Source organism: Erigeron canadensis, chromosome 2 (genome assembly GCF_010389155.1).
Source record: "Erigeron canadensis isolate Cc75 chromosome 2, C_canadensis_v1, whole genome shotgun sequence".
Lineage (NCBI taxonomy): Eukaryota > Viridiplantae > Streptophyta > Magnoliopsida > Asterales > Asteraceae > Erigeron > Erigeron canadensis.
This window is the reverse complement of record NC_057762.1, coordinates 5,642,335-5,704,084: the sequence shown is the minus strand read 5'-3', so window position 1 is coordinate 5,704,084 and position 61,750 is coordinate 5,642,335. Positions and strand designations below refer to the sequence as shown.

Below are 61,750 nucleotides of genomic sequence, written 5' to 3'. Positions count from 1 at the left end.
CTTCTTAAAACTTATTTCATTTTTGTTTTATTATCTATGATATTAGATGCCATTTTTTTCTATAAAAAAGGTTTTTTTTTTTAGAACTCTATTAATTTATATATGGTTTAATAAGGTAGACTATTATGATGTTATGAGTAATATATTTATGTTTGTTGTTTACGCACACTAAATATATTTGATTAAAACTTTTTTTGAAGGTAACTATATGTATTTTGATTATCAAAACAAAAAATGTTTTAGTAAATAATCACATAGGTATTTATGAATATGCTCAATCATTTTCGTTGTGACTTCAATGATGAAGATACATTTTCATTAAACTTTTATTAATTTATATCCGGATTGAACCCGAGCTAATTAGCTAGTATTAGATATACATAGAAGCATTTGGATGTGCTCTAAATTTTAAAAACGCCAAAATATAGCATTGACTTATCAACTATGAATATGGTAAATTTATTATTACATAATCAAATTTATAATTGTTAACATATAAATAAACAATATTTTTTCAAGAATCAAATTTGAAGTTCGAAAACTTCTTTAAACCATCGCTAAAACTATCCACCTTCACTCATTTTGTTTTGTAAATACAACTTCAGTTATCAGTTAATATCAACGAGGGGAAGTAGCCGTTTAGTAGCGACGGGTGGCGACAGAAGTGGGGTGATAGCGGTGTAGTTATTAATGTAAAAATAATTGATGTAAAATGGATAGTATATAATTATGTAATAGTCAAGGATAGATGTTGTGAATAAGTTTATTAAAGATATCCGCTCAATGCAACGGAATCTCAAAAAGGAGTTAAATGTGATGGCATCTTCCTCTTATGTTGATATACAAACAAACTCTATATAATGTGTAAGGGACTAAGAGCAAAATATATGGCTAAATGTATGGTCTCATTTAAAGTATTGCATAATGAGTCAAAGTAGAAATGTAACGCACATGGGGCAATATTAATTACAATGTATATGCAATGATATTGTATCTGATTGTCCACAGTGATCAAGTAGTGGTAGGATCACTCTCAAATTATGTTCAAGTAAATCTCCAACAAAGTCAGACCACTTGGTTTGCAAATGACACTTATTCTAAAAGCAACAAAAACTTTCTTTAATAGTTTAAAAAAATAAAATAAAAATGGAGTCCCTGCTTTCTTACGTTCCTCTACAATTCCAAACAAAGCCTGCAGTCTCCAGATAAATGAGGTAAATTCTTAATCTTTGCAAGAGGCTGAACAAACTATTGATCATTATTACTTAGATAAAAGAATACGCATTTCTTCATCAGAAATTCATCTTTTCTAGATTCACCATAAGGCCCAACACATAGAATGAACCTAAAGTTGTAGACATCATCCTCTACATGCTTCATTTGCCTGCAAAGGTAGGTACATTGTACTCTCAATATCCATGAAGATTCAATATCCATGAAGAGCTTACAAAATTGAGGTGGAAATTCTAAACCATTTATAAAACTTGCAAAGGGTTTAATTACAACATAATAGCTAAAAGTGATTGGTTTGTCGATGAAAACTGCCGAAAGTGCGTGTAATGTGTATAACCTTGTTAACCGGTCTATCCAAAAGCTTAGAGCACTACTGTAATATTATAGTTTTAGCAAACATATATAAAATACTAATTACTGAATACATAACTAGACAACAAAAAGTTACTGCAGGTATAACAAACCACCCCAAACCATTTTTGATCCATTACCCGGCCTCCTGACCCACCCATTTTGCCACAACTGTCTAAAATGAATGGAATCTACCAAAAGAAGACTATACCATGATTCAACTTAACGCCTTTCACATTTTCTTGCAAAAAGAAAAAGGTCACGAAACTTGTTATTATATGAACCAACAAAAGCTACAATAAACATTCTGTCTTATTTTCTATGTAATAAAAAAAAGAAAAGAAAATGGAATTCAATGTAAAACTGTTTCAGTTTCTAATATAAAGTCACAGATCATACCTTATTTATCACGTAAGACTTCTCGAAACACGACATTTGATGTGTACACACCTTCACGATCGAACTGTTTTGCTGGCTTCACTAATACCTTAGTATTGGCTTGGGATATTCCCCTTCAGAGTGCTACATACAGCTGCCCATGTGAAAATACGGAATCTGGAAGGTAAACGCCAACATGTGGAATTGTCTATCCTTGAGCTTTATTAATGGGCATAGCAAAATTCAGTCGAACTGGAAATTGTTTTCTTTTCAGCTTCAATGGGAACATGTCGTCTTCAGATGGACATAGAGGAATTCTTGGTAAAAAAAACCCTTTTGCCTGTATGTTGACCCACAACTATTTAAATGTCCATAACATTGTGTTGAAAAGCTCTGCATACCAATCTAGTATCGTTACATAATCCATTTGAAGGATCAATATTTCGTAACAGTATTATTGGACATCCAATCTTGAGCCGGAGGCGATGCGGGGGTAAACCACAAACTGATAGTGAGTTTAAAAACTCAATTGGATAAAAGTTATTTTTGTCATCTTCAGCTTCATCAAAACTGTAGTAAACTTTTTCCTCTCCAACAAACTTACCAATCATCTGGTCATTAATCTGGTCGACACTGTCATTCTTGGTAGGTAATATTGCTCTAGAACTGATATAATCTGATGAATGCATGTTTGTTTGTAAAGATGGAAAAATAGCATCGATCAAAGCATCTCTTGATACCTCTTCATGTGTGTAGGGGATGGTCATGTCATCAGGTATACGAATAAAGCTTTCAGAAATCGCTTCTTCATCTCCATCACCAACTCTTAATAAAAATTCCGAAAACCATGGATCAGTCATTGCTCTCATATTTACAGTTAACGACATTTTTATAATCGAAAACCATAGAGGGGACATTCTTAGGCTAGAGTCTACAATTTGTGCTCGAGTACCATGTCTTACAACAGGAAGTACCTGTCTAAAATCACCTCCCAATATCATTATTTTTCCACCGAAAGGTTGTCTCACCCCCATAAGGTCTTGCATTGTTCGATCAAGTGCCTCTATGGCCTGCCTTTTAACCATTGATGCTTCATCCCATATGATTATCTTGGCATCTCGAAGAAGCTTAGCAGTACCGCTCTGCTGTTTGATGTTGCACATTGAGTTATTATTGAGATTAAGAGGAATTTTAAACCGTGAATGAGTTGTCCTCCCCCCGGGCATGTTATTAGCAACAGCACCGGATGTAGCACTCGCGAGTGCAATAAGACCATGAGAACGAACCTCTACAAGCAAGGCATTGTATAGAAATGTTTTCCCGGTTCCACCGGGACCATCTATGAAAAAAACACCGGGTAAGTTGTTATCGACACGGCTTATGATCTCATCATAAGCAGCTTTCTGGTCAGCATTCAGAGATTCACGAGCACACAAGTGTTTAATTTCAACGCCTAAAGATGACTCCTCGAGTACTTCACGAAAACCTCTAGATTGTAGGTTAACATCAACGGTCAACCTTGGAAGATCAAAATCCTTGAGATTCTTACCCATGGATTGTAGAAAAACTTTGATATCCGTGAGAACCATATTTTTTACACGCTTATCATTTTGACACAATCGTCTATGATCTTTTTAAAAAGATTCATAGTGGTCGTCCCATGACTTGCGCACATCTCCAGGCTCATAAAAAATCAAGATAGTTGCGAATAGCCTCCTAAGGGCACAAGGAAATTGAAATAAAGAGGCTTCTGCAAGACCGTCTAAAAGATTACTGTCACTTTCTATCAACCCTCTCTCGAGAACCGATTTTAGAAATGTCGTGTGTAATAACCCATTGGCTGTGTACAGATCATCAAAGGATGTAGGGCCACTAACATGACACAAAAGCAGGCGTAGGTAGTACCTCTCTCCTTCAGCAGGATTAGCTGAAACCAATTGTCCCCTCTTTGACCTTTTTAGTATTCGATGATTCCACCTATTCCCGTTCCAGGTGAAATGTTTTGGAAAATCTTTATACAAAAACTTTGGTGCATTCCTGTTTACGTCATGCCAATGAAAAAAGGCTGTCAACATAGTTTTGTTATGTCTCTCTCTATCAACAACATCTCGTGGATCTTCGGTTTCTCTGAACCTAATCTGTTGCTTTTTTGGAAGATGAATTTGCAAAGCCATGATGAGAGGTTTGATTTCAGAAAGTGGGAAGCCAAATATCCTCCACAGTGCCTCTGGTGGCGAGACATAACGGGCGTCTTGAAATCTTTGTATTTTGTTGATAACTGCTTCACTCTCTTCTGGATGGATATGGACAACTTGTTTATCATGGCCCTTGTAAATATACTTGAAAACATACTTCACAGATTTGATACTCGAGCAAACCTCAACATTCATGTGACAATTAAACATCGTAAGTAGGTATGGGTTATAGGGGACCACCCATCTATTGTCCAAGGGTTTGTCACATTTTTCAACAGTCAATCCTTTGTTTCTTCTTCGATACAATGGGTATGAGTCATCGCCTTGAACAGTCGTCTCATTAAACTGCCTAGGATAATGAAAACGACACTTTCGTGGCTCACCTTCCATACAAGGATTGTCTGGGCGCAGTTTACCGCAAGGACCGTGCATCATGTGTTTGATGACCAAATCGTAAAGTTTCTTATGTTTTACAGGGTCTGGAATTTCGGCACACACGATCTTGTCATAATGGTCTGGATTGGTCATCTTGTGCCCACTTTTCATTATCAAGAGAAAATGCGCATGTGGCAAACCACATTTTTGAAACTCAATAACATAAACATACGCTTCGACCTCATCGAGTATATTCTTTTCGAAGAGTTGTTTCTTTAGAGCCTCTAACTTGGCACGGAAAACTCATGTAACAAGTTCTGGGCGATCTTGTGCAGATTGACCAGGCAATAGCAGATCTGTAATTTCTTTCCAGCCTGGGTTTCACGTCATGGTAAGGAAAATATCAGGCTTTCCGTCATCTTGAACCAACGTCATGGCATCAAGAAATCGCCGTCGCATGTCGCGGGGTCCAATTCATTTTAAAATCACCAACTTGAATTGTAATTAAAGGCGCTCCCGGATCTTGAAGTTTAGGTGGGAGTATACCCATCACAACGGCACTAACTTCCTCATTTAAAACAATTTTCTTTGGAAGCTTATGATGTCGTTTTTGGGTACACAAATCCTTAAGATATTTAGCATAAACCGGAACTTGTTTGATTATGTCAATAAGAAGGATGTTGATTTTTACTTGCTAAAAATTTTCCACATTTCTTCCTCATGGGGACCTCTTTTCCTAAGTGTAGGCCTAAGTTTTGGATCAATTAAAGCCAAAGGAAAAGGAATGGTATTACCCTCCATATCCTTTCCTTGTTTTTCAGAAAATTTACCATTAGACCTATTGTTTTCTACCTCTTTAAAAGACACTTTTTTGTTTGATTTAGGCAAAAGAATTTCCGGTTCAGGCTCACTATCTTGATTATCATCAACATCTTCCACCACACCATCTACAAGTGATGATGGAGGCACAACTTTATTATCATAAATCCTAACACTACGAAAAGTACTTACATTGTTTATCTCCACATTCTTGATATTCTTTGAACCGCCACTTTGATGTTGTGGATTAATCTTCTTGTCACTTGGTAGCTTTCCCAAATTCTTCCTCAATTCCGACACATCCTCCGCCAGTTGACCCACTTGTTTTTGCAAACTTTCAACCGTCTTGTCCCGAATTTCATTCTTTCTATCCATCTCTTTCAAGTACTCCATGATTTCCCGGGTTGACACATCATTACTTCCCGATGATACACCTTGATTATTACCTTGTTGATAGTTCCTTGGGTAACCTCTATTGAATCCTCCCTGATTTTGGCCACCTTGGTAATTCCCTTGGTTGTAGTCTCGGCCTTGGAATGGTTGAAATGGTGCTCCACTGTTTTGGTTGTTTCCTTGAAAGTTCGGGTTGAGTTGATTTGAAGAATTTCCATACCGAAGGTTTGGATGATTTCTCATTCCCGGATGATAAGTGTTGGAGTTCATGTCAAATGGTCTCTTTTCCCCATACACTTGATTCACTTCTTCAACTTGTTCCGGGATCAATGGACATTGCAAAGCCGTATGTCCAAGTTCATCACAACTTTCACAAATCGGGTATTCTTTAGAAACTATTTTCAGCTTTCCCCAACTTAGCAAACTTCCGTTCCAAAGCTTCAAGTCGATCTTTGGTGGCTTGATCACTTGTAGATGATGAAGAAGCTATTGGATGCCTTGCTCTCCTATTTGATTGAGCTTGTCTTTTCGAATTCACGCTCATTTTCTCTAAAAATTCCCAATCAACATCTTCGGGATTAGTCAAGAAAGTTCCATTACTAATTGAGTTCACATCTCTTTTCTCTTCCGGTAATAAACCATCATAGAAAGTCGTAATTAATTCCCATCTAGCAATCCCATGGTGTGGACATGTTCTCAACAACTCATTAAACCTCTTGAAAGCTTCATGAAAAGTTTCACCCGATTGTTGTTGAAAAGATTTTATTGAAGTTCTTGCATCACTAGTCTTTTGCATCGTGTAATACTCATCCAAGAATTGTTGTTGCATTTCAGCCCATGTAAAGATGCTTCCCGATGGCAATGCTAAGAACCATTGCTTTGCTTTATCCTTCAAAGTGAACTGAAATAAGACTAGTTTAACTTCATCCGGAGAAAATCCTTGACCTCCAATGGTACCACAAATAGCCTCAAGTTCCGACAAATGCAAATAAGGCTCCTCTGTTGCTTTACCATAGAAACTCGGTAAAATACTCAAACATTGAGGTCTAACTTCAAAAGCTCTACCCCTCAACACCGGTGGTACTATAGGCGAAGTATTAACGGCTATGGCGGGTCGGAAATGACTATCAACTCCTTGTGGCGGAGGTTGATAGTTCATGTTTGGCATGGCACGGTTATGTGGATGGTAAATTGGGTAATTTCCACGACGGTTTTGGCGAGGTGGTGGTGGACCATGAGGAATTCATGGTCCTTGGTTGACATATTGAGGTTGGTTATATTGAGGATATTGAATGTTTTGTGGTTGCACATAATCATCTCCAACATTCCAATCATATCCATCATGATGATCGAACCTCCCATCATTCCAATTATCAACCCTTTCATGTACCGACTCTGTATACCGTGATCCATCTCCAACAAAGGTTGGTGTGGTTCAAATCGGTGAGGAGTTGTGAATCCACTCCTCACGGATCGGGGTGGATGTTGTTGTTGAGGTTGGTTTTGGGGTTGGACATTTTGTTCAAGGTTAGGTTCATGTTGGGTTCCGGTTGGTTGAATAATTGGTGGTATATTTCCGGGATCACTCATGTTTGCACGGTGAAGTACTCGGTTTCTCCTAGCTGTTTTCTCAATTTCTGAATCAAACAACAAAGGTGATTTCTTCTTTGAATACCTCGTATGCATAAACAACCTGTAACCTACACAAATATCACACCTAGCGTAATTCTGAGATACAAAAATGCAAAGAAAATAAACAAACTACTAACAAAATTAAACTAATTCTTTTTGTATTTTCTGAAAATTTTAACGAATTTAAAGCAACTTTAACACTTTGCACAGCGATTCCCCGGCACCGGCGCCAAAATTTGATCGTTGTCGTTGGACCGATCAAAAATAAAACTAATTACCACTAATTAGCTAGGGTAAGTCGAGTATCGTATCCACAGGGAATCAAGGGAAAGTGTTAAATGATTTACAAAAATTAGTTAAATTAGACATAAACATAAAATCGTTTGATTGATTGTTTTGATTAACACTACAATTGATCATAAACTTAACAAATATTTCAATTAAATAAAAGATATCATTCTCATGCTTCAAATTAAGTTTTCAAAAGTATAACCTAACTTATGTTCGTTGGGAATCACATAGACATGATTTGTTATAAGCTTGGATTGAATGAACGTTAAGAACTAAATTAATCGGTTGTGATGATTAATGATTACGAAAACCGGGGAATTGACACAACTAGATATTCTATTCATTAACAAAATTACAAGTTAATAAGAGTTTCTTCCAATAATAATTGATTAACAAGAATTTGAAATCAAAAGATAGATGGAAAATTCATTCAAGTCATAAACTAGTAATCATTCAAACAATCCAAATAACATTAGATGTTAAAAGACTAATGAGAAATTAAACATCTAATCCAACATGAACATAGGAAAAGTTGAATACAATTGTCTTACATAATTGTTCACATGAGAATGATCAAAAGAGAATTAGCCTATAATCTTCATCATTGATAGCATCATTGATTCTTCAATTAGGGCTTGAATCTCCATGGAATTGTGATTTGATGATGAAATTGGGGTATTGTGTGTGTTAGAAACTGCTCCAGGGATGAGAAAATATGAAGTAGTAACTTCCTGGTTCGTGTTTAAGTGAGATATAAACTGAAAAATATAAAATCCCTAATTTTCAGAATCTTTGTGCAGCTAGGGCCGTCCCAGACTTCCTCCTGGGCGTCCCAGACTGTGTTCCAGAAATGGCGATTTTCCAGATTTTTGTTCTTGACTTTTCTTAACTTGTTTCTTCATCCAATTAGCTCTATTTTGCTACTTAGGACCTCAAATCACTCAACAAACATAAAAACGCTCTAATCCTCTATTAACAAGCACAACAAGTGTCGTTTTAATCCATTAAGATTATGCAAATTAGGCGTTCATCACATTCCCCAACTTATGAAGGATAGCGAGAGCACTTTCAAAAGATATTCACTGTAAGTCACTCCTAGACATCATAACATTCTATTCATACACCACGTCTCTCTGTATATCTAAAGATAAAATGATAAGAAATATCAAGACAAGTGGTGAATTGGATGTTGATATAGTCGCATATTTTTCTTCAGGCTGCTAAACGAGTAGGGTGGCTCCCAACTAATGAGAATGAATATCCTAAAACAAGTCATGTTGGATTTGGTCTTGTTCTTGGTGATGATGGGGAAAGATTCCGGACTCGTAGTACAGAAGTTGTTAAGTTGGTGGATTTGCTTGATGAAGCTAAAACTCGTTGTACAACCGCTCTTATGGAGAGAGGTACCCATTTATTGATTTTTCATTATAACTCATTCATCTTTCGCCTCAAATCGAAAGAGCAAATTAGACACCTTTTTTCCTTTCTATCAGGTAGGGCTGCCGAGTGGACTGCGGATGAGCTTGAGAGTACTGCTGAAGCAGTAGGATATGGTGCTGTTAAGTAAGATTCTCATTCTTTAATAGATACGTAGTATCATGGTCACTGTAATCGCACTAGCACAGCTTCAATAATATGAGTTGAGGATTAAATATATATTCATGCAATCACAGTTTTGTTCACTTTATGTAAGATGAGAAGAAACATAGCTGAACTACGGTAATCTATTGGTTTGATATTTTACTTGCCCATAAATATATAACAGGTATGCAGACCTGAAGAACAATAGATCGACCAATTACACCTTTAATTTTGATCAGATGCTCAATGACAAGGTTTATTTTATGATTTTGTCTTATTTTTATCATGTTTAATCATTTTTTAACGGCAGTTTAAAATTTCAATTAGTGATGTTACTTGCATTTTAGACAATTATTTATCACTTATAGTGTTGTGGGTTCTCTTTTCTTATGTGCTCACATTTGTCAATAATTAGGGAAATACTGCTGTGTATCTGCTGTATGCATATGCTCGAATCTCTTCCATAATCCGGAGATCTGGTAAAGACATTGAGCAGTTAAAGAAGGTAAAGTTTTTTCCTTATTGAAATTTTGATTCGAATATCAAGTTTTATATTTGAAGTCATTTTTTGTGACAGGAGGGGCAACTAATCCTGGAAAAAAATGAAGAACACGCACTGGGATTACATCTGCTCCAGTTTGCTGAGGTAAGACAAGTTTTTATACAAGAAACCACTATTTAAGCACATTTGCTCACTCATGGCAGTGGGTAATTTCTTAATTTTTTAAATGGCCTAGATTGGCCAAAGTACTTTTTTATATTAACTAAATAATGTGTTAGATATGATTATGAAAAGAATTATTGCACCATTAACCAAAGATTATTTTAGACCAAAACTGCAGGTTGTATGGCTAATTATACTTTCAGTTACTTTCAATGACTTTTGGCCCGTATCCCTTTTTATTTCCCCTGTTTAATGTAGGGCTGTCAATGGGTTTGGGTTTCGGGTTAGTCCTAGTTTAATGTGGTAAAGAGATAAATCATCTAATATTATGTTTGACTCGTTTGACTCGTTGGAGATAAAACATAACCAAATTAGAATTGCTACCTCTCTGTGTTTATAGGAATTGTAGCTACACATCATATCTAACGTCAATGCTAACCAGGTTTTAAGCTTTTGAGTTCATTGGTTTAAACCGTATTCTTTTTCAGGTTGTCAAAGAAGCTTGCACAAATCTATTACCTAACGTCCTGTGTGAATTTCTATACGATTTATCCGAAAAGTATACTAGTTTTTACTCCGTATGCCAGGTATTTCTTATACAATATTGATTTGTCTAAATTAAATAGGATGCTTCTTGTTTATATATTCGCTTTACAATGAAAATGCGCAGGTTATTGGGTCTGCCGAAGAGACAAGCAGACTAATGTTGTGTCAGGCAACTGCTGTGGTGATGGAGAAATGCTTCGATCTTTTAGGCATTACCCCTGTCGACGAGATCTGATTTTTAATTTTACAGTTTGTACTCTGAGGAATTTTGAACTAGCTCAATGTACCCTTGAAGACTGTAAAATTCTTTTGGGTCCTTGTTACTGATGTATTTTGAGTTTTTAGGTATCTTTTTGTAATATTGTCACTAAATTATGATTGTAAATCAAGTCTAGACATCATCACACATCCTTTGCATTTTATATTATCTTTATCTTTACTCCTATCTAGTAGAGGAGCCTCATTTTCTAAATCTCAAATTACAACTTAAATTACGCATTTTCTTTATTAACAAATTTAAACATTTCTACATAATATACCTATAATACCCTTAAATCTCAACCACTCATTTTTTCCTCTCTCCTCAAATCTCAACCATTCATTTTTTTTCTTCCTCCATAAACCATTTTATTTCTTTAATTCATTCAAAATCATGTATCTCAAAAACCGTACTTATTTTTTTCTCTCTCTTCCATAAACCATTTTATTTTTTTAATTCATTCAAAATCTTTTATCTCAAAAACCATATATTGATAAATTATAAAAATTATATGATTGTTTTTAAAATTTCATGCTCTTTCATTAGAGATGTGTCATTCGATATGCTTTCGACGAATTTTTAAATCCAAGGACGGACACTCTATGACTTATCACCTCCTATGACTTATCATTCCACCATCTCATCACCGCAACGTGCGGGTATTTTCTCTCGTTTCTCAAGATATAAATGGTTAAAATATAAAAATCATGTTAAGTATTTTATTTAATGATGATATAGTCGTTTTAAAACTTATCTAATCCACTAATTTAGTCTGCTATAATTCTATCCATAAAACGCTCTAAGCAATAAATACAAACTGATACTACATTTCTAACCAAAGTATCATCTATAGATAGATTTAATGTAATAATATCCTAAGTTAATGGAAGGCGAAATCATAGTCAATCTAATGTATTAATATCCTAAGTTTATGGAGGGAGAAATCATAGTCAATCAAGCTAGACCGGTGCCCCCATTGCCCCTCCTATAAATAGTCCACGTAACTCTACAAACTTTTTTAATCATCATAACACTTTTCAACATTTCGATAATGGCTTTTCAAATTGCATTTTTTACTTCATTCTTTTTTGTTCTGTCTTTTGCCAAGCCAAATTCATCAGCTTTTGACTTCATCAAAAATCTACAAGGTTATGAGAAAGGTAGCAATGCAGCAGCCCTCCATGACCTTAAACTATACCTAGCCCGATTCGGTTATCTAAATTAAAAAACTACCCCTTACCACACCAATTCTGAAAATCACAACTTTGATGAACACCTCGAGGCAGCTGTCAAAAGGTATCAAAACTTTTACCATTTGAACGCTTTGGGGAAACTAGATGAGCCCATGGTTTCTCAAATGCTCATGCCTCGTTGTGGACAACGACAACCTGATATTAAAACTAACCAAGACAACACAGATCCATTGCATACCGTGTCGCATTTTAAATTTTTTTCCAGGCTTACCCAAATGGCCGTCTAGCAAAACTAACCTTACCTATGCATTCTGGTTGAACTTTCCAAATGCATATATACCTCCTGTCGTTCGTGCTTTCAACACATGGGCCTTTCGTAGCAGCCAAGGATGAGTTCGATCCATTAGGTTCTTCGATTTGTTCAGAAAAGAAACGAGAGACAAGAAAACATCTTTGATTACTAAGTGACCAACTTTGAATGACCAGCATCTGTGAGGGCTTATGTGTTGGAACCACGTTAGTGTGACCGTCACTGATCATGTATCATTCCTGATATGATAATTGACAATAACTGAAATCCCTATGTCTAGGTAAATATATGATGGTCGTATTTACTCTTAGAGACGTAGTATAGGGTTTCCCATTAGGTGATTGTAACTAAAAGGACTAATGGTACACACATTAAAGACCAGAAGGGTTGAATGTGTAAATACTAAAGGGTTGAATGTGTAATTACTCTCATTATAAATAGTGGGTAATTAACCCTAAGTTAAGACTAATCCCACCACATAATAAACCCTAAAATTCGTGTGGGTATTCCTCTCAAATTCGTGCATCATGTTCCAGCCGAATTACTCATCCCATTATTACTCAATCACCTTGTTATGGGAACCCGAAATCAATAGCAATTATGCTTTATGTTCTTACAGGTTCCACAAGACGATTGGAGATGTTTTATCACTCGAATCGAATCATGTTTAGTCAAACATGTGGTATCAGAGCCGCGTTACGAACAATCGGTCATGATTTGGTTCGAATTCTAAGGTTTTCGCGAACTAAAAAAAAACTGCAGAAGCACAAACTTCGTGCTGACGTCACACGAACTTCGTGCTGACGTCACACGAACTTCGTGCTGACGTCATCACGAACTTAAGATCTCTTCGTGCTGACATCATCTTCGTGCTGATGTCATCCGACTTCTGCTCTTCGCGCTTACGTCATCTTCGTGCTTATGTCACCTCCACGCTTACGTGATCACACGAACTTCAACTTATCTCTATACACGAATTAACTACAAGCTCGTGCTTATGTCATAACGAGTGTATGACATCTTCGTGCTGACATCATCACGACTATATGATATCTTCGTGCTTATGTCCTCACGACTTAATGATATTTTCGTTCCAATGTCAACACGACTTATGATGACTTCGTGCTTATGTTATCACGAACTATTACCTAACTTTGTGCTTACTTGATCACAAGTTATTACTTAAGTTTTTGTATACTAAAGACGATCTTAGCTAATGAATGTGTTCGTGCTTACTATTTTACCCTATAATTTTGTGTCCCGGACCCCAGTAATGTGTGGGGGTTTCATCATTTGTGCCAAAAGGTCAAATATGATTCTCATGGTGGGTTTCTTTTCCTTTTGGATAATGAACACTAAGTATATTGATTCTGCCCAAAGGTGATTTAATACACTGTGTGCTAAAAGGAATATTTTTTCATGCATAAGATACACGATTCTTAATTTTGTGCCCAAAGGTTAAAAGATAAGCGTTGTGCCGCATGACCCTAATGCTCATGTGTACTTAGATATTAGTTACTTCTGCCCAAAGGTTACCTATCACTGGCTTCATTAGTATAATGGTCTTAGTCTCATTACTTTTAGGAACATTACTTTAGCCTCTGACGTATTTAGGCATTACGTTAGTTCCATTACTATTAGAGACATTACTTAATAAGCTTTAGATATCTAATTATGAGGAACATTATTATTAGCCCTTAGTTAAGTTTAGGCATTACTTTAGTTCTATTAGTTTTATAGATATTGCTTAGTCTGCCTTAGATAGCTAATTGTGTCACTATAATCTTATTGCCCTTAGTTTTAGGCATTAATTTATTAATCTTCTATTACTTGTATCATAAATTGATATCCTCCTTATTTTCACTGTAGTACCTAACTTAGGCATTAAGCCACTTATTGATGCAAACTTTGCTTTATGAAATGATTAATCACCTCTAACTCTGAAGATGCTAGACCTTGACTATGTCATTCGCCATAATGAACCCACTGCTATTACTGCTAACTTTTGTAGCTTAGAAAGTGAACTTTAAGTGGGATAGGGCGAATCACTTGTCACTAATGATGGTCAAGAATTTCATCAATCATAGTACTGAGGAAATGTATAAGGCGTATGCAAGTAGCTTAAATAAAAAAAAATAGCAGTATTTGTGAACACAAAATGAATATGACTGACATGACTCATAAGTTTAAGAGTCCTAAAATGGAAGTCTCTGACAATTTTCTTATGCATTTTATGATGACCTCGTTGCTTGCTCATTCCGAAACCTTCAAAAATTAGATATAATGCTATGAAGGATAAATGCTTGATGAGTGAACCAAATGCAATGTGTGTGCAAGAAAATGTTCGTCTTAAGTTGGGCCAACCTAAAGTGTTCACCTTACTACCACTGCTAATTCCATTAAGAGGAAAGATATAACAGTAATAAGGCTATAATTACAGTTCAAAAGGATAATCATGGTGCTACTGCCTCTAGCTTTAAGTCCTTGATGAGCAATCCTAACTGCAAATTCTCATTGTGCCCAGATTGTCTTAATTTCAAGGAGTTGCTAGCTAAGAAAGGTAACTTATTTCATGTAATATTTGATTCTTTTATGTTTAATGTATCTTCTAATACATGTGTGAGTGATTCTAGTTCTATGGTTCATGTGATTAACTCAACATAAGGATTCCATACAATTCAGAAGCTATCAAATGACCAAACAAAGCTTAGAGTTGGAAGGGTTGATCTCTTATATGTTGAAACCATGGAGACTTATGATTTACATATAAACACTTGAAAGCGTATTAGACTAGTGGATACCTTATGTGTACCGAGAATTTCTCAGAACCTTGTATCTATTTCTCTAGTTTAAGACCTTGAAAGTTATGTAATAATTCATGGTTACGACGAGATTGTCATTACTCATAATAATGAATTTCCTGGTCATAGTTTATTGAATGGATTGTTGTGTAAGTTAGAACTAGATCATAATTTCTCACAGTCTTTGTTGTCTCATAATATTGATGACATAACTAAAACAAAGACAAAATCACCTAAATAATTAGAGAATTCCACCATAATGTGGCATAAACATCTTGGTCACATTTCACGAGTTTGCATGATACGACTAATAAAGGATGGAATATTACATTCTCTTGACTTTTGTGATTTTGAAACATGTATTCAATGGCTTAAGGGATTAAGAAAGGAGCCACTAGAAGTTCCAACTTGTTGGAAATAATTCACTCTGATGTTAGTGGCCCCTATCCCACATCCATGCATCATTTATTAGAATCATTAACGATTATTCACATTATATGCACCTATATTTGATCTGAAGCCTTAGAGACTTTTATTGATCTTATAACTTTGGTTTTAAACCAACTTGATCATAAAATAAAAGTTGTGAGATCAGATAGAGGAGGTGAGTATTATGGTTGACATATTGATATTGGTTAAGCTCTTAATCCTTTCCATAACTTTTGAAAGGAACAAGATATAAGTAACCAATATACCATGTTTGGTTCTCCTCAACGAATTTATGTTGCTAAAAGGAGAAATAGAACCTTAATGGACATGGTGAAAAGTATGTTTGTCAACACTAACTTACCTATTTTCCTTTGGACTGAGGTCTTACGCATAGCTGTTCATATACTCAATAAGAGTTCCATTAGAATCCGTCCTTAAGACTCCTGGACAGAAAGGAAACTGATTCTGAATTATATGAACGTATGAGGTTGTACTGCCAAAGCATAACTCTATAACCCTAACTTAAAGAAACTGGATCCTAAATCCCTTACCCGTTTCTTTATCGGTTATTAGTTTTACTGTCTTTCTACTCTACTAGCATTATTGACACGCAGTATGTCACATTTCATGAGAACTAAAAGATCAGTGGAAGCACGGCAAATCATAACTTAAGATTTGCAGGAAGTACAAGAAGCGGGGGGGAACCACTCGTCGGTTATTATTACTCCTCCGATAACTCCTCTTGTACCCAACGCTGCTCCTAATATCATTGATCCACCTTCTTTATCAGAATTCTAAACCTCCTAATTAGAATACTACTAATGTTAAAGCATCTTATTATTAATGCTAAAGCAAAGCATCTTACTACTAATGCTAAAGCATCTTCCTTATTGAACCTGAAAATCAACTCAGGAGATCATCTCAGTCACTCATGACCATAACTTTTGATGATTTCATAACTTAACTAAAGTTGGGGACATTGGAAAACTTACTGATCCTAACTCTTATTAAGAAGCCATTACTAGCGATTAGGCCACTTAGTGGAATGAAGCTATAATTTGAAAGCTCAATTCCATATAGCATAATGTCGTTTGGGACTTGATTGAATTTCTTGAAGAATCCAAACCTGTAAGTTGTAAGTGGATCTTCAAAACCAAATTAGACCTGAATGAGAACGCCAAACGCTATAAGGCCAAATTGGTTATAAAGGGCTTTACTCAAAAGGAAGGAATCGATTATCAAGAGAGCTTATCTCCTGTCTCATAAAGATTCCTTAAGGATCATCATGGCATTCGTAACTTATTATGATTTAGAGTTACATTAAATGGATGTCAAGACCATTTTCCTAAATGGAAACTTGCATTAAGATGGATACATGTGAACCTGAAGTTCCATAAAGTAAAGAGCACATGATCTGCAAGTTGAATAAGTCCATATGCAGGTTGAAGCAAGCATCACTAAAACGGTACGTTAAGTTTAATGAAGTCATAAGAGGATATGACTTCCTAAGAAAATCAAGTGGATTAATGCACCTATCTCAAGATCAGTGGGAGTAAATTTACAATCCTTGTTTTGCACGTGGATGATATACTTGCAAATAACAACTTGGATATGTTGCATGAGTTGAAGCGTTTACTTTTCGCAGAATGTCGACATAAAAGATCTCGGTGATGCCTTTAATGTCACAGGTACCGAAATATATCGGGATAGGCGTAATGATGTTCTAGTTCTTTCTCAAAAGACTTATATTGAACACATCTTAGAACGCAATAACTTGCAACACTACACACCCACTATAGATCTATTAGTAAAAAGGAGACGTATGTGATTGTTTCCAAAGTCTGAAAATTGAGATTAAAGAAAGGGCAAATGAGGATGATACCTTACTCATAAGTAGTTTAGAGCATTATGTACCCTCAGGTCTGTACTCGTTCAGATATCGCTTACATTACCGGTATGCTTGGGAGTTAACTATTTAACCCCATAATAGCACACTGAAAAGCGGCAAAAGGTTCTACAATATCTTCATAGGACCAAAGACTACATATTAGTTTATAGAAGAGGTGACAACTTAGAAGTAGTGGGATGTTTTAATTCCAATAAGAAATCTACTTCTGGATGTATATTTATGATTAGCTGGCAAACCTATCTTTTGACGGAGTCATAAGTAGAAACTGACTGCAACGTCTACCATGATGTCTGAACGTTCATAATTTCATGTCATGAGATATTGTTAAAGAACCTGGTCAGTGGACTTGAAAGTTGTCAACTTTATGATTAGACCATTGAAGTTTTACTCTGATAACTCAGCTACCGTAATTCTTTAAACAGTAACAGTTCAACTGGCGCTGAGATGTATCTCGATACAAAGTATCTGTTTTATGTGAACGGATTGAGGAAAATGTTCTTTGTATTGAGTACATAAGCACACATAAATATGCTAATGGATCCAATGACCGAAGGTCTTCCTCCTAAAATCTTCATAGGACACGTGTCGAAGATGAGGCTTACTAAAAGACCCATTATGATAGCATGTTGTACTTATTGGTCATTATTATTATGTTAATGAAAAAAATTTCTCCTTATTCAGATTTTGTTTGTCTATTAGTTACACTTCGAGCTCATAACAGTGTAAAGACATTATATAACAAAATTTGTCTTAGTCAATTGATCATTGCTTATTAGTTTTAAATTTGAGTTATAGTTTGACTAGTAGGGGTCCTAAGTTGATATTCTTCTCTACGACTGTACTTATTGGCTATGATTTCAGTTTAAAACAAAATGAGTATTATTCCGAAACTTATTTGAATACTCATAGATAAATGATCGCTTGGTCAAGTGGGAGAATGTTGGAACCACGTTAGTGTGACCGTCACTGATCATGTATCATTCCTGATATGATAATTAACGATAACTGAAATCCCTATGTCTAAGTAAATATATGATGGGCGTATTTACTCTTAGAGACGTAGTATAGGGTTTCCCATTAGGTGATTGTAACTAAGAGGACTAATGGTACACACATTAAAGACCAGAAGGGTTGAATGTGTAAATACTAAAGGGTTGAATGTGTAATTACTCTCATTATAAATAGAGGGTAATTAACCCTAAGTTAAGACTAATCCCAACACATAATAAACCCTAAAATTCGTGTGGGTATTCCTCTCAAATTCGTGCATCATGTTCCAGCCGAATTACTCATCCCATTATTACTCAATCACCTTGTTATGGGAACCCGAAATCAATAGCAATTATGCTTTATGTTCTTACAGGTTCCACAAGACGATTGGAGATGTTTTATCACTCGAATCGAATCATGTTTAGTCAAACATGTGGTATCAGAGCCGCGTTACGAACAATCGGTCATGATTTGGTTCGAATTCTAAGGTTTTCGCGAACTAAAAAAAAACTGCAGAAGCACAAACTTCGTGCTGACGTCACACGAACTTCGTGCTGACGCCATCACGGACTTAAGATCTCTTCGTGCTGACATCATCTTCGTGCTGACGTCATCCGACTTTTGCTCTTCGCGCTTACATCATCTTCGTGCTTACGTCATCTCCACGCTTACGTGATCACACGAACTTCAGCTTATCTCTATACACAAATTAACTACAAGCTCGTGCTTACGTCATCACGAGTGTATGACATCTTCGTGCTGACATCATCACGACTTTATGATATCTTCATGCTTATGTCCTCACGACTTAATGATATTTTCGTTCCAATGTCAATACGACTTATGATGACTTCGTGCTTATGTTATCACGAACTATTACCTAACTTTGTGCTTACTATTACTTAAGTTTGTGTATACTAAAGACAATCTTAGCTCATCCCATTATTACTCAATCACCTTGTTATGGGAATCCGAAATCAATAGCAATTATGTTTTATGTTCTTACAGGCTCCACAGGACGATTGGAGATGTTTTATCACTCGAATCGAATCATGTTTATTCTAACATTATGGACAAACATGGAAGGGTGCTAATTGAAAGTGCAAAGAGAAGAAAGTTTGGATGTGTCAGGCTCAGTTTTCCATTGGATGTGGTGTCTAAGCCTATTTCTTTCTGATTTAAATTCTCAAGTTTGGATGGAGGAATGTTTTCCCTCATGTTAGTACCATTCTGGGCACATCACTCAAACATATATACATATATACATACAAATACGTGAAGAATAAGGGTGTATATCAAACTAACTTTATTTACTTGTTATTGTGATACATAAACTATGACTCTATGAGTATATGACATCTATATAACCGTTTACAACTGTTTCTTAACTGACTTCTATCAAATAACCAAGTGTCATGTTAATACAGAGGCCATTATTTTGACATAACTTGTTGGTCTCCGGCCCTAGTTCTTGACCCATTTAAACAATGAGCATAATCATAAGTATAATACAAAGGGTAGGGTTAACGTGAGAACTATGAATATGTAGAGAACCATGAGAACCACTAGTTTTCCTCCTTTTTTTTTCTTTTTTTGTGGTTTTTAATTTTTTTTTTCATTTTTTGAAACTTTTTTTTGTTTTTTATTTTCTTTTAACAAAAATCCATTCAAAAAAAAAATAAAAATATATATTTTTTTTTTGTAAAACATCATATGGGTTACGTGTTAAGAAAACGTATGGATACGGCACAGGCGTTGCCCTCATCCGTTCTAAAGGGGTTGTCACCGGACGCATATGGAAATGGTATGGATTTGATGGGCGGCGATCCAAGAGATGGTGGCGGTTTGATACGGTACGGGCGTAGCCCTTAACTCTAAGGGCAAAGCTTTTAAAGATGATTTTTTAATGGTTCTCACAGTTCTCACCATGTATGCTTTTAAAGATGATTTACAAGGTATTATACTAATTACTCCGTACTTTATTTGTCATTAAATTCCAACTTTGAGTAATTCCGTTAACTTTGTGCTTGTAACCTACGAACTTAACATTGTTCACATATTAAAAATAAAAATTGGACTTTGCGTTAGGGATGTTTAATATGTTTACAATTTATATATACTCAAGCTGAATCTGCTAGTTGTTTTTAAAACATTTTTAAGAAACAATTGTCAAATATATTGCGCATTGGGCCAATACTATTTAGTAAAACAATAAAATTTGTAAATTTTTTTTCCGAATAACATATTTAGAATTCCTTCAACTCACCATATAAAGGCGAAAACACTCAGTGTCAATTACATCGTTTTAACCGGGCTAATGTACAGTAGAGCACAATCCTCTGATCAGCACCAAGATTTGAACTCTAAAAATACTCGAATACCTCGTTATGCCTTTAACGGGTTCGTTCATCGTGAGAGTTGGGCCAATGTTGTGATTTTGGGCTTTTAATTAATTAAAGCCCAACCCAATTAAGAAAGAAAAAGTGGAGGGAATGATTCCGGTACACAAATAGATTCTTTCACACCGAGGATCTCGATTTCCATCAAACATTTTGACTCTCTTTCTTTCTCCAACCCAAACCTCCTTCTTCTTCTTCTTCTTCACACACACACTATCAAACATCATGAAAACAACCTCAGATGACAAAGTTGTCTCCGTCATCATGGTCGGTGGTCCAACCAAAGGTACCCTCAACCACCCCAATTCTCTATTTTTCATAATTTTATTCTTTCTTTTATATTCAATTCCTAGGAAGTTTTCATCTTAGATATACATGACATATATATATAATATATCTGTTTGTAATATTAACAGGTACTCGATTTCGGCCACTTTCTTTCAATACTCCAAAACCTCTTTTTCCTTTAGCTGGTCAGCCCATGGTTCATCATCCTATTTCTGCTTGTAAATCGGTACTTCTTTTTTTCTGATTAGTTTGTTTTAAGTTTTTACCCATTTTGACCCACATTTGAATTAAATTGTAGTTTTTGTATATATATGTATTATTAATATAATGTAGATCCCTAATTTGGCAAGGATTTTCTTAATTGGATTTCATGAAGAAAGGGAATTTGCATTATATGTTTCATCGATTTCCAGTGAACTTAATATCCCAGTCAGGTGATTGTGTTATCTACTGATATTTTGTGTTTTTTTTAACGTTTTTTCGCGTGTTTTAAAGGGTATGTTTATCGAGTATATTTTTGTTATTATAGGTATTTAAAAGAAGACAAACCTCATGGATCAGCTGGTGGTCTTTATTACTTTAGAGATCTGATTATGGAGGACAACCCGGTAACTACTCGAGTTATTTTTCTGTTCACTTTACTTTTTTGTGTAGTAACGACGTTTTGAGAGATATGTTATGTTGTGAATTTGTATGTTTTGTTGCAGTCACATATCTTTTTGTTAAACTGTGATGTGTGTTGCAGCTTTCCGCTACCAGAAATGCTTGGTTAGCTACCTTTACTTATAAAAGTTTTTGAATGATTATATTTGCTTATAATATAATATGTCGTGCTGGTTACTAAATGTTCTGATTTTCTGCTTTTTTCTAGATGCTCATAGAAGGTATGGTGGTATGGGAACCTTATTAGTTATAAAGGTGGGTTTTTTTTAGTAAATCTTGTACTGTGTTCGGATAAAGATGCTAGATTATAAGACTAAGTTCGGCTGTTGAAATACTGATCAGGTTTCTGCTGAGTCTGCCAGTGAATTTGGTGAATTGGTTGCTGATCCAGATACCAAGGAGCTTTTGCATTACACCGAGAAACCTGAAACTTTTGTAAGAATGTCTTTGTAAAAGAAGTTTGCATTAAGTAGCTTTTGGTTGCTTTTGAAGCGACTTAGTTTCTTGTTAGCTTGTCTTGTTTGTAGTTGTCTCAGTTGTGTATCCTTAAAATTCTTTTCATTAATTGCAGGTAAGTGATCTCATAAACTGCGGTGTTTACATTTTCACCCCGGAAATATTCAATGTCATTCAGGATATACGTACAAACCGTGAAGACAGAGGTTAGCTTTTTTACTTATTGTCTTGTTAGTAAGATATTAAAGAGTCCTATACTAGTCATGAACATTTGTGGTATTGATGTGATTTCATATAGAACTGCATGACGTTTAAATTTCCAATATACATAGCAATTAGATTTTGGATTGATGAAACTAATTCTAATTCATTTGTTGGTACATGGAGGCAGGGGGCTAAAATAAGTAGAATTTAGAAATATCAAGTTTGTGGAATGTAACTTAGGGGTTCATAGTACTCAAAATGTAGACATGGTCAATCAGTTAGAAAAGATTATCAAATGGCAACACTTTGGGCCTTGGGGGGCTTGGGCCATCTTTGAGGAAGTACTGCAAACACTCTTTCTACTTGAAAGTTAAAGTTTGCAGCAAAAACCACATTTTGAACCTTTGTGATTATGTAGTACTCCCTCCGTCCATATTTTTTCTCCACATATAACAACAATTTGATTTATGGTATATGCAATTAATGTAGTGTTTGGTTGTGTGGAATGTCGTTTTTACTGTTGCAATTCTGAAATTGCTTTTAAAACTTAGTTTATGATGATGGTAATATTTAAGGACAAACATAGGGAAAATAGTAACTAATCGCTATCCATTTTTAAATGAATAGTAATATAGACAATAAAATTGGGACGAAGGGATCACAAATCTATTAGCTAATGTAAGCATGGTAATGAAGATGAGATAATGTTGGAACATCTAATGCTCCAAGAATGTATCTGATAGTCTGATACAAATCTGTGCCACAAATTGCAGAAGTAGTGTAAGCATAAATGACATTCTTTTGAAAATGAACAACTAAGATATCTGTTTATTTTCTCTTTGATCTCATTCCAACCTTTCTTTCCTTTCTGAACTTATTTTCCGTTGCAGCTAACCTGCACAATTTATCCAGCTTTGAGGCCCTTCGGTTAACAAAGTAAGATCCCACGATTATGTTTTCATGTCTTTTTTCTTTATTGGGAGCATTTGGTTTGTTAAACTTCAAATAAAACAACAGGACACCTGCTAAGGATTTTGTTCGATTGGATCAAGATATCTTGTCACCTCTTGCTGGAAAGAAGCAATTATACACTTATGAGACGATGGATTTCTGGGAACAGATTAAAACTCCAGCGTATGTATGGTTATATATATATTTTGGTTTATAGTTTTTGGCGTTACATCATTCCTGACCCTTAAATTCTTTAGAATGTCATTGAAATGCTCTGCTCTGTATCTTGCCCAATTCCGATACAAAACTCCTGGTCTCTTGGCTTGTGGCGATGGAACCAAGAGCCCGACAGTCGTTGGTGATGTTTATATTCATCCATCAGCTAAAGTACATCCAACTGCAAAGGTCGACTCTTCTCATATATTTTTTAGTGCCAGTATACATTTTGTAACTGAAATTTTTGTTATTTTTTGTTTATTGCTATTCTATATTATTGACATGCTATACGAAGTATTCACTACCTCTGTTGTTAACTGTTGGAACAGATTGGTCCAAACGTTTCCATCTCAGCCAATGTTCGAATTGCTGCAGGCGTGAGGCTGATGAGTTGTATTATCTTAGATGATGCTGAAATACAGGTAGATGAGTGGTCTCCGAACTTTGACCTATATTGTGAACTAACTGCATCTAATTATGTGTTGTCTTTAAAGGAAAATGCATTTGTGATGTACGCAATCATTGGCTGGAAGTCATCTTTAGGGAAATGGTCCCGTGTTCAGGCATGTTTTGTTTATCTTCATTTTAATTACTTTTTCTATGTTTTTCCTTTTGTTTTAAAACTTGTATTGACTAATGAAATCTTTGACTTCATCAGGGTGATGGAGATTACAATTCAAAACTAGGAATAACCATTCTTGGTATGCCGCCTTGACCTTTTATCTCATATTCTTTGTGTATCATTCATGGTGGGTTGAGTAACTTGTCAAAATGATAATTTTCAAAAAACCTTTTTGCTGTTTTCTGTAAGTTTTTTTTGTTGTTAACTTGTTCAACAGTTACTCCAAAGAATGTTGAATATGATTGAAGGAACCGTATTTGTTTAGTCATCTAAACTTTCTTTTATTTGCAAAGTACTAATAATCCAACTTTTTGATAACGATTTTAGTAGTTCCATGCATTTGGTTACATTTCAAATAGCTTAAGTTATTTGACATGCTATACATAAATATTACCTAAAATGGACATATATATAGTTCAGTGAATCTAAAGGCCGCCTCGAAATCTCTTAAGTATGTGTTTGTTGGTGCAGGAGAAGCAGTGACAGTTGAAGATGAAGTTGTTGTGGTTAACAGCATTGTTCTTCCAAACAAAATTCTCAATATTAGCGTACAGGAGGAAATCATCCTCTAGACATCTAACTCACAGACCGCCATTTCAGATGCTTGCTTAAGATATGCTTTCACTTGGGAAGGATAACAAACCTTGCACTTCCCTCACTTTCTTATGACACCTGCATCTCAGTTGTATAATCATGGCCATAATGTCTTTAGGTGTCTTATTATCGGCTTGAGTAATTTCGGTATTGTGTTTCCTCAAATGAGTTTGTAAGAAATTCAAGACTTGCATGATAACTAGGCTATACAGTTTTGAAGTTGTTTAGGTCTTAGATTTAGCTTTTTTCATTTTAAATACTTGTTCAGGACTAAAGGTAAAGCAGTGAGAAAACACTGATTCACAGCTGACGAGTCAACTTTTGTATTGCATTACTTGTAACAATACCATATCAACAATCCTCAGATTATACAAAATCATGTAAATACATATACAAATTACTCAGTAACTGGTTTGGTAAATCCTGCTGTTCTACACTTGCTCATATAGTTCAACACTGAATATATATACTTATCCTAACAGAAGAAGATTGTTACTCCAATGAATCATTTGTAGTAACAAACGGTGACATGCAAAGATTAACTCTTAAAGAAAGGCATCTCCTTCTTCTTCAACTAATCTACATCACCCTTGTTACTTGTTAGTGAGGAAGGAATGCACAACCATAGACACACGCAAAGATGACTCGAAATCCAAACAGAAAGGAAAAGAGAATTTTAAGCAGCAGCCACATGAAGCCGAGGGTTATGAACCCAACATTTCCATCTCGAGCATCGACTTACCAGTCTGAAGTAATGAAACCCATCAGATGAAGTCATGAAGTGGAATTTCAATTGAATTTATGACATTGCGTTTAATAAGTGAGGAGTAATTAAATACTCTTCTCACCTTTCTTATTTTAAGATTGTTCTTCCCAGAGTGTTACCCTATATATATATATAGGGTAAAGTTATTTTGAGAACCTTTTTTTTACGAGAACCTTTGAAAACTTTTCAGATCAAGCCCAACCGATTATTGTTTTTTAATTGTATACTAAATAACTTATGTGTAATTTTAAAGTTTATAATTGTGTGGAGGCATGGATTATCATCCGTTATACAATTATATGAAGCTTGGAATTCTTGATCACATGTGCACGGATATTGCTATGATTATGCAAATCGATCACATGTAATCATAACAATATTCGTGCACATATGATCGAGAATCCAAATCTCCGTATAATTGTATAACGGATGATAATCCATTCTTCCACACAATTATAAACTTTAAAATTACATAAGTTATTCAGAAAACATTCAAAAAACAGTTTTCATGTAAAGAATAATCATTGGTTAGACTAGATTTGAAAAGTTCTCAAAGGTTCTCGCAAAAAAAAGTTCTCAATATAACTTTTCACTATATATATACCAAATGATCCTTTTGATCAAAACTTGAAGCAAACATGTAACTGTTTATTTAGATCAGATATATTAAATGGTACCAACCTTCAGTTGAGTTATTCTATTAATAAAGATTGGACATAATTTCTTAAGACATGACTAATCACAAATAATAACCAAACAGTTCATGTGCTAAGCATGAAACACATCAGACATGTTTTTCAACAATCATTTGGTGTTTTCCAAACATAATAATAGTTTCTAAAACTTGCCCAACACTGGCTTTTTAATCTTACAAAAGCAAATGCAATCTCAAACCAACTGGTTATTTGTTTTATGCAAACCAAAGTTTATTTTGGGTCTGTAAAGAAGGAATTGATGTTTGGCATGATCTCGGGACTCTTGTTGCGAACAAATTTCCTTAGAGGATGCTCAGCATATCTCTCCCCTTCAGCAAAGTTGTCCAGTATACCAGCAGCTCTATTTTCCTTGGTCACTCTATATAATGCCATAGAACATGTATGTCAGTGTAATTGCAAATTTGAATACCTCTCAATGACTTTGGGGTAGTTCATGATCTTGAGTAATAAAATCAACAAAGAACATAGATATCCAACAATATGCAGTACCATATGTAAGGACTCTGACATCGAACTCAAAGTGACTAATAACTATGACAGAAAACCCAAGAAAATCAAGAGGGAAAAGCATGAAGGTAAGCCTTAAGAACAAACTAAAAATCATGTTCTTTGAGAAATCTAAGACCAACTTGCAATCAAGAGGCAAAAGCATGAAGGTAAGCCTTAAGAGCAACAAACTAAAAATCATGTTCTTTAAGCAAACTAATACCGACTTGCAATCAAGAGGCAAAAGCATGAAGGTAAGCCTTAAGAACAACAAACTTAAAATCATGTTCTTTGAGCAATCTAAGACCGACTTGCAATCATTTTACTATCACAACTATTAGTGTACAAAATAACTAAAGATTTAATGGCTGCTATATATGACTTCACGGACTTCAACCCTACTGCACACGTAGAAGAAAACCTAGTTTGCTTGAAAATATTGAAGTGTATATCCTTAAACCCTTGAGAAGTTTGTAGAAAGAAGAGAAAAAAAATATAAAAAAAAAAAATCCATCAGGACAAACATATTGAAAGAAAATGCTATATATGAGTCCATGTATAGGTGTTACCTTGCATCACTATGTTTCAGTATGCAAGTTTGTAAGTTGATTATTTGTTAGCCCACTTGATAGAACTCATGCCTCTTGGAAAAAAGTCCAAGGTTCAATCCTTGTCATAGATGTATTTGGATATATTTGGGATAGTCTAGGAATACGAGGAAAAAAGGTGCAACGTTTAGCCATCCAACAAAAAATGATTTGTCAATCTTAAAATAATTAACAAAGCACGCTTTGTTGACATCATTATTTAATTAATCCTAACCAATTAGAACACTTGATTACTCGTTAATTCACCAAATCATTTTTTATGTCATTATATTTTTTATGAAAGGTATCCATATCAAAGATCGGTAAAATTAACAAAATACTTGAAGTTGACTTAAACTAGGAACAATGAATCTGCAAAAAAAATAATCAAACGAGCTTAAACTAGAATAAGATAAATATTCCGGTAGAGAACTTATCCAATAGTATATAAAACAATTGATATATGCTTATTTTCAGCAAAACAAATAACCACACATTTTCCGTTAACTAACTTTGAAGAATTGGATCGAAATTGGATTGCTATTCAAGTCGCTATATAATCACAAAGAAATGCCATCGATAATCTTATAATCCAAACACACAATAATCTGGGTGCTAAGATCCAAAGTCGAGAGGGAAACAGCCCAGATCGTACGCTAAGGTCCCTAAGCAGCACTTCGAAAGCAACCATTTCCTCCTTAACTGTTTACTACTAAAATCTAGGCTAAAAAACGAAATATTCCAAAAAAGGTAACAATTTTACATATATTTCTTATTTTGGGGAACATAAAATATTTTTTAAGAAATAAAAGAGCAAAAGAAACTAAAAATGAAAAATTTTAAAATTTTCTATTTTAATGATTGATTATTAGAAATAAAAGATATATACCAATGGATAAAAGATAACTGTTGTGATATAAAAAAAAATACGCTTTGCTATGGTTACAACTCAGCCATATTGATATTGATAGTTAGACTAAAAATTTATTATGCTAAGTGGATACTTAATTGTCACAATTACAATGAAAAAATTCATGAAAGTGACACATAGGACAAAATCCTATATGGCAATCTTTGGAGGTTACCACATGAGATCTTGAAGATAGAAATTTATATAGAGATATCGAGATTATATTACCTTTTTCTTATAAAGATTAAACTTCTAATCTTTTCTCGTTCAATTTTTTTTTCCCAGTGGCGTAGTATGTAGGTAAGGGTGGCCAAGGCCCAACCCCCAAAATCTAACCACCATATGTTTTACGTTTACTTTTGTGTGTTTATGAGTATTGGTCTACCATATTTTTACTTTGGCCCAGTCATACCCACAATGGCAACTCTGTTTTGTATGACAAAAAAAAAAAAATTAAGGGTTTCAATTAACTCTAATAAGTTAGGAAATAAACTAGAAGCTCAAAAGGCAAATATCAAACAATCACTTTTTGAGGGATTTGGGGTTTGACGGTAGTCTTCCATTCTTCACGAGTTCACAGATGAGAGTTTCATCCATTGAATGATTTTTTTTCTTGCTAATCAAGATTCAACAATCAATTAATTTGGTATTTCTCAATATTTGATCTTATATATTACAATATTGTTTATGTTTATAGTTTACCACTAATGATAATTGTGAAATGTAAAATGTAATTTGTGGTCAAGCTTTAGTTGTATTATAATCTATTCCACTCACATTAAACTAATTCATTTTTTGGTTAACAACTTAATATAGACATATAATGTGACTTCACTAGCTTGTAAATTAGATGGATATTAATGACTTATGAGACTAATCTAATCAGACTAAAACATTGTCCGTACTAAATTACTAATACATTGTGGATTATAAAATTTGTACAGCCTTGGCAACAAAGCAAAAAAGGTTAGATTCATTTTTTGGCACCCCCTCACCAAAATCCTTGCCTGATTTTACATATTTAGAAAAGTTAGGCAAATTACCTTTTTTTCAATAATTTCATCTTTTTTATATCATCTTCACTATTAACTATTTCCTCTAATTATCCTTTATTGCTTGGAAAAATTGTAATATAGTTGTCATCCAAAGATGGACCTAACCATTAAGCCATAGCAATCGAAATTAGCTTGAAATAAATTATCTATAATCTCTTATAAAACGTATTGGATTCTCTATTTTAGGAAATTCAGCAATCTTTTCATTATCCCCATATCTCCCCTAATTCACACATTACCTCTAATTCTATATCTCTAAACAGTAAACACAATATCTAACACACATTCACTTCTTTTTCTCCTATCTATTTACACACGCATATCGATTCCTTTACCTCCTCCACTATTTTATATTATCATCACCGTTTAACCGCCGCAACACACGGGCACCAACCCTCGTCTAATCTAATATAAATAAATATCTATTAAAGTCCTAGAATAGATTTATATAAAAAACTAAATAAAATAAATATATATAGAAGAATAAAAAATAAAAATAAACACCTGACTTCAGGATTGCCGCTGATATTTCGGACCAACTGCATGCCGCAGATTCCGACGGCAACGCCAAGAGCAGCAAACAGAGGATAAACCTGTCAGATATAAACATACATCCATCAGATCTGATTTATAATCCATCCATCACAATTCTATCGATACATATATATATATATGAAATTGATGTAAAACGGTAGATAAAAATTCGATTGTTACAAACCTCGGGCCTTAACCAGCGCTTAAGTGCTGATGAAGAAGACATCTTTGAGTAACGCCGGCGGACGGAAGTCAATGGGCGGAAAAAAGAAAGGTGGTTTTGGATGGGCGAAAATGAAAGAGAAATGGGAGACCTATACTACTTGTTCCGACTTGGCAACTAATTTATATATTATCTTTACCTTTATCAGCCAATGGGGAGCCAACTAGCCAAGTGGAGTGTTTTATTTCACCCCCTTCATCTATTCAAGTTTGTCATATATAGTTTTATTAGTTTAGAGATGGTTATGTATTTGTCTATTGATGTTGTTCACTAAATGAGTACAGTAAAACTTCTTTTATAATCGAGATAATTTATCAATTTAAATATTATTATATTAATAGTTCATATGGCCGCGTAATACGGCGGCGATTGTGGTAGTGGCGTAGGGTGGTGGTGGTGCCAGCAACAGTGGCGATGACGGGTGATGACGGCGGCAATGGTGGTTAATGTAAAAGTAATTGATGTTAAAGGTGGTAGTGTAGTTATCTTAAGGGTTTAAGGGTTTATGTTGTAAATTACTTCATTAAGGGTATTATAGGTATATTAGGTAAAAATGTGTAAATTAGTGAATAAAAAAAAGGGTATTTTCAATGGTTCAAAGTTATAATTTGAGAAAAAGGGGAAAGGTTAATGCTTTATATAATAGTATAGATACATTAATAATTTATTAATTTAGAGTTCTCTTGAGATTAATATATATACACAATGATTTCAAAAAAGAGTTATCTTTTATTATACTAAAGCACAATTACTCTAATAACTTATTGAGCAATCACAGCTCTCGATTATTTAAAGTTGACCATTGCTTTCAATTTTGACTTTAATTTACATTTTTATTTTGTTTTTCATCATAAATTTACACTTTTTACCTAGTGATTTTAATATATTAAATAAATAATCATTGTTAATATATATCTAATAAAATAATAGTTAATATTTATCCAAGAAAATAATAACTAATATATATTCAATTGAATAATAACTAATATATATCCAATAGTATGTTCTATCATAAAAACATAAAATTAATTAATTAAAAAAATAATAAAATTTGATGTAAATATATTAACATTTTAAGAACAACTTCGATGAATATATTTGAAAAAAATATTTTAATATAAAACTCAAAGTGTTGATATATTGATCAATTTTTATTACTCAAAGTAGTATATTATGTTTTAAATTATAATAAAAAATCTAATATTAATAACACCGTAAGCCCCGTGTATTAGACACGAGCCTAAAACAGTTAAACTAATAACTTATTCACCAATCACATCGCTCAATTTCGTTAAATTGATTCTCGCATATGTCATCATTATCCTAATAATCATTATTAATATTTGTAACAAAAGTCTCACTAATTTACACTTTTTTGTTTTCCATCAATAATTTATATTTTTTAGCCCTAAAAACTTAATTTATACTTTTTATAATATTTAGTCCCATCAACTTGAGAATATTTTTTATAATATTTCATCATTTAACTAATTTGTTTATTGGCCAATCACAATCTCGATTTTTCTCTATTTTTTCACAAGTATGTTTAATATCACATTATGAGTATAACTAGTTTCAAAATTTTTATAATGTAGAAAATATTGTAACATTTGTCTTGTGGAGTGACTATGGCAAACGAATCCATCAATATGTTTCATGTAATTATTGTATTACAACTTGCGAAGTATAACAATTGGAATCGTATATCTTCAAAATTATAGGCTTTTATGACTTAAATAGTTAAATGTATAAAGATCTGATATTAATAATATCGTAAGTCCCGTGTCCAGTGTTGGACACGGGTCTAAATTCTAGTTAGTTATCATGCTATTGTTTAATCGATAGGTCTAAATTATAATTGTCACAAGTTATTGAACAAATTATTGATTTTATAAAAGTTATTAATTTATCGAATATTAATTTGAAAATTCTTATATGTTTAATTATATGAGAAGATTATTCCGGCAATGCGGCGGCATCGACGGGTGGAGTCGGTGTTGGTGACCTAACAATGTGTTTATTAATTTAAAAGTAATTGATTTACTGGGGATAATGTAAAAATAATTAATTTCATTAAAGATATTATAGGTGTATTAACTGAGGATATTTAAATTAATTAGTAAAAGAGATGAGTAATTTAAGTATTTCAAATGCTGAAAGTTAAAGAATAAAGAATATGTGGTTTACTTTATAAGAGAGTATAGATATAGATCGTTTAGAAAAAAAAATACTTATGTGATTGTTTATACAATATTGCCATCCCTTTAAAGTTATTATCATGTTTTTTGTTTAAATGAAGTTATATTATTCTTACTAAACAAATGTTTGGACAATACAACGAAAATGGTGGTAACAACAGTATGATGATGTAGCGAGTAGCGATTGTTGGTTGAGTAGCGATTGTTGGTGGTTGCATCGTAAAAGAGTAATGTGGCTTGACGTAAAAGAGACTAATTCAAATATTTTATGAGTTATAGGTAGATACAGTTAATTATTCTTATCAAAGATATTATATGTACATTAAGTGTAGATATTTAAATTTAAATTTATAAAAAATAAAAAAAATGCAATTTGAGCAAATCAATTTGGAGTTGGTTTTCTAAAATTGAAATACCACTAAACTCGAATTTATGGTGAAAAAAATAAATAAATCATTATTTATACGAAAAATAAATAAATAAATCATTATTTATACTACTCTATCTATACTCCCTCTTATAAAGGAAACTAGCTTTAAGTAATTAAGAACCTAATAGGTCCCTCAACTTAATATATCTTTCTATACCCACGTCTACAGTTGGTCTAAACTACACTTACGGAAACTTTACACCCTCAATTATATCTCCCAAATCTATCGCTATCACACATACAAAAAAACCTAGTTTTCTCATGCGATCGTTTTCCCCTAAGCCGCAACAACGCGCGGACACAAGACTAGTAAAGTATAAAGCAAACTACTCCTCCCCTTTAAGTAATTAATATTTTGAAATAACCATATTACTCTTCTTCTTTATTCACTAATTTAAACATCTTCACCTATTTAGCTATAACATCCTTAATGAAATAGATTAAAACATAGACTAGAAGTGTACCCGCGCGTTGCGGCGGTATTTAAAAAACGGTAATTAAGTGTAGGGGTACTGTTTTGTCACATGAATGAATCTAGCTACGAATAATATAAATGACCCACATGATTGCTATAAGATAGAACAGTATGAGATATACCAACTATATTTGATCTTCATACACACAAACACAATAGTCAATGGTAAAATTTGCTATATATAAAATTTTGCTCGATAAACAAAGTATAAATTTAAATTAATGATCGAAGACTGACAGAGTGGTTTTGTGTATACCAATCATCAACGTTGATCAACATATCTCCATCCGAGGTATCCAAAGGCAGCTATATAACTTTGCGATTTGTAATAAAATAACCACCAAGACCACCTGTTGCTCTTTGAAAATTAGCATAATAATAGGTACTAATATCACATTATGCAATTAAATGTAATATTTTACCAAAAATAAGATGAAATCAAGCATATAATGTATGTATACCAAAAATACATGTTTACCGAAAATAAGGATATCAATTTTTTTCTTCTTCTAAATTTAAGTCTTTATCAAAAAACTTAAGCTATCTCCAATGGGGTGCCCTTGGGTGCTCTTGGATATCCTTTGCCATTGAAGCTTGTCTAAAACTAAGGATTTTTTGAAGGATGCCCTTACCTAAGAGCATATTCTTACTTGTCCTTACCTAGTATATTTTTGTTTTTAGTGGAGGTAAAAGGATATGTAAGAATGTTTGTATGATTGAAGATAAAATTATAAGATTTGAATGATTTGTAAGGATGTATAAGGATTTGTAAGGATATGATGTGACAGCTCAAGGACGCCTAAGGGCATCCTTAGCATTGGAGATAGCCTTATATCTATCCTATACTATCTAATTAAACAAATCACCCCTTTTTTTTCCTTAAACTTTTTACATTTGAAAAAAAAAAAACAAAAATATCTTTCTCCTTTATTCACTAATTTAAACATCTCCATCCAATATACCTATAATACTTTTAATTACTACAATATCACATTTAACATCAATTACTTTTTACATTCACCACCATCACCGCCCCAATTATAGTCCCCACTACCGCCCCCACCACCTCACCACCACCACCTCCGCCATCACTACCCCCACCATCGTCGCATTACACGGACATAAATCTAGTATACAAAATATTGTAGCACTAAAAGTATTATATTAGTAACAAAAATATATGGTTACATATAAGCTCCAAAGAGATCGAATAATTAATTTGCTACAATAGAATATATATAAAAATAAAATATTCACAAAGTATTAACAATAAATAAATGTGAGAAATAAATCTTACAAAAAATAAAAATGAAAAAACCTTACCTAACTATCAACCATGGTCCATGGTATTCCAAAGGATCCGATCTGTTAACAATAACAATACAAAAAAAAAGAATCATATATAGATACATATCGAGATGCCGTTCTAAAAACAAATACACATCGAGATATAGAACGATATAATGTTCCCTTCCGTAGCCACCCCTATTGAAGAACCTGCAAAAGAATGTGAGTAAAAAAAAGATAAAGTTGAATCATTCATATAGGTGGCGTTGATGGCTCTTATAGAGGTGGTGGTGGTGGTTTAGATAAAGGTAATGATTGGCGGCGGGGCAGCTTAGATAAGGGTGTCGATTGGCGGTAGATTGTGGTGGTGGAGAGGGGGAATGGAGGTGTGTCGATGGTGGCGAAGAAGAGGTGGGTGGGACGGGTCGGGTGGGTAAATGTGTGTTTTATTGATGATAGGTCTGTCTAAATGCAATGTCTACGGGAGTAAAAATTGGTTGGATTATTTTGAGTAGATGAGATAGGTAGGTTGCAAGAGATGTAAAATGTCCAAGGGCAATTTGGGGTTTTCAAAGACAGAATTTCTTAAATTAAAAAAAGGCCCTTTTGTGTTATTAGGTAGTATATATAATCTTATCCTTAAAAAACCATATTAAACACTCTTACAAAATCCTCGTGTGACCAGAATGTTCACAGGAATAGAGACAAGGTGTTTTGCCAATATAGGTTTCCTTTGGAATTGAAGTTGTGTATATAAAGAGGCATGTTGTAGGGCCCAATTTTGTCGTTCAAAAAAAAAAAAAATTATATTCACCACCACCGTCACTGCCGCGCATCATCGTTACACTGACGCCATCATCACACCTTAGTTGCTACTACCATTCCCGCAATATCATGAGGGCATCTCTCTCTAGTGAATTTGTAAAATAGATTAAGCGGGGGCCTTTTCTATCATTTAGGTAAAAACTGGAAGCAGCCTCTCTACTTAGGTAGAGGTAAGGTCTGCTTACATTTTAACCTCCCCATACACCGTCGAGGTATTGGGACTCAAAACCCGCGGAAGCGGGACATTACATTCTAGATTAAAAATCATAAAAACGTGTTTATTGAGAAAACCCCTAACAAAACACTCGAAAACCCCTCTTCGGCTTCGCGGCCGGACCACCAATAACCACCGTAACTCCACCATTCCAAATGACATTATTATCCAAACTTTTGCTATTTCATCAACTGACCAACCTCCCAATCAACCACCACAATAAACCACCACCATCTCCCTCACTCCCTTTCCTTTCCGCCACTTTACACAACCGCCGTTGTCATTCCACCGCCTTAAACTGCCGTACCTCCGGTGGCGACGATTTTCTATCAACTAATTCATTCTACCGTGAATTCTCCGTCATAGCTAACATGTTAAAAAAAATTGAACCGTTAGATACTTCTGTTATATCTAACGGCGTTTCTGATTCCGTTATTAACGCAATGAAACAAATGATAGCAGCTATGTTAGGCTTGATTCCTTTTGAAGAACTTTCCGTTACTGTTACGGTTTCGAAACGTCATCTTGTTCGTTTATTAGCTTCTTCTGTTATCACAGGGTCAGTTTATGTATCTATACGTGTATCTATATATATATATATATTTAATTGTACAGTTTTTTTTTTTTATTGATTTAAATGATTGATGTGTGTGTGTTGTTTAGGTATACTTTATGGAATGCTGATTATAGGATTAGGTTACTTAGAAACTTTGAAAAAAATTCAGCCGATACGTCGAATAGGATGAATTCCGGTGGTTGTGATGATGCGTTAGAGGTTCGGATTGGCAAGAATAGCAAAGCGTGTTTTGAAGAGTTGGAGAGATTGAAATTGCAATGTTGTTTGGATGATTTGTCTAATGACGCTGTAAATTATATTCAAAAGTTGGAATTGGAGTTATCTACGGCCACGAAGGTAAGGCTTTTTGTATGTTTATTGTAAATTTGTAAATTGTAACTGGAAATTTATGTTACGGTTAGATATTTTATGGACATTATGTTGAATAGGTTCTAGATAAAGAAAAGTGTATATATAGAGTTCATCGTTAGGGATATTGGCGTTGAAATGTATCAAACTATACGCAAATGTATATAGTATGTATATAGGGATAATGCAAATTTCCCTTCAGCATTACTCGAAAGTTAGGCTCCAGTCAAGATTGGTGATGGCAGACTGATAGACATAGAATTCGTTGGTATTTGATCGCTACCTTATTCACAAAGAGATTGCCTAGGCCCTAGGGACCTTAGCTTACAATCTGGGTTGTTTCCCTCCCTACTTTCAAATTTAGCACCCAAAAAGCCTGTCTGTACAAACAATCTAGGCCTGTATTTTAGAAATCTCCTTGGTGTTGCTCAGGTGAAATGCGGCCACGTGCTATATCGGAGATCTGTCTGTTCATGCCAGAAGTTAAGACTTAAGATTAAGTCATTGTTAGTAGCTCCGGTAGCTGATTTATAAACCTATTCCTTGAAGGGGAAGGACTGAATCATTTGCGTAACACTAATCTGGTAGAACTAAAAGGTAGCCGATTCCCTGTAGGGAAAGGACTGAATCATTTACTATGTCTATGCGTTATCGGTTGAGAAATAACATCCATTTTGGTATTTGTGCTGTGCTTGAGGTAAAATCTGGACGATCACCATCAGCTAACCATGAGCATGGGTCAAAAACCGACCTGGCCCGGTTTGGACCGAAACCTGAAAATGTAAGAAAATCAAAACTGAAGCGCGGCCTGTTAACCTGTCGGGCTGTTCGGTCCTGGTTTGAACCAAAAATTGGTTTTGGACTGGTTAGCTTCGGGTCTCGGGTTTCCGGGCTCAAATCCCATCCTTACCATCAGCTATAAACATCTAGTTGCTTTTCAGTTTTGCCTTGCCTTCGTGTAATGAAAGCTAGGATCACAACACCTAATATGATGTAAGGTCGCACGCCGTGGTCATTCACCCAATCACCCTTATACATCATCTAAGATTGGTAGTATGAGTTGAAAATGATGCATGTGGCTTGAAAACGAAGACCTTATTTCAAGGAAAGGAATGATCCAGGAATGTTCACTTTCTCTAATCTCTGTATAACATAGTGTGATCGAGAGTCTGTGATGTATGCATCATGGTATCAACTCATCTCACCTTAATAGAACTCATAGAAGAATCAGAAGTTAAATACCTTCTAAATGAGTTATGGGCTACTAACAGCTCCCACCACCATTTTAAGTTGATCTGCAAGTAAATGGGCTGGTCTATTGATTTGGGCTTGATGTGTTACAGTTACATATCTTACTGATTTTTTTAAAATCCATCTCAGGAGCTGCATACTCAAAAGCAAGAAACTATGCGGATTGTATATACAAGAGAAAGTAGTAATGATCTCTTAAAGTACTTGCGCTCACTGGATTCAGACATGGTAATTACTAATTATAATAATTTGGTTAGTGTAGTTTTTTAACATCCTTACCAAGCTGGAACTCGTTCGTCTATATTGGTTTAACAGGTAAATGAGCTATCAAGACCGTCATCTTCAGAGGTAAAGGAAGTTCTACAGCAACTTGTACATTGTACATCAAGAAAAGTATTTAAAGAAGACATAACCACTAGGTCAATGGGGGATTCAGAAGTAAGAGTTCAAGAAAATTACCAAAATGGCAATGTTATCTTCTGTGAAACACAGGATTATCTTGGGAAACTACTTTTCTGGTTAGTATAGCATCATTTTAACATATTACAGTTTATTTTTAAATTACCCGGTTTTTTTTCATTACGGACAGCGTGGATGCTATCCTTCTAATTCATCTTTGCCTTGATCATACAATATTCGAATACAGTTTTATGCATTTATAGCAAATAGTGACTTTTGTTCATGTTTGTTGTTGTCATGTTATGAAATGGATAAACGTATTGCGTATGGCCTCCACTTGACTTTTGTAATTAATGTCATTTTCTACAGGTGTATGCTACTAGGTCATCAATTGAGATGTTTGGAGAACAGGCTGTACCTGAGTTGTGCAGCTGGCTTCTAGTGATATCATCCAAATGTAAGATAATGTATGCTGTTTTCTTTCTTTCTTTTTTTTTTTTTAATTACTTTTCGGTTACTTTGCAGGATATATTGTAGTAAAACAGTAAATGGGTAAAACATAGTTGATGAGTAATTAGACCGTAATTTTCTTGAACATCAAACCTTTGCTTCTGGCAAAGTATACCATTACAAAATCGAACTGTTAGTGCTCAAGTTTAATTATGCCACCACAAGATTGGATATGTAATTTTTTTCTTCTAATGTTCATGTATAGATATACAAAAGAATCAATGTTCATCAAACAAAATTTGAAGATAAAGTAACCATATACAAAAGAAAGAAAAAATGAATTAAATTACAAATAACCAAGATACAAGATCTTTATCACCATCATCACTATCTTCTTCGTCATCATCTAAGTTGTTCTTTAGAGTGTCTATAAAGATCATAAGGCGACCATAGCTCATCAACTGGACACGGATCACCCGCATCTAGCCTCGCCCACGGTTTCCCTTTCCCACTCCAATGCAACAAACTTATCGGACCAGGATGTAGTGACCGACAACTGTGAACCCTGTTGTTCCCACCTAGCCCGTGTTGGTTCCATCTATGATCGATCTCCGCCACATCACCACCAAACACCAACAAAAACGGCGGCAACGAACCCAACTCGTATATCCTCTCCTCCTTTTGAATCTCCATCCATTTCTCAATTCTTCCCCTATAATCTTCCTTCCTCCACTTCGCCAAATCCATCACCATTACCCCTGTATTAAAGTAACAAGGCTTCTTTCCTTCAAAAACACTCGACAAACTCGAATCATACCAAAATCTATCAGTAAAATACTTCGTGAAATTCGCGTGACAATAAACAGGAGCTCCAATTCCTTTCGACCCAGTCAATGAAACGGACCAGAGCTTCTGTATATCATCAACAAGTATAATATCCGAATCCAAATAAATCACCCGGGTTACACTCGAATCAATTATATCAGCCAAGTAAGTCCTGACATAATTCAAAGGGTCTTCAAGTGCTTCACGAATCGAAGACGATATCAAATTCTTGACTAAGCTATCATCAAACCCATAAACCTTGAAATCCAAAGATGGAAATATGGTTTTGATGACTTTTGTCAATTCTTTCGGGCTAGGCGATTTCGATTCGGATGCAATGAAGTGAAAGTATAGGTTTTCAGGACAAGAAGTATGTTTAAGTATGGAATGAACAGCAGCTACTGATCCTCTTAAGTAGTTAAAATCAAGAGTCATGGCTACATGTATAACAAATGGCCCATAATTTGTATTTTCACCCAATACTCCACATTGAGCACCATTTCTATACTCTGGTGCTTCATTGTATAATTCCACATTATTACTACTTTCTTCAATCTTGGAAACTTTCACATCTTCTTTTACTACATGTGTTTCATGAACTAAACGAATCGCATTTGTCGATACAAGAAACGAAGAAATAATGATCAGCACAAAAACAACACCCCCAGCTTGATATCGAAGCATATCATAAAACTCTTTTTCTTTTTCAATTCAGAGGTGTTCCAAAATCAGAGGTTAAGTTTAAAGCGGTGGTCTGGTCTGATTCAGATGGAACTTGTGTTTTTGTGTTGTTGGGTTTTCAATTAATGTTGAATTGAAAGAAAAATAAATAAAAGGTGGTGTGTAAAAGTATATATTCAACAGGGGGGAAGAAACGCGTTTTGTTTGGAACGCGGAAGGGGTGAGAATGGGATTTTGGGAATAGTTGAAGGTGGTAATATGGAAAATAAGGAGTGGGTTTTTGAATTGAAAATTATAAAGTGGAAGGTTCGAGGAGAGTGTGACAATGAATTAGGTCTGTATTTGTATCATTGATAACCATGTTACCACGTGCCTTGTTGTGTTAAATTATTTCATATTCCATCTTTCAACTTACAATATATGTTTGATTGTATATTTTATGACTATATTCCTGTAACTACTTGTTTTTCTTTATTCTTTTATCTATATAATTTATATATAGTTGGTGATTATTGGTTTGCTGTTCTTAAAATAGCAACATGATTCTATTCTATTAAATAAAATTGTCAATGGACCGAATTAATATGATAAAGCATTATGTTTATGTTTGTCCATTTAAGTTTCTGTAAATGTGCATGAACACTAAACTCGGCTTTAGTGTTCATGTTTCATTAAGAGAACAAATACATTAAATGTATGAGTCTTTGTATTCTGTTTGTGTTCATGTATGTTCTTTTTATGTTAGTCCATTTGATAAGATAAACGAGTTAGATATGTAAAATAGCCTTAACAGATAATTTATTTCGGTTGAACAAGATATATGTTCATGTTTGTTCAGTTAAACGAATGAGAACTCTTCTTCATGTTTGGTCACTTACTAGATAAACGAACTTAATGATTTTCAAGCCAAATCATTTATGTAATCTTTTCTTTATCCGTGAACTCACTAGAAATCTTCATAAACCACCTAAAACCCGAGGAAATACAGGGAACTGTCGCAATACGCATGCATCTTGCTAAACTGTTAATATATTGTGTAAAACTGTAGACCATTAATTTTTGTTAAATATAAATATATCAAACGAAGTAAATTATTTCCTAAACATTTATTGTCTTCTGCAGTTCTCTTTGATTCCACTAAAATAAGTTTTATCCTTTTTTATTTTAATAAGAGTATTCCTTATGTTAATGATCTGTACATCACTTAATTTTAGTCGTACCCTACTAAATGTGCATAAGGATGTTGTATTGTATAACACTGTAAAACATGATTGGCACCCTTTAATTGTGATAAAATGACACTTTTGTCTCTCAATTAATTTGCCAAACTTTTGATTTTATCCATTATATCATAGTTTATAACTTGCAGAGACCTAGAATTGTTTTTTCCAATTTGATCCTTACTTTTTCAAAATGCTCGGAAGTTTTTTTTTTTTTTAATTAAATTTTTCTACCTTAGAAATAAAGTTATATATATATATATCTCATCTTAAGACTGAATTAACAATGGTAATAATAGACTTACTATAGTTAATATAATTTGTTGGTAACTTATTCTCTGGTTTCCAAATGTGGACTTACTGAATAATACAAATAATGAGACCAGGTTGTTCCCACTTTTCACTTTCCACGTATAAATTTTCTTTTGTATTATAATGCATATTTGACAATTAAAATATCAAAAGTGAATAAAATATTTTAAAAAGTATAAATTCACTGAATCTAATTCAGGTTTACCGTATTTAACCAATCACATGTTTATTTATGGTTTCCAGAGTTCACACCGACTTTTACTAAAGATGCCCTTAGACTTTGTAACCACGTATTCTTTGTTTCAAACTTTCAGTTACAAAACATAGATTCATGATTATATACTTATGTTGACTTAGGCTGGACGAAAAGAATTTGATAAAAAGTTAGAAACTTTGACCGGTTGGCTATGATATACAACGAAGAATATATGTTTTCTTCATCACCATAAAACATTTCCCATAAAGTTTGACTTCGACCATGACAAAATTTCCTACATTTTGTAACGATGATAACCTTACCAAGTGCCTTTGGAATAGTCTATATGAAGATACCCGTCAGTCAATAAGTTGTAAATTCGAGACAAACTCATGAATTCGGGTATTTACCTCTTCGGACGTGTGTGGGCCGTGTTATCGCAACCTTGGTCTCAAGGGGTGCTCCAGGTTCCAAACTCTAACATACCGCCGCTTGGATGTCACTGCCAGAGTTCGAGTCACTAACCAATTAATACGTGAATATGTCGCATTGTCGCTCTAAAAAAATGACAAACTGAAAATACTTATACACCTAAGTGTTTGTGTGATAAATTTATCTGGTAATTTATTTCAGCTAAGTAGTAAATAGTGTCAAATTCATTGTTAACAAAACTCAATAAGGTATTTATGTGTTATGATGTAGGGGTGTTGATCGATCAGGTTATTCGGGTTTTAAGTTATTTGGTTCGGGTTATTCGGGTTTTGAAAAATAATAAGTTCATCCGTAACTCAAACCAAATAATTAATTAAATAGATAAGTTATAAACTATTCAAAATAATATAAAACACTTAATTAATTAAACAATTTTGACAATATATAATGCAAAACTATTGAAGTAAAACTTAATTAAGCTATTATTATATAAAATATTAATACAAGACGTATATAGTATAACTATTATACTCATAATGTAGTAATATTTTTGTATAATACTAACAAAGGCAAAACGGTATGTTTGATTTTTGTCTACCATAATACTTACAATAACCGAGCAGGAATCATATTTGGAAAAGTATAAATAAAAGCACAAAGATTGAGTCAACTATATAATACTCCTATAAATATTACATAGATAAAAAAAATGAAACTTTTTATATGGGTTATTCAGATTAACCCAAATAAAAAAATATCACCCATAACCCAAACCAATTAAATTTATATGTGTTTGGTTAACCAAATAATGAACTTGAAACCCGAATAACCCAACCCATATGACCCAAACCCATTCGGGTTGGGTCAGGTTAATTAGGTATGGTTTTTTTCAACACCCCTAGATGTATATTTCTTAGTCATTTTTAGCAAAACATTATAAAATGTTGAGGTAATTAATTGGAGATTATAGATTCGAGCTAATAAAAATGTTGAGGTAATTAATTGGAGATTATAGATTCGAGCTAATAAAATGTATCAATTTTTTATTTAGAACAACAAATGTTAGATGTTAATGAATTGAACTCTAACAGTGACGTACAAGGTGAACAATATGCTGAAAAATAAAACTCGCACTCTCTTACGGAACAGAAGTGATAAACATGTATTCCTACACCACAGGGAAACAAGATTTAATATTAGGTCTTTAAACTAACATTTTTTCCGACAAGTGTTTCAAAGAGGGTCCCAACTGACCACTAGATGTTCGGTATTAGCATCTAATTATTGGATTCCTGTTAACAGAGATTTTATATATTTTATACTTGCTTACGAATAAATTGGATATATTATAAGGAAATATGAATTTTAGTGTTGGCGAGGCGTGGAATTATATGAGGAGGCAAATGTCACAGCTTACAATTGTAGATGGTCAGAGCAAAAGAATATTTGAAGCCACCAGCCCACCACCCATTCTTTGTTTTTATCTTATTTTCAATATTGCATGTGTCTGATTTTTAAATTCACATTATGACAAAAATGTTTTCATATATGGATGTACACAATATATGATCATGTCTTACTTTTTACTGACTTGGTCCTCATTACCCACATGGTAATTTGTTTTTCTTTTTTTATGTTGTCTATGTTAAAAGGCGACTAGAATAGAATGTCTTTCGCTTTTTTAAATTGAAGGACCACATAAATCAAAATAGGATGGTTATCTTAACCCGATTCCATTACATTCAATCCAAATACTATTTTATAAAGTATTTTGTCTTTTTTTTTTAAAGAAAAGATTATTTGAACTAACAAAAATACTCATATTATTTATTCACTAATTTAAACCTCTACTTAATATACCTATAATAACCTTAAATCTCAATCACTCATTTTTTTTTCTCTCCTCAAATCTCAACCACTCATTTTTTTCTCTCTCCTTAAATTCCAACCACTCTATGACTTGACCTATCACCCCTACCATCTCACCGTCACAACGTGCGGACACTATCTCTCGTTAAAATAACAAAGAAAACCCTAAAACCCCAATTATCTAAAATTATTATGGTTCCTAGATAAAATTTGATTACTTAGAATTTGACATTATTATCTCAAGTTTGCTAGCTGGGGTAAATCATTATATGTAGGGTTGTAAACGGTTTGGTTCGGTTAGCTAGAAATTTTAAACCGTTTTTTCGGTTTCGGTTCGGTTAGGTAAAAATTTTGAACCGTTTTTTCGGGTTATCCGCAAATCGATTACCCAAAATCGCCAGTTAACTTCAATTCGATTTTCGGTTAACCATTTATTAAAGTCATATTAATATAAAGTTTAAAGTTTCAATTATAATAGTTAATTTACATTATAACATATATTTATACAATCTAAGTTTATGTCTAAGAGTATTATTACTTACAATGTTCTCTATATGATATTACTATATTTTAGATAAATATTTTAAACAAAATTAACAATTTTTACTAAAAAATGTTGTATGTATAAGAAAATTACTTGGAATACCAAAAGCTAATCATAAATGGCAAAAGAAAGTTAGTAAAACTGTTAGAATTTTAGGCAACAACCATAAAAAGTTAGCAAAATAATATGTAAAATTGTTAGAATTTTAGGCAACAAATATAAAAAGTTACCAAAATAATATGTAAATAATGTATTCATGTAATACTTATATGTGTAAATATACATATATATGATTATATGTACGCATATATCAAAATTCGGTCCGGTTTGGTTAGCACGGGTAATGAATATTAAAAACTGTAACCGAACCGTTATACAACGGTTTTTTGGTTTTCGGTTTTTTCGGTTTCCTTTTTTTTCGGTTTCGGATCATGCAGTTCGGAACGGTTTTTCGGTTTTCCGGTTCATTTTTTATACCCCTAATTTATATGTTCGGATAGCTAAAATTCAAATACAGTTCCAATAATGATTTTCTCTTCTCTCTTATTTTTTTTCTTTTGGTAAATTAATTTTTACTTCTTAAGTAACAAAGTTGTGTCACACTATGTCAATCTGTCATGTACTATATAGTAATATTGATTTTATTAGTTATACTAAATTTTGTAAGTAAACAAAGCGGGATTGAAGAGCCTAGTTTTTATTATGATGTTGGAAGTGAATCCGTCAAAAATGTCTACCTTTGAAACTAAATCAAAAATGTTCACCGGTTGACAATTAGGAAAATTCTATTTTGAATTAAAATGCAACTTCTTGGCAAAAAGCTATAAAATCGTTGACAGAAATTGTGTTCTAGAAGACTAAGAACTTTCTTTTTGGATGTCGAAACGCTTTTTTTCTTCCTTATACTTTTTAGTGCTTCACTTACACATAACTAATCTTTACAATAAAATGTTCCAAATGAAATAAATATTAAATCAGCAGTTGTTTTAACAATGATAAAATAGCTAGCTGTTAAAAAAAAAAAAAAAAAAACTTCAAATAAAAGCAATAATATTTATTTTGGGACCCCACTATAAAGCAAGAGTGTGACATTTAACATTAGAGACCCCTCTAAGTTAATATGATATATAAACACGTCAGGTGCTTTGTTTCCCATTTTAAGTGTTCCACACGTTTCGACTTTTATTTTTCTACCTTTCAATGTAGTTGATGACTGTAAATTTACGTTGACGGCATAAACATGACAGTACTATTTTATTGTTGGTTAGATAGAATGTCAATATCCAAAAGTTTACTGCTATGATATATAGTTTTTTAATGTTAGCCTCACATGTGTTCCACAAATCTTCATTTACTACTATGATATTTTGGGGCTTTGCTGGCTAGCTCGTGTAATCAATTAAAAATGATTTGTGTACCAAAAACTGATGCCTTACCACTTGGCTATACACCATATGGCCTGTACGGTAGAACGGGGAGAGGGAGAAGGGTGAAGCAGGGCTCGAGAGCGCCGATCCTTGTTAATCCCATTTAAAGGTTATGGGTTTTTCTTTAAACGTTTATTTAATGTTAAATGTACAAGTCTGGGAAAGTGGTAAGATAACAAATTATTTTAATTTGAATGGACTATCACTTTTTAATGACGAAGAGGCTTTTTTCAGACTGTTGATAAAAGAAAAAAAATTACCTACAAGAAGATATGTTATTAATATCTTTAATAAAGTTACGATTTCATTTTAAAGATAAAGGTACGATTAGTTACTTTAAAATGGTTAGCTTAAAAGTACTTCATCAATGTTTGTTATATATTTTCAATCAGAATTATGGTTAACTCAAAAATTCATTAATGTTTGTTATATTTTTAAAAAAATTTAAATAAAGACCTGAGACTTCATTTAAACTGCATAAAAAAATTGTATATTTTATTTCATCAAAATTTTTAATCAAAATTTTAATTTTATTTTTTAGAAAACATTTTTTTTTATTAAGTTAATCCAACAAATTGCAAGATGACACCTAAAATTAATGATTAAACTACTTATTTTTATGTTTGAATTTGGACCTATAGAAAAACAAAACCTCTCACTTATACCATTATATACCAAAAGTCATTAGCAAAAAGAAAAAAATTTCGCTAGATGTTAATTTTTTTAATACAATAATTACGGCGTTCTACCATGAGTACAAATTAAAAATAATTCATTTGTGCAAATTAAAAATAGCTCTGGTATTCACAAATTACTAATAATTCATTTGTGTAAGCAAGAAAACCATTTTAAAATAACTAATCATACGTATATATCTTTAAAATGTATCCACTACCCACGAGAAGATATTATTAATAATACTTCTTTTGGACATATTTTTTTCTTTTAATAATAATCGAAAAGAACATCCTCATCATTAAAAAGTGATAGTCCATCCAATTAAGAATATTTGTTATCTTACCATCAAAAACGAGATAGGTTGAAAAATGGTGACACAAACCCTTAGCTTCGGGGATTATTTCCTAGGCCTATCAGATTTTTTTCATCTCTTTTGATATTCTTGCAGTTTTGACACAGACACTAGGTGCTTTAAGTTTGTAAATTTGTGCATATATACTTTGAGGCTTAATAGCGATTGCTAGTAGCCGGTTAATATGATATTTCTATGCCTTAAAAAAAAAATTTCATTTATTTATTTAGTATTACAATGTTCCATGTATATTGATATTGAAAGCCGACATGTAGAGTTGATACATCGTTGTGGGCTAAACAAGGTTTGTGATTTGACGGAAAACTGTTTACGTGTTTCGTCTTTAGAAAGTTGTATAACGACTGCTAGTTATAAGCGGACATAAAGCTTTTGTCAAAGATATTTTTAAAATTTTTTTTGGTTCATAGATTAATACATTTAAAAGTTAGATGTCTTTATTTATATTCATAAATGGAACGAAACTTTGTTGTCATATATATGTGCGTATATACTGTTTTAGTTAAAATAAAACAAATATTAAAGTAAAATAAATAAAACAATAAGTTTCTCTTTGCATATATTGTTTTAGGTAAAATAAAACAAGTATTAAAGTAAAACAAATAAAACAATAAGTTTCTCTTCACTGAAGATCACCGTGCATCATTCAAATTATCGTGCATTAATTGCTTCGTGAATCTTCGTACATCAATTTAACTATGATCTAAGGTTTAAAATCTTGTCTTATTTATTTTACTTTAATATTTGTTTTATAATACCTAACCCCGCGTATATACATATACTTATGGACCACTATCTTTATATTATTAACTTCATATTCACATGAGACCAATGTTGGAATAAACATGATTCGATTTGAGTGATAAAACATCCCCAATCGTCCTGTGGAACCTGTAAGAACATAAAGCATGATTGTTATTGATTTCAGGTTCCCATAAAAAGATAATTGAGTAATAATGGGATGATAAATTCGGCTGTAACATAATGCACGAATTTAATGAGGAAGACACACACGAATTTAGGAGGGATTAGGGTGTGTTTATGTGATTCTCTATTAACCTAATTTAGGGTTAATGACTCTCTATTGATAATGAGTATTTACACATTCAACCCCTCTGGTGTTTAATGTGTGTAACATTAGTCCTCATAGTTTCAATCATCTAATGGGAAACCATATACTACGTCTTTAAGAGTAAATACACTAATTATATATTTACTAGACATAGGGATTTCAGTTATCGTCAATTATCATATCAGGAATGACACATGATCAGTGACGGTCACACTAACGTTGTTCTAACAACCAATTTACTATTTGAAAATTTTAAATTTCTAAATCTTTCATTTTGGCTTTGATCAAAGTATCATTCTATTAGATCGAGTTATGTGATGTAGCTTTGCAAAGACTTTTTGGTTTGCTACACTAGCTTTCAACTACCTTTTAAAAGTAAAAACTAAAAAACCTATTACACATTTTTTTCAATTCAAAAACCTCCATAACAATTATTGTTGCTTTGTTCTTCAAATGACTTGGTTAATATGAAGACTTTAATTAAAAAAAAAAAAAAGTCTTGTGTCAAGCTATTTCCATGTGTCCGGAATATTTGTGTTGTAATCTTTAGTGGTTAAGATATATGTTGATATTCTTGAAGTGTTAAAGAACATTTGTTATTGTAAACTCAAGTGGTTAGGGATTTGTTCAATTCTTGTAGTATCAAGAATCTCCATTATTCTAAACTTCTAAACCTTAAACGCCGACAGTGTTTAATCCCAAATTTATATCCATGACACATTTTTTTATTTTTTTAAAAGTAAATTCTTTTGCAAGGAGCAACTATAAGAGCTTTACAATATACAAATTACAATGGATTATACATTAAATTTACACCACTCATCCCATAATAAGGAGTGATGTTTCCCTCTACATTGTACCAAAGGTATCCAAGACCAAGAGACATAATCTCGTGAACATTCTTTTCCATACACATCTTGCCATTCTCGAACCTAGCCTCGTTCCATGACACATGGTTTTAGCTTTTCACGTTAGCTCATCAGGGATTCATCCAATAAAGTTTTAGAAAAAATAAACCAAGCAACTCAGTTTTAAAAATTAAAACCAAATACTGTATAGAGTTTACACTTTAAAGGTCATTTTGTTCGTGCCAAATTATAAATAGAGTTTTATCCCATAGTATTCTACAAAATTATAAAAAGATTTTTTTTAATCAAATTTGAATAATTCTAAAAGTTAAACAAAAAAATGGGCCATGATTATCCTAAATGGGCTGAAAAGAAAACATGGAACGTTAATGTTGGAGATGAAATGAGCAGGTAGAGAAAGGAAACTTTTACATGTAACAACAAACATTAGAAAGAAAAAATCTGCTCAGTGCCGCTTTTGTGAGTTTTAAGTCCGAATACCTTGACAGTATATGGGGGAAGTTAAGATGTACGCAAACGTTACCTTTACATAAGTAGAGAGACAATGGACACCCATTTTAGGATGACAATGGACAATCAAGTTGTTTTTGAGTTGGTGGATCCTATTTCAATCAGACACCAACCTGTTACTTGTTTACTGGTGTTAGTATCTCCAGTGCCAGTGGTAGTCCAATTGGGCTTGAAATGGCCACTGGTGGTGGTCGAAGTAAGAAACCGAGCAAGATATTGTTTTATTTAACATGAACATTTAATGATATAAAGAAGAATAAGGCACTACTAAGGCAGTACAATGTGTTCTGTAATATTTGCTCAATATCTTTACTCGAAACTGCTCAATGGAGAGTGAGGCGAAAGCAGCAAGGCGGCGTGCACAAGATGATGTGTGCAACAAACCAATAAATCATAACAAAGCATTTTCTTCTGTAAACCTGATCAAACCCATACATATTGCCTACGTCAACATCTTGTTTCAATAGCCTAAAAGCAAATATTTGTCATGATCAATCTGTCGAAACAAACCATGTATCACTGATTCTACCATGATCCTTTTGTCTAGAAAATCACATGATCTGATCCAAGTCTTGTCGGTGAACATGAAAAGTTAAAGCAATGTGTTTCTAACACTATAAAGATATTTGTAGACACTTCGTGAGCAAAAATAAATTAAAATAACAGATAGAATTTAACTTAAAATATTACTGATCATATCTAATTGAAATGCACGATAAAAATTAAAACAAAAGAAACTAACAAAGCAATAGAAAAAAAAAAAAAAAAACAATTAGGAATATTTCCCATCTGTTTTCTTACTTTTATCATTGTATATTACCAATTAATTATGCTGTTTAGTTTAATTGTTAGATGATTGTTCGCAGTGTTTGAATTTAGTAAATATTTCATGCTCATGCAAGGAGATTAAAATGTGGAATTTTTATGGAGATATATACAATACCTAAATAGTCAATATGCAATGACCAGGACAAAATTAAATACGTTAATGCCAACATAGTGAGATACATCAATATTAACTTTACATAATCATTGAAAGAGAGCTCGGATAGCAATACCGATTCGATCCGAGCTCTCTTGGAATAAGTTCGGCAGCGGATCACGAAATCTTGGTCATCTTCTCTATCTAATGAATGGGGAGTCTGCTTAAAAATTTAAAATCGTCCGCCCTACCCACCCCCTGAGCTTCAATAGGAATCACACAAGGGTAGATTATAAACCTATAGTAAAATGACCCCCGTAACCCAGCAGATAAAGTACATTACATAGCATTACATAGTCCGTAATTATTTGGTTTGGCTTGGTCTCGATGATCTGATTCAATACAACCCAGCAGCACAAAATTCTCCCTATCCAGCAACCGGAATAAAAGAAATGTTAAATTATTTTGAACATCTAATTTACACCAGAACTCACTAATCTAATGTCATTCTTTTTTTCGATTTGGATTTCTAATGAAAAATTTAAATAAAGTGTAAAAGCCACTAGAATGAAACGTGGTTTCATACACCATACATGGCACTGGGCAGTCCACATTATCCATTTACAAGATTTCCTGAATGAAGAAACCAGTAAGCAAATATGCTCAGCTGCACTCTTCTCTCGTCTCGTATGCCTGTAAAACTCATTTTTGGCCCCATTTGTTGCAAAGCCTTTATCTCTCATCCAAACTTTCTAAATCTGCACTTTGCGTGTTTAACTATAATGAAGGGCTTTTATCCACAGAGAGCAACAAGGCAATCTATAGTGCTCGTCACTGCTCCATTCCAGAATTGAAATCTATAACGAACTTTACGAGAGGATGAACATTCCCATAATACAACACTGCCCCTATCAGAGAAGGGCAAGGGCCTACACTTAATGGGTTTACCGTAATTCATTTACATATCAGGTGGGGAAAGAAGAATTCAAAGTATGCAAAAATAGGCGTCGAACTTTTAGAACGAATATGCATTTATAAGTAAACAAAATTATATGTTCTTTTAACAACAAACATAAAAAAGAAGGGTTCCAGGAGGGCCAGGAAGGCCACTTGTTCAGGTCAGATAACAATAAAAACTGATGTGATTGTATCCACAAATATAATCAACATTATCAACCTCTGTACATCAAACCTCAATGCAGAACGGTTACCAAGCTTCGCTACAGCTTCTCTATGCTCATAATCTTTCAAAGACGTCTCTTCACATTCACATTTACTATTTCGAGGGGGAAAAGAAGAAGAAAAAGAACCTCTACTAGAGACGGGGATGTTACATGGACACAAAGAGAAGAGCCAAAGATTACACGATACATTAAATGAGATAAAGCCTGTATTTACGGAACTGATGGCTCATACAACACTGTTTATGTCGAGCTTAAAGCGCTTGTTACATTACACCCAATCTGCTTCAGAAAATCTAAAGTAGCAGTTCTATGTCGTGCAACTAACATTCTGCAAAACAAGCAAAATGCTAACACGCTTTTTAGTGGGTTTTTGAGAAAGTGTTTAAAGTTCATTCAGATTTATGCAATAAATAAAACTAGAATTGTACCCACGCAATGCGTGGAAGTGGATAGATTCAACATAGAGACATGGCTAAAGGTAAGTCAAAGGGCATTTTAGTAATTTTGTTTATAAAATTTCAAAATTCTAAACTGTACCCAATTTTTATATGACAGTTTAGATATAGATATATATTATATAATGCAAATATAAGATGTACCTTAACTATTGTTGTGATAATGAGGCTGCTAAGATTCTGTGAAACCGTTCTACGTTTGCCTGACTACGGATGGATGACTTGACTCCAGGGATCTTTCGCCTTCTTCTTTCACGAAAGAAGAAATCCTCTGTATCGAGAACATAGGAGATCTGCCATTATGCAACTGATTAGAAAAGAGATAGTTCTTTACTGGACTATAGGGGTCAATATTCACATTTCATACTTTATGACTATTTCCAAAATCTTTTATTGGATATTTTACAACTAATACTTGGGAGGTTGTATAAAGCTAGAAACAGCACAAGAAGGATATGCATTTTAATGTTTAAATTCAATTTAATTTATAAAAACTTATTAGGCTAAACTATTACAATTTTTTTAGTTCAATATTTTTTATTTAATAAATAGATTGAAATTGTGGAATTCTATCTTCCGTTGATTCATCTATATGTTATAATGGAAAATAGACCAACAATAGCGCAATGTGAAGAAAAATCCATATGCAGAATCAAACTTAATTGTCGACGTAAGAACTTAAGACACTTTCACGAGAGCACAGATATGTTACCTTTGACGAACTGCAAGACATCTTATATTCCAAACCGTTGAGCACACGAGCACCTTCCATTGCAAATGATAGAGAAGATGATTCATCTTTTCCAGAGAATTGGCGTTTATTTCTGCAAAAAATAAATGTTTGTTGACATATCATTATTTGAAATCAATGAAGAGTCTATCAAGCATCATGACCAAGCTTCTGGTTGACAAATCATTATAATATTAAGCTAATTGCATAAAAAGATAATAGGCTCATGTCCTTTCGCAGATTTCTGTTTAGGGTAACACCCAATATTTCCATTTACATAGCCTCCAACTTGCATCAAATTTTTAATGCAAAACCTCATATACTTCAAACAAATTCTATTTAAGGTAAACTAACATGATTAGACATTCAAAATGAGAAATCGGGACTTCCTCCAAATGTAGGTCTCTTTGTAGATGAAAATTAAGTGTTTTATGCAGAAGAGCATTCAGACTAATTTCATACCTTTCTATGGAATTTTGCCCTATAATATATGTTAACATGTCAAGAAAAAGAAACCAGATGAACTGCTCTTTTACCTGTGCATCATAATGCCAGATTGTTTTTTTGCATTTGCAACTGAAAGAAAATCTTTATGTAGATAAGCTGCAAAATGTGGATCTACAGAAACTGCAACCACTTCAGGCTTTTCAATCCCGTCATCCATCAACTGAATGGTTAAACGAGAAGGACCAGAAGACTGAAAAAAAAGGGGGAAAAAAGGTTAAGCAGACAGCTGGCTAGTCATAAATTGCAAATTAAAAATAAAAACCTACGCATTGAAATCTGTATATGTTCTCATCATGAAGGAGGACGTGTGCATTTTCGTAGTAAACAGAATCAACAAATTTCTCAGGTTTTCGGGATCTTTCATATTCATATAGCTGCAACAGTCTGTTATCCATTTCATCACCAACAATGCTTTGAAGCTGCATCCAGAAAAGAGAGGAACTCAAACCTTTACTAGAGATAATTCATGCAGGTGGTGACATAAGATAACTTTAGTATGTGTCATTGTGTCAACAAAGAAACTGCATCAAAGTGGGCTGGCTCCGAAACACTCTTTGCACATTTCTAGATATAAATTTAATGTTACTTATGTGATTACGATAACATAAATGAAATCTAAAAATCCGAGCAAAGCACGACACGGGAGATTGTAGAAAGTAACATTAGAGCTGCTTGAATCGTTAAGCCCATTAGGTATATTACTCATATAGTAAACTTTTAAATTTCATACTTTTGACACATTGAAGAAAAAACACTAAATGACACATGTCAGTACATGGGTCTACATTACATGACCTTTGGTAAAAATGAATACCCGTAAGTGTATGGAAATACCTGTTTAACGAGCTTACAAATCAACTTGTCCAATGTAAATAGCACATAAGAATGATTCCCAATAATGTCCCGGCAATCATCTTCAAACTTTGCATTATCAGAAACACCATCAAGCAAATTGTAGAGGGAACCCATAAATCTGCCAAAAAAATATGGAATCATGTCAGACGTCCAGATCTCAAGATAGCATTTACACTGATAAATGAATATCGGTAAAAACATTACATGGAGTACAACTCAGATGGGCTTGAATCTCTAGCAGTTCTCTTTCTCGCTTCAGTAGATATCAGATTGACTTTAGCAAATAGTAGTCTGTCATATAACGTCTACAAAGAAATGAAATAGAATTAACAATCCTGTTACGCTACATGTGGCAAGTTTGGTGGGTTTTATGGGCTGTGTAATGGTCCAAAATGGGCTGGTAGGCTTAATTTGCCCAATAAACCCTCTTCATTGATTTCAAATAATGATATGTCAACAAACATTTAAAATTACTATGTGTAGTAATGATTACCAAAGCGATGTTATCACAATAGCTGAATAGAATGAATTTGGAAGTTGTATCCATTAAAATAAGCTTTAGCCTACTTTAACCAGTCTAGCATGCATGACCAGTTCAACTCTTTAAAAGACAAAACACAACCCACATCCGCACATCGACACATTCACGAGTAAAATGGTTTGAAATTCCTACTCGTAGGTTATCATCTTCTTATGGTTAAGAAAAACGAAAGATGAAGAGTGCATTCTTACTTGGTGAAGCCTAAAAAGTGTATAATAAGCATCATTCCCGTAAAAGACACGGAGATCTTTCTTTTCCCCATCCCATGATGATGATGATGAAGCTACACATTTCGCCAGTGGTTTCACAGTCCGTAAAAAATAGATGCCATCTCCGGAGGCAAAGCTTCCATCCTCTGCGTCACCTTCGCTTTCTGCTTTACCTTCAATATCATCATCATGGTCTCTATCTCCATCTTCCTGTTCTTCCCTAGAGCACTCATCACCCCCAGATTCACTACCAGACTCGTCATTATGATCATCAGGGTCTCTATTTTCACTCTCCTCATCGTCACCATCAGCTTCTATCTCCTCTCCAACATTTGATTCATCAAAATCACCATTCGGTGACAGCTCACCCTCTTCTTTCTCAGCTTTCGATGGATCAGTAGAATTTCCAATAGCCATCGTTACAGGTGTCGTACTATCTACATGCTGTGTAATAAAACACAAATTATACAACATAATAAATAGGGAATACCATAATATAGAAATAATTGCACAACTCAATGCAATATAAAGTATTACATGTGACATGGAATCTTCAATATTTGACTTGGCTTCATGACCATTCTCGGTAACATCCCGAGCCCCCATGTTCTTACCCTCTTTCTCAGGTTGAAATCCACCTTTTTCTTTGGTCAAAGTATCTCCGTTGACCATAACACTCTTTTGAGAACGCACTTGATCTGGAGAATTACAATCATCTCCATTGCAAGAGGGCTTTAATTGGTTAGGATTCAGGTTACCATCAACATGGCATGGGCTTCCATCAGTCTCCCCTGCAACTTTGTTGGTAGAAACACGCGAATTGCAAGATTGAGATGGTACACTGAGCATGGGTTCCAAAAAGGTAGTCCAAAGATTCAAAATTTTGTTTAGCTGTTCTTTGCCTGTGCAAATCTCTTCACATGAATACTGGATTAATTTAAATACATCCTCGTGAATGTCATCATCAGCATATTCAAATTCATAATTTGGCGAGATAGAGTGTCGGCTTCCAGCGGATATAATATGGAGCACATCTTCATCTTTCTGACATTTCCCCTTTATTTCTTTGATTTCGGCCACCAATGCTGTTAATTATGCCAAGAAAGAGGTGCTTGGATAAGCAGTTAAATATAAGAACAATATATAACTCGTCATAATACATAATAGAAATAAAATGAACATACATTTTGTACTCAAATTCTTCGAATCTTGTTGCTTAAAATAGAAGCTGCGGTGATCAAGTGACTTGTAATGGTTCTTTGCATATATGTCAGCCCAAACCTTGTTAAAGTCTGATTTACACTTTGTCCACTCCTCTTGTTTTTGCTTGAGACGAGTTAACATAACAGGCAATGCAACCGACGGGTTTCGGCGAAGTGTTTCAATGGCATCAAGACCATGATCACCATATAAACGTTCCATGCACCGTAAATTCAGAGCTGCATGCATTCATATAAAAGTTTTAGCATCAGACCAATTTATAAATTAGTCGTTTCAGATTATTTCATCTCTATCAAGTCAAATGGACAGAATTTAAAGATAGCTTAAAAGGAGCTGTGTCAAAAGTCACACAAGGTGTTCTTTTATAATTTATACATACAGCCTCAGTAGCTATCAGTAATCTTATAAATATAATGTATACCAGAGAAATGATCTTCTATACGTAGGGGAATCTCAGGACTGATTGTTTTGTTAATGTTGTTCAATAACTCCTCAACACGTTTAGTGGTTGAAATCACAGACTCCAACAACATATCAAGTTCAAACCTGGCATAATCATTAAACTGTATTTAGCTCTCACTAGTTCATTTCTTTTAGTTTACTATTGAAGGGATTAATATAGAGAACATTTACCTGTCATCCTCACATCTGAATAGGCTCTCTTCATACTGGTTTCTACGCATATGTGTAAAAGAATAATCTTCACTACCAGAAGTCACAGACACCCAAAGATCATTTAATACTTGAGCACCAAGCTCCGATCTTTGGCTAACTGATGGTATTGGATACTGCGAAAGATGAAACATAAGTGGGTAAAACCTAATACATAGAACAGATTATACTAAAATAAATATGAAGAAAATGACAAGGCTGTTAAACACTGACATCATCAGGAAGAAGTCTGTAGCTGGGAGTACAGCGTTGGCAATCAGAGAGGTCAAGTTCTTGTATAGACTTTGCCCAATATTTTTCTTTATATTTGTCCTCTTTGGCAGCATCAGTGTCTCGCCTGTGCTCCCTCTCTTTCTCTTCTGTCCTACCTGATTTCGATACATGCCCTTCAGTCCATAAAGATTCTGCAACAATAAAGGGGCCAATAAGCAAAAACCAAAGTAAAACTGAAAAACTAAATAAGATCGAAAGGCAAACAAAAAAAGGGACGATAGAAATGAAAAAACATGTACTTTTGTCCATGACACCAGCAAGAAATCCATCTGCAAATAGTAAATATTAGTGTCAGTAAAGATACTCTTGCGGGAGGAAAAAAATAACATGACTGAATCAGTAAGCCAGCTAAGCATTCACCTATGTTTTCACAGCGCTCCAAAAATGCACTAAACCCTTCCATAAGATCTGGATGCTTTCCAAGTAGATCAGTAATCTAAACATGGAACAGTTCACATATCAATATAAACATCAAAAACAAAAAGATACAGTTTCTAAAAAATCGTGACTTATGTAAGTGTAAAAGGATTAGGGGTCAAATATGTAGAGCAGACATTACTAAAACATACCAAGCTCTGTAATTCCTTCTTTGTAATTATTTCTGTGCTGTAGATATGGAGACACTTCAAAAATGCTTGGTAATCATCTTGATTACGTAATCTATCCTTCACTTTCTCACAGAAAGTGAACTCTTGGCTGTACATACCTGTAATGAACAAAAATTATGTCAGTGTTGTTTTGACAATAAAGCCATGATAGTTTGAGCACCACCTGGTAAACACAGAAACAACTCACTTTTCAGAGAGCTTTTATCACCATGTGGGCCCACACCTGATATCACTCCAAAATCTTCAACCTTGCTTGCAGATTTTCGCTTTTCAATACGGTGAGCCTCTCTACTAGCATCAAGATCAGGCTCTTTATAATCCTGATCAGGAGTCATCCTATCCCTGTTCTCCTTTTCAGATCGCTTTCTATGCTCCTTGTGAAGTTTCATCGTGGTTTTATCATCCTCGTCTGCATTTAGGTCCAGCTCAGCAGGTGAAGCATTGATCCTGTCCCTACGGCCTCGCTGCTGATATAATATCAGACTTAGTCCCTTATAGAAAGCATATAAAACCAAATATTATTAATAGCTGATTACACTACCTTATCCATTTGGACTTGTTTGACTGGAGTCATAGCTGAGCTCCGTTCATCATGACGGTTATAAGAATGTCGCCCTAAAGAAGCACGATGTGCAGATGCAGCGGCAGAAGCAGCTGGCAAAAACTTTGTGAACTCGTCAAGAAGATCAGGTTGATCTTCAAAAAGTGCAGCAACCTCATGGAAGACTTCATTTATTCCCTTGTGCTCTTTCCGATACATGTTCAAGATATCCAAAAATGACTTGTAAACATGATCATCATTTTGGAATCGTTTCTGCAAAACATGAAAGTTAGAACGCACATATTTAAATGGTCCAAACTTACTTTTTGTTTTAATAAATAAAGATACAAACTCCACCTTTATTTTGTTCACAAAACTTATAGCCTCTTCAAACTCCACCGTTCTTTTTGGTGGAGGTTCGTCCTCTTCGATTACAGTTATTTCATACCCTTTGGGCAAGAACGTGTTAAACCCAAAAATTAAATTATTGTGCCCTTTAAACAATTCTTTTACTCTTGCTATGACACCAGTAGTGTCGATCCTGCACGAGAAAAGTAACCAAACAGGTTCTAATCAACATTACAATTAACTCTAGCAAAATCTAATTAACTGATAGTTATAATCAAGTTACCTTTGAGCTTTAAAATCTTTCATAACGTCAAGAAACATATCATATTTTTCTCTTTGGTCATGGAACATATCTTTAACTTGCTTTAAATACGTTAAAGCATCGTTCGTTGTAAGTTTTTGTTGATTACTAACACCTCCTCCTCCTCCTGCAGCTGCAACTGCCACAGCCCCAGACCCCGTCCCCGCACCTCCTGCCACCTCACCCACTCCCTCGTCTCCAGGTACATGGGATTGAGCATATCTTCAACATAAACATATAAAACTAGTAAATCTTCACACTTTACGTCATGAAATAACACATGCAGAAGACCAAAAGCTCAAAATACGTCGTAAATTACAAGCTTTTTATTTAATCATACATACGATACCTATAGATACTTCCATTAATCACATCTAGAGTTATGTATCACGTAGCAGCCAACCACGGGGGTATATATAAATAAAATACTAAAACATTTAATTATAGTGATACCACATCCCCAACCACCCAAACCCTAAAAAGCAGGATTAAAAAAAAAAAACCTAATTTGTACAGAAACTGCACTATTTACTTAAATATAAATTCCTCTTTATTTATTAGGAAAAAAAAACCTAATTTGCACTTGTAGATTAAAATAACAAAAAATATATATAAATTTAAAAAACATAACTTTTGAATTAAATCCAAATCAGAGAAACATATAATTACAAGAAATTAATAAAACAAACCAATATTAAACAACAAGCATTAATAAATCTATAACAATATTTAAAAAGAACTAGAAATTTGAAAATCAAACAAATTTTACTAGAAATATAGCCACATAATAATAATAATAATAATCAGAATACATTCTAAGATATACATATATACATATACATACAATAATCAAACAAATTAGAAGGAGAAAATGATCTTACGGTTGAGAAACAAAAGGACGTTTGAATTGAGAATTACTAGTAGTAATTACATCATCTCGTATTCGCTTCATCCCTGCGTTTAACTTAACAAATTAATTGTAAAATATAAATAACTACATATATATATGTAAAAAACAGATGATAGATAGATAGATACAGGTTTATGTATCTATAGATGGATGGTGGATGGATTACCTGTGAAGTAACCTTCACGGAAAGATCTATCTATCTATCTAATTCAACTTAAATTACTTTTTGAGATCGAAATAAACAAGGAATTAGAGAGAGTTTTTTGTGTTTTTGACAGAAATTATTATTATTAATTTGATTGTGTTAACAAAAAGAAAAAGAAAGAAGAAAGATATATTTATGTTTTTTGTGTGAGTGAAGGATTTAATTGGAAATCAGATTGATTGATTTTATTGTTGTTGTATATATTTACGTGAGCACTATGGAACGGAGTAATATTAATTTTTGGAGGGTTATATATATGGGGGGTTTTTAATAAAGTACAAGCAAAACCAATGAAATTTAAGGAAAACTAGGGATGGATGGGTTTGAGTTTGACATTTGACATTTTTTTTTTTTTAGGTCCTTGGGATGTTGTTATAAGTGGGTTGGGCTTTTGACTAAAAAGCAAACATTGGATTTTTTATCTGATCTGGTTCTGGGCCTCCATAAATGCCCTGTAAAACTCATAACTTTGCATGGTTATCCAAACACTATTAGAAAAAGAGTTTTTTTCCAAACTAGTATAATAGGAAAACTTATTTATCAAACTAGTATAGTTTCAAAAATATTTACCATTCTAGTTAAAACCTTATTAAACATTAAATACAACTTGAAAAAGGAATCCGTTGGCACTTTACGAAGACCATACTATGAGTTTGTAACATATGATACAAGACTACTCCAAAACTAAAATATGACATTGGTCAATCCTCATGTACTATGTGACCATCATCATCAAAACTTTTTTAATATGATACCAAGTGCCAAGTGCCAACAGAAGTATATTTCAAATGAAATGATTTCAAGTGTCAATATTGAAAGAATTTTTTTCAAGTCAAGAACAAAATTATTTTTACGCTTAGAATATGATTTTAACCAATCGTTATTAACTTGTAAATTATTTTCATTTAAACTGGTGTAAGTGGAAGATATTTCGATGTTACCATCTGATATTTCATCTCGATGATCTTGTGTTTCACTTTCATCCTCAATTTCATCTTCTTCAAGAACATCATCCATATTAATTTCATCTTTTAAAGCATTATACATCGAATTTATTCGCAACAGCAGCACGAGATATATATTATATTGAAAATTTTAATTCGGGTCATGTAAAGGACCGTGTTCAATTGGTTCATTATACTAGTTGCCGATAAAAACATCACAATAAAGATGAGAAAAAAAAACAATTTAAGGTTAAAAAAAAATGTCACTATCAAATTTGTTATGTGTACGTAATTAAACATAGATACATGGGGAATATTACAATTGTTACCACAAGACAATCATCACAGAGAAAAAAGGTTTTAAATCCAATCCAGAAAACAGAGATGGAGAATAGCTAATGAATGGATTTAGTTTAAATTAAGTTCTAACTAAAATGGTAAATAATTTTAAAACTATACTAGTTTGGTAAATAAGTTTCTCTATTATACTAGTTTGGAAAAAAAACTTATTAAAAAATGGAAAATGGAATATAAAGTTGTCCGATACCTAAGTTTAGGTGTGGAACCCCTCACATACTAATATTTTATTAATTATTTTTTTTATTACTTAAATGCATGGGCCCCTATGATTTTTATGGATTAAAAAATCAATATGTGAATGTTTAACACCTAAGCTTAGATACCCGACAGTCTTATATTCTCATCCCCTTAAAAAAAAACATTAAATGCGAAATATGAAAATAAACTTTTTGTCACATCATTATTTTTTCTTAAAATATAATTTCAGAGCCGCTCATCTATACTTCTTTATAAAAATTATGTGTGAGAACACCAAATTATTTTGTG

At 33.6% G+C, this 61,750-nt stretch overlaps 8 protein-coding genes and 2 pseudogenes across 12 annotated transcripts; 5 read left to right on the top strand and 5 right to left on the bottom strand.

Annotated features, from left to right (window-relative positions):
* Positions 1-2,324: 2,324 nt before the first annotated feature.
* Positions 2,325-3,551, bottom strand: LOC122587586 (ATP-dependent DNA helicase PIF1-like). Its single transcript, XM_043759765.1, has one exon. The coding sequence runs from the start codon at positions 3,549-3,551 to the stop codon at positions 2,325-2,327; it is 1,227 nt and encodes a 408-aa protein (XP_043615700.1).
* Positions 3,552-3,596: 45 nt separating this feature from the next.
* Positions 3,597-4,685, bottom strand: LOC122587585. Its single transcript, XM_043759763.1, has one exon. It carries the CDS (start codon positions 4,683-4,685, stop codon positions 3,597-3,599), a length of 1,089 nt encoding a protein of 362 aa, XP_043615698.1.
* A 1,733-nt stretch (positions 4,686-6,418) lies between these two features.
* Positions 6,419-6,517, top strand: LOC122590344 (annotated as a pseudogene).
* A 410-nt stretch (positions 6,518-6,927) lies between these two features.
* LOC122587584 (arginine--tRNA ligase, chloroplastic/mitochondrial-like) lies at positions 6,928-10,693 on the top strand. The gene is made up of 8 exons (XM_043759762.1): positions 6,928-6,939; positions 8,884-9,070; positions 9,161-9,230; positions 9,433-9,502; positions 9,664-9,753; positions 9,826-9,894; positions 10,401-10,499; positions 10,583-10,693. The coding sequence occupies exons 1-8, from the start codon at positions 6,928-6,930 to the stop codon at positions 10,691-10,693; spliced, it is 708 nt and encodes a 235-aa protein (XP_043615697.1).
* A 1,075-nt stretch (positions 10,694-11,768) lies between these two features.
* LOC122587583 lies at positions 11,769-12,303 on the top strand (annotated as a pseudogene).
* Positions 12,304-20,883: 8,580 nt separating this feature from the next.
* Positions 20,884-25,146, top strand: LOC122588453 (mannose-1-phosphate guanyltransferase alpha-like). The gene is made up of 15 exons (XM_043760576.1): positions 20,884-21,034; positions 21,165-21,262; positions 21,370-21,470; positions 21,566-21,644; positions 21,744-21,804; positions 21,908-21,954; positions 22,042-22,134; positions 22,271-22,361; positions 23,250-23,295; positions 23,377-23,493; positions 23,568-23,715; positions 23,856-23,948; positions 24,021-24,089; positions 24,185-24,227; positions 24,620-25,146. The coding sequence occupies exons 1-15, from the start codon at positions 20,974-20,976 to the stop codon at positions 24,718-24,720; spliced, it is 1,248 nt and encodes a 415-aa protein (XP_043616511.1). The 5' UTR covers positions 20,884-20,973; the 3' UTR covers positions 24,721-25,146.
* Positions 25,147-26,228: 1,082 nt separating this feature from the next.
* On the bottom strand, positions 26,229-30,134 carry LOC122588458. Its single transcript, XM_043760584.1, has 3 exons — positions 29,981-30,134; positions 29,767-29,855; positions 26,229-26,582 (listed from the first exon to the last, which is right to left on the bottom strand). Exons 1-3 carry the CDS (start codon positions 30,020-30,022, stop codon positions 26,435-26,437), a joined length of 279 nt encoding a protein of 92 aa, XP_043616519.1. The 5' UTR covers positions 30,023-30,134; the 3' UTR covers positions 26,229-26,434.
* Positions 30,135-35,538: 5,404 nt separating this feature from the next.
* On the top strand, positions 35,539-38,618 carry LOC122588455. Of its 3 annotated transcripts, XM_043760579.1 has the most exons (6): positions 35,539-36,007; positions 36,112-36,361; positions 37,754-37,852; positions 37,940-38,142; positions 38,393-38,480; positions 38,549-38,618. In XM_043760579.1, exons 1-5 carry the CDS (start codon positions 35,604-35,606, stop codon positions 38,463-38,465), a joined length of 1,029 nt encoding a protein of 342 aa, XP_043616514.1. In that variant the 5' UTR covers positions 35,539-35,603; the 3' UTR covers positions 38,466-38,480; positions 38,549-38,618. The 3 variants fall into 3 exon arrangements, with proteins under 3 accessions (XP_043616514.1, XP_043616513.1, XP_043616515.1); XM_043760578.1 differs by having other exon boundaries at positions 38,393-38,618; XM_043760580.1 differs by lacking the exons at positions 38,393-38,480; positions 38,549-38,618 and having other exon boundaries at positions 37,940-37,972; positions 38,044-38,133.
* An 81-nt stretch (positions 38,619-38,699) lies between these two features.
* On the bottom strand, positions 38,700-40,158 carry LOC122588454 (probable galacturonosyltransferase-like 10). Its single transcript, XM_043760577.1, has one exon. The coding sequence runs from the start codon at positions 39,980-39,982 to the stop codon at positions 38,876-38,878; it is 1,107 nt and encodes a 368-aa protein (XP_043616512.1). The 5' UTR covers positions 39,983-40,158; the 3' UTR covers positions 38,700-38,875.
* An 11,255-nt stretch (positions 40,159-51,413) lies between these two features.
* LOC122588452 (paired amphipathic helix protein Sin3-like 2) lies at positions 51,414-60,118 on the bottom strand. Of its 3 annotated transcripts, none has more exons than XM_043760574.1 (22): positions 59,922-60,118; positions 59,727-59,799; positions 58,828-59,067; positions 58,554-58,737; positions 58,197-58,469; positions 57,843-58,122; positions 57,617-57,753; positions 57,408-57,483; positions 57,287-57,316; positions 56,988-57,178; positions 56,736-56,890; positions 56,524-56,648; positions 56,066-56,320; positions 55,419-55,966; positions 54,864-55,325; positions 54,336-54,436; positions 54,111-54,249; positions 53,543-53,695; positions 53,306-53,466; positions 52,752-52,863; positions 52,184-52,332; positions 51,414-51,931 (listed from the first exon to the last, which is right to left on the bottom strand). In XM_043760574.1, exons 2-21 carry the CDS (start codon positions 59,795-59,797, stop codon positions 52,189-52,191), a joined length of 3,837 nt encoding a protein of 1,278 aa, XP_043616509.1. In that variant the 5' UTR covers positions 59,798-59,799; positions 59,922-60,118; the 3' UTR covers positions 51,414-51,931; positions 52,184-52,188. The 3 variants fall into 3 exon arrangements, with proteins under 3 accessions (XP_043616509.1, XP_043616508.1, XP_043616510.1); XM_043760573.1 differs by having other exon boundaries at positions 51,414-51,912; positions 59,922-60,113; XM_043760575.1 differs by having other exon boundaries at positions 51,414-51,912; positions 57,843-58,119; positions 59,922-60,113.
* Between the last annotated feature and the right edge of the window lie 1,632 nt (positions 60,119-61,750).

Bases quoted from the DNA above. Each gene is read 5' to 3' on its own strand.
- LOC122587586 (XM_043759765.1), bottom strand. From the start codon at position 3,551: ATGGTTCTCACGGATATCAAAGTTTTTCTACAATCCATGGGTAAGAAT.
- LOC122588453 (XM_043760576.1), top strand. From the start codon at position 20,974: ATGAAAACAACCTCAGATGACAAAGTTGTCTCCGTCATCATGGTCGGT. The intron at 22,135-22,270 runs GTAAGAATGTCT...CATTAATTGCAG, and splicing joins CCGAGAAACCTGAAACTTTT to GTAAGTGATCTCATAAACTG. The intron at 23,716-23,855 runs GTCGACTCTTCT...CTGTTGGAACAG, and splicing joins AAGTACATCCAACTGCAAAG to ATTGGTCCAAACGTTTCCAT.
- LOC122588455 (XM_043760579.1), top strand. From the start codon at position 35,604: ATGACATTATTATCCAAACTTTTGCTATTTCATCAACTGACCAACCTC. The intron at 36,008-36,111 runs GTCAGTTTATGT...TGTGTTGTTTAG, and splicing joins GCTTCTTCTGTTATCACAGG to GTATACTTTATGGAATGCTG. The intron at 38,143-38,392 runs GTTAGTATAGCA...CATTTTCTACAG, and splicing joins CTTGGGAAACTACTTTTCTG to GTGTATGCTACTAGGTCATC.
- LOC122587585 (XM_043759763.1), bottom strand. From the start codon at position 4,685: ATGACCAATCCAGACCATTATGACAAGATCGTGTGTGCCGAAATTCCA.
- LOC122588452 (XM_043760574.1), bottom strand. From the start codon at position 59,797: ATGAAGCGAATACGAGATGATGTAATTACTACTAGTAATTCTCAATTC. The intron at 56,649-56,735 runs GTAAATGTTCTC...TGATTATGCCAG, and splicing joins TTCAGATGTGAGGATGACAG to GTTTGAACTTGATATGTTGT. The intron at 55,326-55,418 runs GTAATACTTTAT...TTTATTACACAG, and splicing joins TTGAAGATTCCATGTCACAT to CATGTAGATAGTACGACACC.
- LOC122588454 (XM_043760577.1), bottom strand. From the start codon at position 39,982: ATGCTTCGATATCAAGCTGGGGGTGTTGTTTTTGTGCTGATCATTATT.
- LOC122588458 (XM_043760584.1), bottom strand. From the start codon at position 30,022: ATGTCTTCTTCATCAGCACTTAAGCGCTGGTTAAGGCCCGAG. The intron at 29,856-29,980 runs GTTTGTAACAAT...TATATCTGACAG, and splicing joins AGCGCTGGTTAAGGCCCGAG to GTTTATCCTCTGTTTGCTGC. The intron at 26,583-29,766 runs GTGTTTATTTTT...GGCATTATATAG, and splicing joins AGCGGCAATCCTGAAGTCAG to AGTGACCAAGGAAAATAGAG.
- LOC122587584 (XM_043759762.1), top strand. The intron at 9,231-9,432 runs GTAAGATTCTCA...AATATATAACAG, and splicing joins GTAGGATATGGTGCTGTTAA to GTATGCAGACCTGAAGAACA. The intron at 9,503-9,663 runs GTTTATTTTATG...GTCAATAATTAG, and splicing joins ATCAGATGCTCAATGACAAG to GGAAATACTGCTGTGTATCT.